At 43.1% G+C, this 72,089-nt stretch overlaps 1 protein-coding gene across 2 annotated transcripts; it reads right to left on the bottom strand.

Annotated features, from left to right (window-relative positions):
* Window positions 1-24,759: 24,759 nt before the first annotated feature.
* On the bottom strand, window positions 24,760-71,276 carry SETD7 (SET domain containing 7, histone lysine methyltransferase). Of its 2 annotated transcripts, XM_042983867.1 has the most exons (8): window positions 70,672-71,276; window positions 62,507-62,636; window positions 49,010-49,211; window positions 44,179-44,368; window positions 38,336-38,417; window positions 34,666-34,783; window positions 30,862-31,019; window positions 24,760-26,435 (listed from the first exon to the last, which is right to left on the bottom strand). In XM_042983867.1, the coding sequence occupies exons 1-8, from the start codon at window positions 70,709-70,711 to the stop codon at window positions 26,255-26,257; spliced, it is 1,101 nt and encodes a 366-aa protein (XP_042839801.1). In that variant the 5' UTR covers window positions 70,712-71,276; the 3' UTR covers window positions 24,760-26,254. The 2 variants fall into 2 exon arrangements, with proteins under 2 accessions (XP_042839801.1, XP_042839802.1); XM_042983868.1 differs by lacking the exons at window positions 24,760-26,435; window positions 30,862-31,019; window positions 34,666-34,783; window positions 38,336-38,417 and having other exon boundaries at window positions 44,248-44,382.
* Between the last annotated feature and the right edge of the window lie 813 nt (window positions 71,277-72,089).

Below are 72,089 nucleotides of genomic sequence, written 5' to 3'. Positions count from 1 at the left end.
GGGTAAAAATATTTTTTCTTATCCTGAAGCAAAAAAAGAGATGTTCCATTTACGTTATTCTAGATGTTTTATGGTTGTGTTTTGCATGAAGTCTTTAATCCACCTAGAATTGAGTTTTATATAGTATGAGCTAAGGATCCAATTTTGCATTTTTTTTTCTTTCTGTATGAATATCTTATTGCTTGGGCACCATTTATTTAAGTAGCCCACCCTTTTCCTTCTGATCTGTGGTGATGACTCTTTATCAATAAAGACACCATTTATGTGTCTGTTCCTGGGCTGATGCTACACATCCTTAGTTTCTAGAGGTTTTATGTCTTGATATTTAATAGGATAAGTCTTTCACCTTACTCTTCAGCCAGAGCCTCATTTATTCCTGGGCCTTTGTTTTTCTACCTAAGTTTTAGATTTAACTTGTCAAATTCTATGAAAAATCCTGTTGGAATCTTAACTGAGATGCTTTGAAGTTATCAATCAATGTAGGGGAATTGCCATATTAACAATGTTGACTCTTCATGTCCAAGAATATGGTAAATCTTTCTGTTTGTTTAGGTATTCTTTAATGTCTTTGAATAAAGTTTTACAATTATCTTCTTAAAGGACTTGATTTATTTCTAGGAATTTCCTTTTGTTGCTTTTTAAAGATATCTTTAAATTTTCACTTTTTAACTTCTTGTTGCTAATGTATAGAAATACAATTGATTTTTTGCATGTTGGTTTTACCTAGGAACCAAGTGAAATCTTTATTAATTCTAATTATTTATTTGTAGATTCTTTTTGGTGTTCTACATAAGTAATCGATCACCTGCAAACAAGAACACTTTTTAAAAAAATTATTTCTAATTCCTATATAGTTTTTACCTTTATCTTGTTTTATTGCCCGGGTCAAGATGTTCAACACAACATTAAATAAGGGAGGTGAAGCTGACGTACATATCTTGTTCCTGGTCTTAAAGAATGCTTTTGACATTTTACTGCTAAAATGTTTACTCATACTGGTAAATATGAGGTCTCCTGTAGATTTTTTCACAGATATCTTTTCTGATGTGTGTTTTCTTTTTTTTTTTTTAATTTTTTTTTAACGTTTTTATTTATTTTTGAGACAGAGAGAGACAGAGCATGAACTGGGGAGGGTCAGAGAGAGGGAGACACAGAATCCGAAACAGGCTCCAGGCTCTGAGCTGTCAGCACAGAGCCCGACGCGGGGCTCAAACCCACGGACCGCGAGATCATGACCTGAGCCGAAGTCGGACGCTTAACCGACTGAGCCACCCAGGCGCCCCTCTGACATGTGTTTTCTAACACCAGCAAGCAGTTCTCTAATTCTCAGCAGATGCTGGCAGAGTGCCCCACAAATTTTTTTTTTTAAGATTTTATTTTTTTTTTTAAATCATCTTTACACCCAACGTGGGGCTTGAGCCCACAACCCTGAGATCAAGAGTCAACATGCTCCACCAGCTGAGCCAGCCAGTTGCCAAGGTGTCCCACAAATCGAACTCAGTGCTGACACCACCTATCTAGAGATAGCATCAGATGCCACAGGTTTGGGGCTCAGTCCTGTCAGACTGCTCCCACTTCAGATGCTGAGCACAAGTCCATGTTGTCACCGACTATAAGTTGGAGTTCCCACCACATCTCCCTTGGGTTTAATTAATTTGCTAGAGCAGCTCACAGAACTCGGGAAAACCAGTTTACTCACCTGATTACATAGGATATTAAAAGATACAAGTTTATTACATAGCATATTAAAGGATAGACTGAACAGCTGGATAAAGAGGTATACACAGAATGAGGTCCGGAAGGGTCCTGAACACAGGGGCTTCTGTCCCTGTGGAGTTTGGAGTGGGCCACCCTCTGGGCACGTGGATATGTCACATTCTCAGTCACCAACCTTGAATGAGAATACCGCATAGGTCAGGGATTTTTATGGAGGCTTTATTAAATTATCACACAATTGATTAAGTCATTGACCTTTGGTGCTGGAATGCAATCTCCAGCCCCTCTGTCCTCCCTAGACATCGGGCAATGGGATGGAAAGTTTCAACCCTCGAATCACCTGGTTGGTTCTGTGGGTGACAAGCTTCCATCCTCGGGTTACCTAGGCATTTTCCAAAAGTAGCCTCGTTAGCCTTAGGAGGGGTGGTTGAAAGAGGCTGTTATTAATAACAAGACCCCCACTTCACCTTTACTGCTCTGAGCTAAGGGCAAAAGATCAGGTATTATTACACAAGATGCTCCTTTTGTTCCTATTACTTCGGAAATTCCAAGAGTTTGGGGAGCTTGAGCCAGAACTGTGGCTGAAGACCAGATATATATTTCTTATTATAAACCACAATATCACACACACACACACACACACACACACACACACACCCTTTCCTCATTAAATTCCCTCCAAGTTCACCCTCCTTGTTTTAAAGTTATAACTTTATTAATCTCTTCTATACTGGGCCGGTTGCCTTACATATGATCTCATTTACTCTTCACAATATCCCTTATGAAGTAGGTATTATTGCTTCTCCTACAGAAGTTAAGACACTTTTCTAAAGTAATACTGCTAGAAAGAGATGGAGCTGTTTTTATTTATTTTTGAGAGAGAGAGAGAGAGAGAGACAGAACACGAGTAGGGGAGGGACAGAGAGAGGAGACACAGAATCTGAAGCAGGTTCCAATCTCTGAGCTGTCAGCGCAGAGCCCGACGTGGGGCTTGAACTCACAAACGACGAGATCATGACCTGAGCTGAAGTCGGACGCTCAACCGACTGAGCCACCCAGGCACCCCAAGGATAGTCTAACTTTGCGGGTTCTGCTTTCCCCAGAAATCTTTGCCGTCTAATCCTCGGGTTGAAAGCCATCCAGTATAGGGAACACTGTGGAGATGAATCAGAGCAGCTGATTTGAACAGAGGAGGCCTGTGAGGAGAGGAAGTAAAGAGAAATGGGAATTTAAATGGACAGTGAGAGCCGCCTCACCTGGCGTGAGATGCCGGATTTGCGGAAAGCAGGCATTTCCCCTTGATTGGCCGGGTCGCCCTCACACCCAACGTCTTCTCTCAAGATTCCCTCAAATGCCTACAGCCATGGCAATCCAGATAATTATGGGGTAACGGGGGCCACTCTCAAACCAATCACAATTGCTCCCTTACTTCTGTTTTGTTTTTGCTATCAAGTTGGCTCCCTCGATCACCCCTTCCTGGAAGCCATATCTCACCGTCATACGTGTCCTGTGTTAAGCCCTTGTCACTCCTGCTGCAAACTCTTATTTAGCCTCGCATTTCCTTTGATGAAGAAGCAAAATATAGGAGATGGAGATCCACAGGGAAGACTCATTCATTTGTTTAGCAAACGTTGATTGAGGGCCTCCTATGTCTCAGGAATCATGCAAGAGGCTAAGGGTATAGCCATAAACAAGAATGACAGAGGCTGCACCCCGGTGAGGCTCATGTTTTAGTGATGGAATACAAACAATGAAAAAGCAAACAAATACACAACATAACTGTGAATTGGGCTAAGGGATAACAATGAAAAAAATTGGGTAATGAATTAGAGGATAAATGGGCAGGATTACCAAGACGGAATGGTCAGGGAAGGCACCTTTAACACGAACTGTATGGCTTAAGAGCTGACTGTTGAAAGAGAGAGCAAGTCATACAAAGAGTGGGAGGAGGACACTGGGCAGAAGAAATCAGCAGGTAGAAAGCCCTGCTGCCAGAAAAACGCTTGGCAAGTTTGAGAAACAGAAGGTCTGGCTGGAGTACAGTGAAAGGGAGAATGGACTAAGTGACACTGAGAGGGAGGTGGGCCAGGCCATTGCAAATAGTTTGTGTTTATTCTAAGTACAGTGTAAAGTCATTGAGGGGTTTCAGCAGGGCAATGACATGATCTGCTTTACTATTTTAAAATAGCACTCTGGTCGCTGGGTGAAAGGCGGGTGGGGGAATAAGAGATGAAGGCAACATGCCTGTGGAGTGTCTCTCTTTTACATGGCTTTCCTGGAGGTTCCCCTCAGTGAGCCCCCACACTCCTCTAACATCTCATTGGCCAGAACCGGGTCAGGTGGTCAGTCTGCAAGAGATCCTTGAAAGGTGAATATTTTAGGCACAGGAAGGCAAAGGGAAAAATGGTTTGTGAATGGCTCTTGGGTAGCCAATCCAGTGTCTGTCACTGGGGCCATCTGCATTATACTTAAACCTGTGAAGTAGTGGGGGTACTGGGCTCATTTATAAAGGAGAAACAGTGTTAAAGCATACAAAGCTCATAGGGCTTGAGTCCTGCTCTTTTGACATCAAATTCAATGCGCTTTTCTCACTACCTTTCCTCTTTCTGGGCTCTGCAAAAGGCTGACCCTGGTCATACATGTCCTGCTGTGTCTATGGATGAACCATTCTTCCAACTCTGTTCAATGGCCAGTGTACCTGAGCAATTCTCACGGCTGAATGGACAGCAATGGGGGGATGCCAGGTTATCAGATCAGACTTTGGAATGGAAAGAAGCTTTTAAAAATGGACAGAAAACACATAAAATAAAAAATAGTATCTTTGGTTATAGTAGGAAATGCTGTTCCACCAAACAGAAGGATGAGGTAGAAACATCCTGGGGGGTGTGGAAGACAATCCATTGGAGTGGGAGAAGGACCTTGAAACCTTGTGTTTGCATGGTTATAGATGATATAGACTTAGAGGTTTAGCATTGCTAGCATTTAATACATGAATTGACACTGGATGTCAGACAGGCACAGAAGCACCCTCAGAATCCATTCCCTTTCAGTGGGTTGTGGCAATATGTGTTTACAAGTGCCTGCTTAAGGGGATTTACTAGCAATATTATCTTAAATGGTAAACTACAATTCTTTGTGATGAGATTGGGACTGTCAATGAAATTCTACTTAGAAAAACAATGGCTATTAATCATATATATAGATATATATCTTCACAAGGCATTATAGATGATATGAAATGAGTATCTAACATAGGTGCATTTTTCCAGATTAATGAACAGTCTTTTTTGCGCATTCTTTTGTATTTTGTTTCCCTTTTAACCGGTTAGGATGGTAATCTTTCCCAAGTAATAACGGAGCCCCATGTTTTCTATTGTGAAAACTAAGTGACATAACTAATGGATAACTAATTAGACAACTAACGGATAACCAGAATCTTAATTTAGTCACAAGTAATGAAGAATATGACTGTCACATCCATTCCAGCATGATCAGAGCATTTTCTCCCTGAAGGCAGATTGACAACCAGAAGATTGCTTTGGTGAGCAAGGAATGAGAACAAAGGGAGTTTTCACTTATATACATGTAATGCTTAATGCTATCTGATAGACCCACTCACAACAGGGATTATTTTGCCAGTGGGACCAGGAAATTCAAGGAAGGCAATTACTTGGACAGAATTAGGATGAGTAATGGTTGCCTCCGGGACACTTGTTTTTTGATATGTTTATAGTCAACTTTCCCTTTTGAAATTTTATTTTTTCCTTTCACTTTTTATTGTGGAGATTTGGAAACATATAAAAACACAGTGTTAGAGAATGACCTCCCTCCCCACCATGTACCCATCACCCACTTTAGTCATTATTCACACAAGGTCAGTCTGGCTTTATTTACAACCCCGTCTACTTTCTTCACCTCTTGTACTGGAATTTGAAGTAAATTCCCAAATCCAGATCGTTTCTTAAGATATTTTATCAAATCAAGTCTTGCTGGTTTGGCAGCCATTTTTTTTTCTTTCTCTGGTGACTTTAGATGCTCTGATCTTAAAATGGCTCCCAAAGAGCCGTTTTTGAGTTCTTGGAGGAAGCCTATGTTTTGACAACAATTACCATCATCATTAGGCAGAGTACATTCCGCTTACTTTTATCTTTCCTTAATCACGCAGGAGCCTCATTCTCAGATCCCTGACAAGACTACACTGTGAAGCAGAAATGCCAGGCTTTCTGTGTACTGCCCGGGGACCTGACCCACATACAGGATCTCTGGGATTGGGGCCCAAGAGTCTACACAATTAACAAATTCCCAGGTGACCCTGCTCGATGAGTTGGAAAAGCAGTGGTTGAGTATTTTGTGACAGGTTGTTAAAGTACACAGGTTTTTGTTTTTTTTTTTTTAGTTCATTTATTTATTTTGAGAGAGACAGAGACAGCATGAGATGGGGAGGGGCAGAGAGACAGGGAGAGAGAGAATCCCAAGCAGGCTCCACGCTGTCAGCACAGAGCCAGAAGCAGGGCTTGAACTAATGAACCATGAGATCGTGACCTGAGCTGAAACCAAGAGTCTGACGCTTAACCGAGTGAGCCACCCAGGTGCCCCAGTACGTGTTTTTTTTTTAAGCCAAGGTGCTGAAAAACTGTAAAAGAGACTTTTAGAAAACCAGCCATACTTTCTAATGCTTCTCCCTCCCCTCTCTCTTGCTGCCTCCCACATCTCACTGGTCAGAGGCTCTGGGCTGGAATGGTGACGTTCCTCAGTGTCTGTGTCAGGGAAGTTCTATAGAACAAAGGGCATGAACTTTGAAATAGCTATTGGCTGCTCAGAAGTCACTTGCTTTCAGGTTTCTGGCTGTGTTCCACATGGCCATGGGGCTGTAAGTCTTACCTACATAAGTGGCATTCCAGTATACACCCACACCCACACCAATTGCTAAATGTTGAATAGCTCCACTGTGTAAAGAAATTTTGAGAAATTTCTCTAATATCCCCATTCTATTGGGATAAATTATTTTCCTTTTGGGGATCAATTTTAGTAGGTATGGGATGAACACAATTACCCCCAGTGTATATCCCGCTCTCATAGCAAGCTGGAATATGACTCAGTTTTTTATTTAAGCTACTTAAGATTCTCTTGTTTTGGAGAAACTATATTCCTCTGCCTCAGCCAAGAGCTAGATTTTAGAGTCTAGAAGAAACTCAGGAAGCTGCTCATTGGTGAAGGTATCTTAAACACTTTCATTCAGTTCTGCATAGTTTCTGCATATGGTTAACCAGAAGGTAATGTCCCCTGGTGATCCACGATTCTCACAACTCATGGCTAACTCATTAAAAAAAAAGAAAAGAAATATGATAGGTTAGGGAAGTACAAGATTAGATTAATTCAGGCCTAATGAATTTATAACCCAAGTTTTGCAGAAAACTGTGTTCTACCCAGATAGAGATTTTAAAGAGCTATATGACATAAAACACTTGTTTGTTTTAAAAAATAAACACGTTCTGTTCAACTTAGTTTACTGCAGGTTTCAAATATGTTCTGAGCTCTTTTGAAATTTGGGCTGATTTAAAAAGAAAAAAAGCTCTGGAAGTGGTGTCTTCATTTGGTGAGTCTAAGTTCAACCTGATGATGGGAATGTACATCAGCACAAGGTTTGTCTTTGAAACGTGTTAAATCATCCTTTTGCTGAAGTTCTTTTTGCTTTCCATCTTCACGTCAGAAACAGTATCAAATCCTTACCACAAGAGGGAGCTGGACCATGAAGAATTAATGGGTTGCTTTGGAACTTAAAAACGGAGAGCGCATGTGATTTGGGGTAAGACCAGTATGAGTAATGGCGGCAGAAGTCATTCCACGAGTAATTACCCCATTCTTGCAGTTGCTTATATCAAAATTCAGAGTTAGCCTTGACTCCTAACTTCCCAAGGTATTAAGCATATCCTTTTATTCTGTTACTTTGACATCTGGGGCCTTGCTGACCCTGGGCTACCAAGTCCAAGAGACGGCAAACAAGTCATGCTTTTCACATGCCCAGACACCACTGCAGGGCCCACACCGCAACCAGCTTCTTTATACTCAGCTCTAACAGGCTCTCGCACGCTGGGCCGCTATCACCCCAGGGCCAGACTCCAGACAGCTGTTGAAAGTATTCAAAGTAGTCAATCTAAACCTGCTTACCTTGCCTCACCTGTTCCTTTTTCCCAAATTATAATGGAGATCCTTGCCCACCTTTTCCCCTGCTCCCTTCTCACTGGCATTGATGCTTCCCTGTGGCTTGCCCCTGGCCGGGGCTCTGTCCTGGTGTGCTCTCTACTTTTGGGAACTGTGAATAGCCAACTGTCTTTCACTGGCACTTGTCTCCTGGTGTGTTGGCCTCACCATACCTGACTAATAATAAAATATATCTTTGAAAATAACTAACCCCATATCTTGTCTCTGCAAATCCTATTGTCTCTGCCTTTACTGTATGTCTGAGATCCGACCCCTTATCCTTGTCCCTTTGCTCCCCTCCACCATCATCTTGTTCTTCCTGCAGTTACCTGGCCCCATGCTCACTCTAGTCTGTTCACCTGTTAACCGCCAGAGTGATAGAGTGATCCTGCAACAGCTGGAAAGCAGCTCTTACCACTCTGTCATTCAGAATACTCCAATCGATGGGCTAATAGCAATTAAAATTTTAAGTGTTTTCGGGGGCACCTGGGTGGCTCAGTCGGTTAAGCATCTGATTCCTGATTTTGGCTCAGGGCATTATCTCATAGTTCGTGAGTTCAAGCCCTACGTGGGGCTCTGCACTGACAGCACGGAGCCTGTTGGGATTCTCTCTCTCTTCCTCTCTGTCCCTCCCTTGCTCACGTTCTCCCTCTCCCTCTCTGAAAATAAATAAATAAACATTAAAACAAAGTGTTTTTGGAACCTACAGTAAACTAAGTTAGACAAAGCTGATTTGTTTTTAGAAACAGACAAAAGGAGTTTATATCATGGGTTGATTTCCCATTACACTCTGAGTTAATAAACAAAGTCCTTAAAATGGCGTTGAAGGCCCCCAGAGATCTGGATTTCTGCTCTTCCTCTGAGCACTTGAGCACATCACCCAATCCTCTCCTTCCCAGCCATCCTGGCCCGGACACTCCACGCAAGTTCCCACCTCAGGGCTTGGCTCACTGCAGCCCTTCCTGCACCTGGAAACTCCCCAGACCCCCTGGTTTGTGCTCTCCCTTCCTCAGTGAGGGCTCCCGATCTTGCCCCTGCACGCCTCTTCCCACACTCCTTCCCCCTTCCTGGTCCCACAGCACTTTCCTGGCACCTACAGCCATTCTTTGGCTGATTTGTGATTAGTGGCCCCATGCATGTGTAAGCTCCACAAGGCAGGGACTTTGTTGTTGTTCAGTGCTGAGTTGTTAATGTCCTAGAATAGTTGGCTGTTAGTAAAGCTTAAGAAATATATGTTGAATGAATGAGCAAACTGAGAACATGATTTTTAAAAAATTTATTGTTGAGCTAGCTAACATACAGTGTAGTTAGTCTTGGCTTCAGGAGTAGAGTCCAATGATTCATCACTTACACACAACACCTAGTGCCTATCCCATCAAGTGCCCTCCCCAATGCCCTCAACCCCCCACCCCCATCAACCTTCAGTTTGTTCTCCGTATTTTAAGAGTCTCTTATGATTTGCCTCCCTTTCTGTTTGCAACTTATTTTTCCTTCCCTTGCCCTATGGTCTTCTGTTAAGTTTTCAAATTCCATATATGAGTGAAATCATATGATGTCCTTTCTCTGACTGCCGTATTTCACTTAGCATAATACCCTCCAGTTCCATCCACGTTGTTGCAAATGGCAAGATTTCATTCTTTTTCATCTCTGAGTGGTATTCCATCGTATACAGGTATACCACATCTTCTTTATCCATTCATCAGTTGATGGACATTTGGGCTCTTTCCGTAATTTGGCTATTGTTGAAAGTGCTGCTATAAACATCGGGTTACATGTGTCCCTGTGAATCAACCCTCCTGTATCCTTTGGATAAATTCCCAGTAGTGTTACTGCTGGGTCATAGGGTAGTTCTATTTTTAATTTTTTGAGGAACCTCCACATTGTTTTCCAGAGTGGCTGGTTCAGTTTGCGTTCCCACCAACAGTACAAGAGGGTTCCCCTTTCTTCATATGATTGCCAACATGTGTTGTTTCCTGGGTTGTTAATTTTAGCCACTCGGACCAGTGTGAGGTGATTGTAGTTTTAATTTGTATTTTCCTGATGATGAGTGATGTTGAGCATCTTTTGATGTGTCAGTTAGCCATCCGGAAGTCTTCTTTGGAAAAGTGCCTATTTGTGTCTTCTGCCCATTTCTTCACTGGATTTTTTTTTTCAGGTGTCGAGTTTGGTAAGTTCTTTATAGATTTTTGATACAATCCTTTATCCAATATGTCATTTGCAAATAGCTTCTCCCATTCCATTGGTTGCCTTTTAGTTTTGTTGACTGTTTCCTTTGCTGTGCAGAAGCTTTTTATCTTTTTTTTTTTAATGTTTATTTATTTTTGAGACAGAGACAGAGCATGAATGGGGGAGGGTCAGAGAGAGAGGGAGACACAGAATCTGAAGCAGGCTCCAGGCTCTGAACTGTCAGCACAGAGCCTGACGCGGGGCTCGAACTCACGGACTTTGAGATCATGACCTGAGCTGAAGTCAGACACTTAACCGACTGAGCCACCCAGGCGCCCCCAGAAGCTTTTTATCTTGATGAGGTCCCAATAGTTCATGTCTGCTTTTATTTCCCTTGCCTTCGGAGACATGTCAAGTAAGAAGTTGCTGTGGCCGAAGTCAAAGAGAATGCTGCCTGCTTTCTCCTGTAGGATTTTGATGGTTTCCTGTCTCATATTTAGGTCTTTCATCCATTTGGAATTTATTTTTGTGTATGGTGTAAAAAAGTGGTCCAGTTCCATTCTTCTGCATGTTGCTATCCAGTTCTCCCAGCACCATTTGCTAAAGAGATTGTCTTTTTTCATTGGATACTCTTTTCTTCTTTGTTGAAGATTAGTTGGCCATATATTTGTGGGTCCATTTCTGGGCTCTCTGTTCTATTCCACTGGTCTATGTGTCTGTTTTTGTGCCAATATCATACTGTCTTGATGATTACAGCTTTTAATACAGGCTAAAGTCTGGGATTGTGATGTCTCCAGCTTGGTTTTCTTTTTCAACATTATTTTGGCGATTCAGGGTCTTATGTGGTTCCATACAAATTTTAGGATTGTTTGTTCTAGCTCTGTGAAGAATGCTGGTGCTATTTTGATTGGGATTGCATTGAATGTGTAGATTGCTTTGGGTAGTATCGACACTTTAACAATATTGTTTTGACAATCCATGAGCTTGGAATGTTTTTTAATTGTTTCACATCTTCTTCAATTTCTTTCATGAGCTTTCTATAGTTTTCAGCATATAGATCTTTCACCTCTTTGGTTAGGTTTATTCCTAGGTATTTTATGGTTCTTGGTGCAATTGTAAATGAGATCGATTCCTTGATATCTCTTTCTGTTGCTTCATTATTGGTGTACAGAAATGCAACTGATTTCTGTACATTGATTTTATATCCTGTGACTTTGTTGAATTTATCTACCATTTCTAGCAGTTTTTTGGTGGAGTCTTTCAGGTTTTCCATGTAGAGTATCATATCATCTGTGAAAAGTGAGAGTTTGACTTCTTCTTTGCCAATTTGGATACCTTTTATTTCATTTTGTTGTCTGATTGCTGATGCTAGGACCTCCAACACTATGTCGAACAACAGCGGTGAGTGTGGACATCCCTGTTGTGTTCCTGATCTCAGGGGGAAAGCTCTCAGTTTTTCCCCATTGGGGATGATATTAGCAGTGGGTCTTTCATATATAGCTTTTATGATGTTCAGGTATGTTTCTTCTATCCTGACTTTCTTGAGAGTTTTTATTAAGAAAGGATGCTGTATTCTGTCAAATGCTTTTTCTGCATCTATTGACAGGATCATATGGTTCTTATCCTTTCTTCTATTAATGTGATGGGCCATGTTGATCTGCAAATATTGAACCAGGCCTGCAGCCCAGGAATGAATCCCACTTAATCATGGTGAATAATTCTTTTAATATACTGTTGAATTTTATTTGCTAGTATCTTGTTGAGAATTTTTGCATCTATGTTCATAAGGGATATTGGCCTGTAATTCTCCTTTTTAGTAGGGTCTTTGTCTTGTTTGGGAATCAAGGTAATGCTGGTTTTATAGAATGAGTCTGGAAGCTTTCCTTCAATCTCTATTTTTTTTTGGAACAGCTTGAGAAGAATAGGTATTAACTCTGCTTTAAATGTCTGGTAGAATTCCACTGGGAAGCCATCTGGCCCAGGACTCTTATTTGTTGGGAGATTTTAGGTAACTGATTTAATTTCTTCATGGTTATGGGTCTGTTCAAATTTTCTATTTCTTCACTTTTGATTTTTGGTAGTGTGTGAGTGTCTAGGAATTTGTCCATTTCTTCCAGATTGTCCAGTTTGTTGGCATATAATTTTTCATAGTATTCTCTAATAATTGTTTGTCTTTCTGTGCTACTGGTTGTGATCTCTCCTCTTTCATTAGTGATTTTATCTTAAAATTTTTTTAATGTTTATATATTTTTGAGAGAGAGAGAGAGAGAGACAGAGCACAAGTGGGGGAAGGACAGAGAGAGAGAGGGAGACACAGAATCCCAAGCAGGCTCCAGGTTCCGAGGTCCCAACAAAGGGCCCCACACAGGGCTTAAACTCAGGAACCTGAGATCATGACGTGTGCTGAAGTCGGACGGTTAAACAACTGAGCTACCCAGGCACCCCTTTCATTCATGATTTTATCTATTTGGGTCCTCTCTGTTTTCTTTTTGAGAAGTCTGGGTAGGGGTTTTTCAATTTTGTTTATTCTTCCAAAAAAACAGCTCTTAGATTCATTGATCTGTTCTGTTGGTTTTTTTGATTCGATATTGTTTATTTCTGCTCTAATCTCTATGATTTCTCTTCTTTTTCTGGCATTGGGCTTTCTTTGCTGCTGTATTTCTAGTTCCTGTAGGTGTGAGGTTAGGTTCTGTATTTGGGACCTTTCTTGCTTCTTGAGATAGGCCTGGATTGCAATGTAAATTTCTCTTAGGTCTAACTTTGCTGCATCCCAAAGGGTTTTGGACTGTCATGTTTTCATTTTCATTTGCTCCCATATATTTTTTAATTAATCCTTTAATTTCCTGGTTGACCCATTCATTCTTTAGTAGGATGTTCTTTAACCCCCATGTATTTGGGGGCTTTCCAAATTTTTTCTTGTGGTTGATTTCATGTTTCAGAGCGGTGTGATCTGAAAATATGCATGGTATGATCTCTATCTTTTTGTACTTGTTGAGGGCTGTTTTGTGACCCAGTATGTGATCTGTTTTGGAGAATGTTCCATGTGCACTTGAGAAGAATGTGTATTCTGCCGCTTTTGGATGAAAAGTTCTGAATATACCTGTTAAGTCCCTCTGGTCCAATGTGTCATTCAGAGCCATTGTTTCCTTATTGATTTTCTGCCTAGATGGTCTGTTCATGGTTGTAAGTGGAGTATTAAAGTCACCTATAATTACAGTATTATTCTCAATAAGTTTACTTATGTTTGTGATTAATTGATTTATATATTGCATTCTTCCACAGTGGGGGCATAAACATTTACAATTGTTAGCTCTTCTTGATGATTAGCACGTGTAATTATGATATAATGCCCTTCTTCATCTCTTGTTACAGTCTTTGTTTTAAAACCTAGTTTGTCTGATAAAAGTATGGCTACTCAAGCTTTCTTTTGACATCCAGGTGCATGATAGATGGTTCTCCATCCCCTCACTTTCAATGTGAATGTGTCCTCAGGTCTAAAATGAGTCTTTTGTAGGCAGCATATAGACAAATCTTATTTTTTTATCCATTCTGATACCCTATGTATTTTGATTGGGCAGTTAGTCCATTTACACTCAGAGTGATTATTGAAAGATAGGGATTTAGTGTCATTGTGCTTTCTGTAGGTTTCATGATTGTGGTGATGTCTCTGGTCCTTTGTAGTCTTTGCTGCTTTCCACTCACAGAGTCCCCCTCCCCCCCCTCCCCCCCCCCCCCCCCCAACCCCTTAGGATCTTCTGCATGTCTGGTTAGCGGTCATGAACTCCTTTAGTTTTTGTTTGGGAAAGACTTTCTCTCCTTCTATTCTGAATGACAGTCTTGCTGGATAAAGGATTCTTGGCTGCATATTTCTCCTAGTCAGCACATTGAAGATTTCCTGCCACTCCCTTCTGGCTTGCCAAGTTTCAGTGGATTGGTCTGCTACTACCCTTATGTGTCTACCTGGTAGGTTAAGACCCATTTATCCCCAGATAAAGAGTTCTCGCTTTATCTTTGTATCTTGCCAGCTTTACTATGATATGTTGTGATGTTGACCTGTTTTTGTTGATGCTGAAGGGAGTTCTCTGTGCCTCCTGGACTTGGATGTTTGTTTCCTTCCCCAGATTAGGGAAGTTCTCAGCTCTAATTTGTTCAAATAAACCTTCTGCCCCCTTTTGTCTCTCTTCTTCTTCTTCTTCTGGAACTCCTATGATATGGATATTATTTCATTTCATTGAATCACTTAGGTCTCTAATTTTCCCCTCATGGTCTAGTAATTTCCTGTCCCTCTTTTTATCAGCTTCAGCATTTTCCATAATTCTATCTTCTATTTCACCTATTCTCTCCTCTGCTTCTCCCATCCTTGCTGTCACTGTATCTAGTTTATTTTGCATCTCATTGACAGCATTTCTTTTTTTAAATTTTTTTTTCAACGTTTTTTATTTATTTTTGGGACAGAGAGAGACAGAGCATGAATGGGGGAGGGGCAGAGAGAGAGGGAGACACAGAATCTGAAACAGGCTCCAGGCTCCGAGCCATCAGCCCAGAGCCTGACGCGGGGCTCGAACTCACAGACCGCGAGATCGTGACCTGGCTGAAGTCGGACGCTTAACGGACTGTGCCACCCAGGCGCCCCTACTCATTGACAGCATTTCTTAATTCATGGTGACTATTTCTTAGGTCTTTGATCTCTGCAGCAATATCTTCTGTTGTCTTCTATGCTTTTTTCAAGTCTGGCTATTAGTCTTATGACTAATTAGTATTATGACTAATAATTTTAGTCTTATGACTGTAATTCTAAATTCTTGTTCAGATATATTGTTTATATCTGTTTTGAGCAATTCTCTGGCTGTCATTTCTTCCTGGAATTTCTTTTGAGGGGAATTCTTCCATTTCATCATTTTGGCTAGGTTTCTGTCTTTTACATGTTTTAATAGTTTGTTATATGTGCAGTAAAAATGCCTGATTAAACAAACAAACAGAGCATAGAAAGGAAGAAAAAAGAAGGGAAAAGAGAAGGAAAGAAAAGAGGGAAAAAAAAACAGACTGACATACAAAACCACAGGACAGCTGTCTGTTGGTGCCTGGGGGGAGAAGCTGTCTGGTTTGGTCCGTGTCAGTCCCACTCTGGTAGATAAGCAGCTACTAGGCATGGACGGGCAGGGTTTGGTGTAAGCGGTCCTGCCTCCACCCGGGGGCCTCTGTCCTGTTCCCTGACGCCCCACCATGTTGGTGATGGGGAGAAAAATGGTGAGACTTCGATCTCTCCTCCCTGGATCAGGTGTCCCAAACCACGCTGTTCAGGGTGCCCTGGCAGAGCAGTGCCGGCATCGGTGGGCGGCTTGCCCTGCTCCACCGTCTCCTGTGTGTCCCAGATGCTCAGCTGGGATTCAAACCCTGATCCCGCACCGTGTGAACCCAGTTCTGGGGTAGCGCTACTCCGCCTAGCTGTTAAAGGCCTCTGGCTGGCGCCTGCAGGCTCTTTTCTCCTTGGGGGGAAGCAATATACCCTCTCCCCATAGTACTCAAGGGAGGGGACTGCTCTCTCCCAGAGTGCAACCCCGAGATCACTGCTGTGCCCCGGGGCTGGCTGCCCTCCCCGCTAGGTGAGCACATGTGGCAGCAGCTTCGGTCTGGAGAAAGTCCTGCATCCCTGATAACTCTGATCTTCAGCTCTTAAGGCTGTTCTCAAAGTAGAAACTCTGTCTGTACTTTTCTTTCTCCTGTGGTCGAAAGGTTCCCCACGGTCCGGAGAGGTTTCTCTCTTGTCCACATACAATCCCACACTTCCCGATCTCTCTCTCTCTCTTCCTTTTGTCTCTCCACAGAAGGGGTCCCCTCCCCTCCGTGCCTATGCTGCCGGCTGCTTTCTCTCTCCCAATTCACAAACACTCACCTCTGCCTCGCCAAGCTGTCTCCTAAATCCGTGATTTTTCTGTCACTCCGCAGACCGTGTTTCTGGGTGTTCTAAGTGTTCTGACCTCAATACAGCTATGTTTGAGGGACGAGGGAAGTCCCGGTCCCCCTACTTCTCTGCCATCTTGGAGAGTCCCTCAGAACCTGATTTCTCAAGTAAACACATGCTGGCTTAGTTGTTCTCACATCAGATATTTGGAGACTGCTTCGTAAGCATCTGCTAGGATACACTTGCTGGTCCCCCAAAGCCTGTCATGTACATGAGAAGCCAGCTAGATGTTTCACTCATTGAACAGTCGAGGACATGCATTGCATACCCTGGTGTGGCCTGTCGGTGTCCACATGGTGCAGACTATGTGGGGGAATGGCGAGGGCAGGTCCTGAAGAATCAGGCCAGCTTCCTGGGACATGGTCTCTTCGTTGGGGACTTCTTGGAAGGAGGCAGTCTTTGGCTATGCCCGGAAAATGGCATTCCGAAGCAACAGGGCCACAGTTAGTGAGCTTGCGCCATGGGTCAAACGCAATCTTTTGTTTTGTTTCAGTTTTTTTCAGGCATCATTGTTAACGCAATTTTACACATAAGGAAACTGAGGCACAAAGAAGTCAGGTCACACAGTCAGGACATGGCAGAGCTGGTTTTTTCAACCTAAGATGATGATCAAAGTTCGCTTAGCCATTCTCTCCCATTCCTTCGTTCAATTTATTGAATGTTTACTATGAGCCAGCTGTTAAAGATCCATCAGTGAAGGAAACAGACTAAAATACATGCCCACCTGGAGCTGACAGTCTACAGGGAGAAGACAATAGACAAGCATGATAGATACTAAATTACATAGTGAGTTAGGGGTGACACATGGTATGGAGACAAAGAAAGGAAGGTAAACTGGTTTGGGGATTCTAATTGCAGTTTAAGTGGGTGGCCAAGGAAGCCCTTATTTCAGTGAAGATCTGAAGGAGGGAGAAAGCCCTGCAGCTATCTGGGAGGAAGACACCCACAGGTCCCAAGAGGGGAGCGAGCCTGGCATTTCGAAAGACAGGCAGGAGCCAGTGTCTGCACTCGAGGAAGTTGGAGGGAGGGGTAGCATGCATCATGCAATCTTTTCAATCCCCAAGCAACCCTGGGCAGCGGGTTTTATCCACATTTGCCAGAGTGCAACCTAGAGTCCAAAGTCACACAGACAGTGCCAAAGCTAACTAACACCAGGTTGACCCAAAAGCAAACAATCCATTAAAAATGGGCAGAGAACCTGAACAGACACTTTTCCAAAGAAGACATACAGATAGCCAATCGACACATGAAAAGGTACCCAAGATCACTAAGCATCAGGGAAATGCAAACCAAAGCCACAATGAGATACCACCTCACACTTGTCAGGATGGCTAAAGTCAGACAAGAAAAAACAAATGTTGGCAAGGATGTGGGGAAAAGGAATCCTTCATGCACTGTGGGAGTGTCCGTTGGTGCAGCCATTATGGAAAATAGTATAGAGATTCCTCAAACAATTAGAACTCGAACTACCAAATGACCCAGCAATCCCACTTCTGAGTATTTATCCAAAGAAAACCAAACGCTAATTCCAAAGATGTATGCACCCCTATGTTCACTCCAGCGTTATCTACGATAGCCAAGATATGGAAACCACCAAAATGCTCATCGATGCATGGATGAATGGATAAAGAAGACGTGGTATTTATACACAATGGAATACTGATCAGCCATTAAAAAGAATGAGATCCTGCCATTTGTGACAACATGGATGGACCTAGAAGGTATGATGCTAAGTGAAATAAGTCAGAGAAAGACAAATACCATATGATTTCACTTTTGTGTGAAATCTGAAAAACAAAACACACACACACACACAACACACACCGACACAAAACAAACAAAATAGAAACAGACACATCAATACAGAGAACAAACTGGTGGCTGCCAGAAGGGAGAGTGTAGGCTATGGGCAAAATAGGAAAAAATAAAAATAAAAATACCAACCAAAAAATCAGTCTCACTGTAGAGCCCAGCTCCTTCCCACCACCTGGCCCTCCCGGTGCCACCATCCTCGGGCAAGAACAGGGAAGTCTCGTCACTGAGGAAGCTTCGCGTGGTAGAAGTGAGGAGTGAAACATAAGATGGGACAGAGAGGCTATGGCAGAAATCCAGGCAGAGAGGTGTTGGAGCTCTGGACCAGGGCAGGAAACAATGAGAATAAAAGCATGGGAAGCTGGTCTGTGTATCCCATGGATTAGCCCAAGGAGGGACCACGGTCGGGGAGACCGGCTGATTGGCCGGCTAAGCAAATGATCGAGGAAAAAGAAGACTCCGGTTATTCACTGATGGTCTTAACATGTGAAGGGCAGGAGGAGAGAGGAGATTCCACAGTTGTGGTTAAGAGAACAGCCTGGGGCCCAGCCATCCGGCTTCATACTCTGCCTCTACCACTTCCATGACTATTACTTAACTGCAAGTTACTTAACATCTCTATGCCTCAGTTTTCCCTTTTGTAAAATGGAACAATAGCAGCAGCTATAGCACATGGCTGTTAAGAAATAATCTAAATATTTAAAACTGCCTTATACACTCTACATAAGTGTATCGTTTAGAACCTCTCTCATATGCACCACTTGAGAATTCTCTAAATTGATCTGAAGTAATTTAAAAATCTTTTCATTTATTTAAAGAGACTAACCTCCTTTCTTCTCTTAAGAAAATAAAGCAAAACCCGTGTCGCAGATGAGGCAGATACTGTGGGTGGTCAGCCTGTCATCTCTCCTTTCTTTCTTGCTGCCAAAACCCCAGCTTTGTTCAGGCCAACCACCCATCTCCACACAGCTATATGCTTCAGTCAGATAATCATAGCACCCCCATGGCCCTTGGTAAATGATTAGTTTAGGTTTCCTCAGTGGTAGAGATCACAGAAGAGACTTTCCTTTTTACCCACTGGATGCTGCCAAATCCGGCTGTGAGGTCTGGAACTGCAGCAGCCATATTGTGATTATGAGGTGAGCTGGCCCCTGAGGGCAAATCTGACAGACTGAGAATTGCAGAGCAGAAGGATAGGACCTGGTTGAGCTGCTGAGTGATCAACTCTAGCGTCACTCAACAGTGTCTTGCTTTGTGAGGGTCTTACACGTGAAGTAATCTTTATTTCTTAAGCCATATTGAGTTGGGTTTTTATGCTTCTTGTTTTTATGTTTCTTAAAGCTGGAAGCACTCTGACACTTTGAAGTAAAAATTGGGTAGCAATCTAGATAAATCCATTCATTTTTTTCTATGTACCCTATAAGAAGTGAAGCTCTAATTTCAAAATCATAGCTTTTGCTTTTCATAAACAAACAAAATTTTAAGAAAAACATATACCAATACATTGCAGCAGACAGAGTTTGCATTATCGTTTTATATAAAAGGCAACAGTTGCTTTCTAAAATATTTTTGGGGTAGAACTTTCTTATTGAACCATCCCAAATTAGATGCTGAGCTGAAATTAAACGTCCACCACAGCAGAAGTGCCTTCTGAATGGCTGCTATCTAATTCTGGATATGACCACTGAAATAATTTCAAGTCTAATATGAACTAGCAGGCTGAACAGTCTGAAACATTAAAACCTAAAGAAAGATATTTAGTGGACGGTACATGTGGGGACGATTACTGAGACCAAAAGAATGTGGTCTCGATCTTCCTCACCTTACCTTATTCTACAACCTTTGACTCCACACCAATTTTAATGCCCCCAAAGTCGCCCGAGCCTTCACTTTTGAGATTTTAGCTTCTTAGACTTACCCCGTTAGCATTTAAATTTTAATCTCATACCCCTCTCCTGCACAAGGAGGAAGAATACTAATATTGTGTGTTAGTGGGTGAAACTTCGCCTTAAAGATCCAGCATATGGAAGTGTCTCTATCCAAGTGATGAATCTGATCCAGCATCAGGTTGGATTTAATCATCTTACTTGCTTCGGTCTTCTTCCTAGGAGGTGTGATAAGATCAAAGACTGGGCAACTGAGGGAGAGAAGATAAAACAGGAGGTCTCACCGCCTGCTTCAGTTTAATGTCTAACTGCCCTTCACATAGTACCACCCAGCTTACTACAATCCATTGCTTTGGGTCCCTGGGCACAAGGCACAACTAATAGCAAAGTATTATTTTTACATATGGTATCTTTGGCTTTTGTTCCTTGGGAATGTTGTAGGGGCAAGTTTGGGAATGCGAGCTGCGATCTGGGGAGGAGTCAGGGGTTGCCGGTTTCCTCAGCTCAAAGCTGTCCTAAGGTCTCCACAATCTACCGCAACATCTCACAAAATTCCCATTATCTTCTTTAAACCATGAGCCGAAGCTTCCCATCCTTCAGGTATTTCCCCTGGTCATTTCATTTATAGCCAATACCCTTAACCTTTATGTAATCAACTAGACCCTCTTGTGTGAGGTTGATAATTCTTCTGGATTCATAGGTACACGTGGAGTCGTGCTAAATACAAAGCTCCTAACCATTTTATACCCCTCCTCCCCTCTCCTCTAATGCTTTGAAAATGGCAAATGGCTAATCACATTTTAAAATAACTCAAAGTGTAAAAGTTGGCTTAGTAATTTCGACATACAATAGACATGTCATAAGAAAAATGTTACTGCCTTTCCGCCCTAAATGACAAAGAAAGACACTGACAGATGATTGTATATTTTGTTTAATACTTGCATTGTTTCTATAGCGCAATTATAGCAATCTTTAAATTTACTTTTCATTACAAATATTTGTCAAGTTTTGTTTCAGAAACATTTTTCCTACTCTCTTGCACATGCACCCAGACACACTACAAAAAAACTCATTCATAACACAGTAAGGGCAAACATTATTCATGTAAACATCTTTCATTAATTTCCCATAATTTAAAAAAATCATAGAATCATAGATCTTGAATAAGGCTCATAGATTTAGTTCAAATTCCACAAAAGACCAATCTTTTGTTAACTGTGACGGGGTTAACTTTTGGTTGCAATGAATGCTGAAAGCATACCCCTAGGTTCCAATCCTTAAGCATACCTCACAACCTAATAAATGCATTTCAGGATAAAAGGAGAACGTAGAAAACGCAAGAGGAAACCTTTTGAAAGAGGGAGCTCAGACCATGAACCTGATTTCTTCTACAGTAAGCAGACATCACACACCCCCGTGGTTTCCCAATGCAAGGATCGAAGTTAATTATAGGAACCCAAAATATAACCAAGTCACTATGTTAAGATACATTGGCGTGTGTGTACATATTGCTAGTATACACAGTGAAAATTTGTCATGTTTATCATTTCTTTATATCCAGGACCGAAGCAGAGGGAAAACAAACAAACAAACAACCCACTCAAGTTGAATGCCGTTACAAAGGAGTTGTTCTAGTAACGTAAGAGTCAGGAGAGTTGGGAGGTATGTCCCAGAGATGTGATTGGTCTTGATATTAAAACGACTTCTAACAACAGTGTGTAAAGTCACAGACAGAGGAAGCAAGGATTTGCATTATCCGAGGACGTCTCTCTCTGGTTGAAAGTTTGGTGCTTGCGTGCATAGTCTCCCAGAGCTGAGACAGGAAATGGACTGTGCTGAGAAATGGGCCCCTTGCCAGCGGCTCCCTCCTCCTTCCTCCCAGTGAGGCGGAGGCCAGGAGGCAGGGACTGCTGGCAAAACCGTGAAGTTCCACCCTGGGGTCTGAACCCCAACTCCACTGAGGGCAGCCTCCCTGACATGTGTGACTAGGCAGTAAGGGTGGCGGTTGATGGTGGCCAGAAAACCCAGTTCTAAGGTTCCCACGGCCACATCTGGCTTCTGATTCTGCTGCCCTGCAAAGAAATTGTGCTCCGGATAACTGCACCAGTGTCTCTAATGCCTCTAATTCACTCGCGGGCCCTCAAAGGCCTGGAGTGATGTCACTTAAAGGTGGACACACCTCCATGAGCACCTAACTTACACCAGGAAGCGGCAGAGGCACTGGGGAAGCCTACAAGCTCTCTCCACGTCAGATGCAACAACGCAGGGCAGTTGCCATGAGTCAGAGTTATTTGTAGGCTTTTGAGTTTTAAAAATCAAAATTGACCTGCATTGTATCTCAATAGACTCAGGTAATTCTCACCAAAAATTTTGTAATTTGTTTAAATAGCACTGGAATAATTCAACTTCATTTAAATATATTCATTCTACCGTGAAAATATTTCATACAAACATCTATTTACATACAAACACATTAAAATTTGTGAAAAGGGTTTCCACCCCTGTGGTTGTATGGCTTGAAATAGTTTCATTGCTTTGAATATGTCTGCACACATTTGGCAAAATAAAACTATTAAAATTTAGTAGTTTTAAAATAAAAAAAGTGACAACAAGGCTCCAAATTCCTGAAGGGAAAGATCAAAGAAAACACAATCTATCAAGGTACCTCAAGTAGATGTAAATTTAATATATTTTGTGAACCTTTGATCTGTGGCAAATAAACATTACAACTATCAGTCTTGCAACATAGTTTTGCTTGTTTTTCTAAAAAAAAAAAAGATGTCTGGATTCTAAATCACTACTCTTAAGACAGAAACTTGAGGCAACTGTTTTAAAACAAGGCAAAACAGAAAACTATACTTTCTTGGAAGATCTTAAATGCACTTTGTAGTGAGTGATTTAAACTTTTATATATTAAAGGAAAGTTTCTATAAAGTGCCACATACTGTCTCACTGAGAAGGCAACCCTTGAATTCACTGTTTACAGTTACTGCCATTTTAATAGTTACAATTAAATGTTGTAAATGGTTACACTTTTGCTTCCACGTTGGCCTTTCCAGGTTGTTGGTGATAAGGAAATAGTTTTTCAAGTGTGAAGAACCCGCAGAAGGCAAATACATTTAACTACAGCCCCGGACAGGTTCAAAGAGGTCTTGAAAAACGAACTTCCTTCTTTGTTTCTCAGGTAGACCAGGGATGAAGCAGGTTAAAATAAGAATAGGTACTATGAAACTCAAGCCCTCCCTGCCTGTTGCCTCTTAATGTCATCGTTCCTTTGTGTCAGAAACTCAGTCCTTACCGTTGTCTTGTTAGTCCGTTCAAATGTCCATGTGGGACATACTCCTACAGATTAGTTCCTATTCCTAACTCTAACACAAGATAATATTTTGTCATAGAAAAGCTGCTAAGGAAAGATCTAGTCATGCAGGAGTTGGACCGAGACGGCTCTGAGTGAATCTCCTCCAGACGCACCCTCACGGGTGCCAGCGTGTTTTGGGAGAGCACAAAGTTATTTCTTTATTCCCCACCGCATGGAATCTTCCACAATTCTGCTGTGGTCATGATGCGACCAAAACTACCAGATTTGGCTGCTTCCTGACATGTTTCCTTCCACCGTGGATGTAAAGATTCAGTAGAGAAATACATCCCGAGGCTTTCCCTGTCACACTTCGGCTCGAATAAGGAACAAACACGTTCCTTTCTCACCCGTTAATTCCTTATGGTACCTCAAACCACCACGACTTCTTTACCTACCTACAGAACACAGTGAACCTCAACCCCCCTCTGATTCCAGTCCATGACAAAGCCTTCCATTTGGGAGTAGGGTTTGGGGGGGGGGGTTGTGGGAGAGCAGGAGCGACAAAGCCAGGCAGAGACAGAGTAAATGGCCAGAGGTACGCACGGAGGGCCTCGCAAGAAAGGAGAGACGCTCAGAACAGGGAAGTAGAGCACGGAAAAGAGCGAGAGATCAGCTGGACGTGGACAGCAAAGATTCCTACAGACAAGAGAGGAAGTGGAAAGACATGGGACTGCAGAACAGGAGGAAGAGCCAGAAGGCACACGAAGAGAGGAGGGAGAAAGAGCGAGAGAGAGCAAGAGAGAGAGAGAGAGAGAGAGGCTTGGGTGTACTTACTGTTTCCCCCGATTTGTCTGAAGGTCACAGACATACTGCTGGGTTTTAAACTGAGGGTTGTCATTACATATCTAATTTGAAAAATGGGTTAGCTGGTACTCCTTACAACTCTTCAATGCCTTATATCAAAGAAAAGAAAGGAAGAAAAAAAGATTCCATTTGAGTGGGGTAGTTCCAATAACCCATCAGGTCAGAGATTACACCCCCCACTGCAGCCTCAGCAAGAATGACATTGTCCCCGGGAATGACGTCATTCGAGGCACAGCTGTGTTGGAAGTGTGACCGGCTCCATCCTGACCTCGCTCGCTGACCTGGCTCTACAGCTCAACTGGCCGAGGGCCAAGTAGAGCCATCTTTCTCCTGAAGACAGTCACTGACTTTGGGACGCATTTGAATTAAAGCACCTGTCAGAATACAAGTCCCGGGACTGTCCCTCTGTCGCTGTCTACAGAATGGTCTCTTTCTACAGAGAAGAAGCTATCCTATCCTGCTGCGTTTTCATCTAAAAACCCTATTGGTTCCTTTTGCGGGAGATCTTTCTGGCAGCCCTGACCACTTCTCACATGTGAACACTCAGCTCCACCTGGATGCACGCCTTGCACTGGCCACGTGCCCTGGCACTGCTTGGGGGGGCGGGGAGCTCCAGGATGCTGGGCCCTGCAAAGGAGGGAGGGGCCCCTTCTGTCACTGAGGGCTGAATCCTGTGTCCAGGGGCCGCCTGAACTGAAAGTTGTGAACAGCGCTGGATGGAGCACTTTTGCTAACTTCTTCCTAAGAACAACGTGCACCTGACAAGAAGGAGCAAATTCTGTCCTGTTTATTTACTCCTCTCGCTGCTACCAAGCAATCCGTGCTCAGCCAGAGAGATTACCTCTCTTCCACTGGCTTGGAAGGCTTTCGCTCTCGAGACGAAACCGGCTCAGGTGACAGGTGCCACCACCAGCGGCTGCATTTCAGAACCACCGCTGCTCTCCAGAACTTTCCAGCTGCCTTGTGGAGGCATCTGAACAAGACATGGCTAGGGCACGTGGTGAGGGTGCTGGCAAAAGCCCAGAACTCTCAGAATTCATTCAGAGCGATCCCAGATACGTTACATACCTAACTAGCTAAACTAAAAAAACAGGGGTTTTCTCCTTATTTCTGCACTTGTGGTTATACATGGCTCGCAAAATCGCTGAAATGCTATTGATATCATTGCTTTTAAACTATACAGGTATTACTCTTAATTCACAATGCTTTGAAGCAGGTAAGTGCTTTGAAGTTACAATAATGAAGAGTTTTAGTATTAAGGTTTAGATTTGTACCTAGTGATCAGTATGTCTCTCTTAACAGTAGCACTTAAAAAAAAAATCAACTTTTGAACTCTGTGTTAGAATTCTAGTTTGTTATTTGACTTTTGAATTCAATGCACTGTGCCACAAGCCAGACTGCTCTATGTTATGTACATTTAAAGTGTACCCGAGGAGAAGAAATTACTAGTACTATTAAAGATATTGCAAAATTGCCACAGTTACTGCTTAGAAGTACTAATTTCCCTCTCTCCTTTCTTAAAGTATATATTACAACTCTTCCATAACTTAACGCAAACAACGTAAACTCATCTCTTCTCACATCTTAAAGCAAAGGTATCTTTGTTTACATGCGAGAATAATAATTCTATAATAATACCCTGGCCCTATGAGCCAGTTCTTTATATTAGGACATAATAATGAAACAATGATATAGAAAGAGCCAGAGAGACCTACGCACTGGCACGGACACGAAATCCATTTGGAAGTTTTCTCTTATAAAAGATATAGCTAAGATAGAGAATGAGACTGAGGGGTGAAATGACTCAAAAAGTGGGGTTCTGTTCGCTAGGAAAAAAAAAAAACAAAGCCATTCTATTGCAAGATACAGATCAAAGGTTAAAAGGCAAATTATACTACATTTAGAGAATAAAAATGTAGTAATTCTCTATCCTCCACACGGCACATACACCAAGTGTGAAAACACACCTGGTGTTGGCCGTAGGAAAAAACATCATGGAAAAACCACTGGCTAAAAATGACTGAAAAGCCCCCTTTCCCTTTTTCAGTCTAATCATTTGGCATCTCTGAGTGTGGTACAGATTTAGACTTGAACCACCCAAGAACATCATGCTGTGTCAAGTGTTCGACAATACCTCTCAGTAGGACGTTGTTGCAAGGCTAGCTAATTTTAAATCTGGTATGAGTAATACAGTCAAGCCTAGTTAGTATGCGAGAAAGTCGTTGCTAACGCAGCGTGAGAGGATGTGATGTCACAGCATGAGCAGTCCCTGGTTGTCCCGTTGTCGGAAAACGTAGTGCATAGATCCAAGTTTCTATTCCAGGTCTCTGAAGCCCAGGGCTGAGCCTTTCACTTCTGCTGGGTGGCCTGGAAGGCCTTTAGCTCCACCTGGTACCACTCAGGGGCTTCAGGCCCACTCTTCCCCGGGGGACTGTGGTCATAGCCGTAGGCCACGGTGAGTTCCTCATCAGCCTCCACGGCTCGGAGTGTGCGGATGCATTTGATGGGCCCAAAGCGGGGGTGGACAAACCTAGACACCAAGATGCACACAGTCATTCCTGGGCCAGACCAGGAGGTTAGAAGCAAAGCCTGGGTGTGGGTGGGGGTGGGGGTAGGAATCCCCCACGAGCTCTTCCCCGGGCACCACTGGTAGGTCGTCAAGTGTGGCCCACGTATCGGCCAGCATCAGCTTCTCACCTGCGAGCAGCTAGACGTGGAGAATCTCAGCCCCACCCAGACCTGATCTGGAATCTGCATTTTAACAACAATTCCAGGTGATTCATGTGCACGCTCAAGTTTAAAAATCTCTGTTCTATCTTTTTGAGCATATATGGCACTCTGTATTTATAAACCAACAATCATGGTCAACCACAAAAATCTGTCCTTAATGAGAAACTGGATCCAGAGCAGCCGGTCGGCATTTCGGCTCATGTGGCCCGTAGCAGGCGATGAGCCGGCTGTACCTTGTGGGCAAGGCTTTAGCAGGGTGCTTTGGGAGCTGTAAGAAGAGCCCTCCGGACTTTTAAAAGCAAAAAACTCTGTATTCCACCTATACAGACAGAGGAAGTGTTGTTTTCTAGCATAAAAGTAGATGAAGATTTCTTTCCAAGAGGGAAGCCTAGACCTCTCTGCCAACCTGCCTTTTAAATATTTCCCTGTGAAGCATCTTGTGAAGGGAGCAGCTGTGGGTGTCTCAGAACCTGAGGCAGGGCTAACGCTATGGCTACGTTCCTCTACCAAAGGCTCCCAACCCGGTTCACTCCCATAACACCTTCGGGAGAATAGGAGATAAGTAAGTAACAGACTTAGCTCACCTAACGGCTTCCGAAACCCCAAATGGATATATACATATATGTAAGGCATGGCCAAAAAGAAATTTGCTTTATTTCTATATGTATTGGTCAAATAAATCTCATTCGTTTATAGTCACATTTTGAGCAAAGGACATTGAGACACCAAAGGAGAAGTTTCCAGACCCTAAGTTAGATTGGCACATGCACCATGATAGGAAGTACTTGGCTAGTTCCCTCTATTGGTGGTGAGGAAAGGAGTGTGTCTGTGGTTTAGGGACATCTTTTACATGGTGGACAAAGGAACAACCTCACCCTCACTCCCAGGGGTCTCTATGTTCACCCCACATGGGTGTCATCTTTCCTGGAAAGCACTCTTGACTCAGGGTCAGAAGACTCTGGTATGAGTCCTGGTTCGACACGTTATTACTGCCCCCTCTCAGAGAGCTTACTTCCGTATCTCTGAATCTCACTTTCCTTACCTGCAAATTCATGGTAATACTAGTAATCCTAATCCTGTAAGAGTTGTCATCGTGACAAAATAGGATCACATATATAAAACATCTCACACAATACTTGGCACAGAGGACTCAGCTACTCTAAGTGACTACATGTGCATTGTGTGAGCATGTGCACGCGCACAGAATTCTCATACTGTGCCCCATCACAGACATCCATCCCTGCCCCGGGAACTCAGGAATTCCTTATGAAAATCACAACTCTTTGTCTCTAAATTAAAACATTTCATGAAAAAAATAAGACCCCTGGGGTGCCTGGGTGGCTCAGTCGGTTAAGCGTCCGACTTTGGCTCAGGTCATGATCTCGGGGTTTGTGAGTTCGAGCCCCACGTCAGGCTCTGTGCTGAGAGCTCAGAGCCTGGAGCTTGCTTCAGATTCTGTGTCTCCCTCTCTCTCTGACCCTCCCCCGTTCATGCTCTGTCTCTCTCGGTCTCAAAAATAAATAAAGGTTAAAAAATTAAAAAAAATAATAATACCCCTGAAATGGAGCTCAAGCTAATCTTGTGCACTGAAAAAGTCTAGGAGAAGCCTAAGACTTCTGTTACAACCCTCTTCTATTTTCATTTTCCTACTTGTTACTGTTATTTTCAAAGAGTAGAAAATGGACACCCTGAAAAAAACTCAATTTCAGGTGCTGATTCTCCAAGGCAAGCACTAAGGCACAACAATTAAGGACACTTAGCCACTTGGACTAAGAGGTCCGAGTTTCCTGTCCATGAGTGAGGGGACAGTAACGGAAGTTGCCCCACAGAGGTACTGGGAGGACTAAATGAGGTAATTCAGGAGAAGCTGTTTGCACAGCACCAGCCTAAAGTGCTCAGAAAACACCAGCAGCACGATTACTGGTCAAAGCAAACCTCTGCACCGAGTGGTTTGGCCCCTTGGTGACATGTTACCTATATTTACAACCAGGAAAGTAGTCCATTTGGCATTTTGTATCAGACTACAGCTTATGGGGATATTGTTTTGTTTATGTCAAAGTGTGCATAATAATACCAACGATTTTACAGACAAATGAATGCCGTGAATTGGTATCTGAATTTTTTTTTAAGTGTTTAGTTTTGAGAGACAGAGAGAGAGAGAGAGAGAGAGAGAGAGTGAGGGAGGGAGGGAGGGACAGAGAGAGAAACACAGAATCTGAAGCAGACTCCAGGCTCTGACCTGTCAGCACACAGCCCAACGCGGGGCTTGAACTCACGAAGGGTGAGATCATGACCTGAACTGAAGTCAGAAGCTTAACCAACTGAGCCACCCAGGTGCCCCATGTCTCTGAATTTTATATTATGATATATTATTATTCAGGTAGTCTTCCCATTACCCCAAACAACTAATATTTCACATTGGACTCAAAGAAAATAACCCTGAAGAGTACAGGGACTTGATTCTGCACAAATGGTTCCCTCCCTTGTCTCCTGTGCTCTCTTCCTTTTGGGGAGAAAAATCATGTCCTTGCAATGAAATCACAGAACTAATTTGTTTTGAAAGAGCAGTCTTAGTAGCATTTATTATCGCTAGTTACCACTGCTTTAAACGATTGTTGGTAAGCTGTGTGCAGCTTGGAACGATGCTTTGGCCTAACTCACACTGGCCACGAAAGCCTTGGAGTTAATAACAGTGTCAGTTTCATTTTACATGACACATGTCCTTTGCCATTTCTACCTGCCCTTTAAACAGCAGTTGTAGCTTCAGTACTTGTTTCTGGGTGCCAAGGGGAGCAAGTCCCTGCCAGAACAATTTTCGAGCCATCTCAGGGATGCAAGGAGGGACATTCAAATCCTGGCAATTTTCCCACAGATTAAATGCACAGGATCTAATCCTGCTTCTGTTAACAAGCAATACACTGAGGGACCGCAGGCTCTAACTGAGCAGAAAAGGTTGCACGCAGCTGCCCGGCCCCCAGGAGGATCTGGCATTCTCCAACTGAGCTAAGGAGATCAATGATGATGGTACAAGGAATCCCAACTATACCCTTCAAGGAATAGTCAGAGATGCTTCACTTTGGGAGGAGGACATTCAAGGGGTATAGGAAAACTTCTAAAATATTTGTAGGGCTGCTACGGGGAAGAGAGACTGGCATAGTGCCCGAGAAAGGGAAATGATTAGGGCCAAGGGCTGGCTGTTCCAGGAAACCCACTTAGTATGCACGGAAACAACATTCTAATCATCAGAGCCCAAAAGCTAGTTTCATAAAATCTTCAGTTTGTCCAGATAGCTGCCCTCAAGGGCGGCTCCCCGTCGATGGAGGTTTACAAGAAAAGGTTCTACGAGCAGGTGGAAGTGGAGGCTCAAACTCTGAGAGGTAGGATTATTTGGCTTTTTAAAATAAGAGCTTTGTTGAGATGCAATTTATATACCTCATAATTCGCCCATTTGAGGTATACAGTTCAGTGGGTTTCAGTCGTGCAACCATCACCACTGTCTAATTTTAGTACCTTGCACCACCCTCAAAAGAGACCCCATGCTCATGTGCCATTAACCTCATTTCCCTCCACTCCCCCCGGCCCTGGGCAACCACTGATCTATATTCTGTCACCATGAATTCTGCTGTGGTGGACAATTCATACCAATGGAATCATACACTATGGGCCTTATGCGACTAGCTTCTTGCACTTAGCATGATGTTTTCAAGGCTCATCCACATTGTAGCATGTGACAGTACTTCTTTCCTCTGTATTGTCAAATAATGCGGACTCTGATTTCAGGGGTCTTTTCCAACACCGAGACCTTGTGCCCTAAGCTCTAGCGTTTTATTTTCCTCCTTCCTTTCACACCTAAAAGAGTTCACTAATCTCCACTGTGCAGAACAATTTTAATTTTTCTAGTATTTCAAGTATAACACCACCCTTACTTTTCCAGAATGAGACAACGTAAGGACAAAAAAGCATCAACAAAACAGCGCACACAAAGTACAGTATTTCTGTAACATTTCTACCCTTCCAAGCACTTTTCCATTTCTTGGCCTACTAAGGCCAGAGGAGGAGCTAGTTAGATTCTGAGTTTCAGGTCATAACTGGGAGGGTCCTGGGAGGGTACTTGGAGGGAGCGGCCTTCTGTGGGGCAGGATGACACCTGTTACATGCCCTCCTCAGTCTCAGGGTCCTGGCGGATAGGACCTAGATCTGCCCTGGAAGCTCGGTGTCATACTCACATGTCGTAGATGCAGTTTGGAGTGAACGAGTGATTTGCCTTGTGTCCCAAGGAGGCACAGTACTTGGATACATGGTTGTAGGGCTCAGGCACATCAATGACCGTTTCTTCATCGAGGGAGAGGGTATTCCCATTAAGGGCCCAGTCTCTGCTGTCAACCTGTAGAAAACAAGAAAGCAAACATTAGAGATAGCCATTCTCCCTAAATCTCAAAGAACATCAGCAATATTAACTCATTTATCCTTATGTTTCATGGTTTGAGTGTTATATACGTGAAAAGAACCTAAGGCATCTGTCTGCACACTGATGGTGCGAAAGCCATTTATGGGCAGCACCAGGCAGCTCAACTTACAATGTATTAATTTTTCTTTATCTTCTATGAAAAAAAGGATTTGAAGTCCCTTAAAAGACACAAAAATATAACCAGATGTCCCTAGGTTGTTTATTTCTTCACTGCAGGCTAAGACTTGTTACTTCAAAAGCCTTCCAGCACCAAACTCAAATTTTTACACATCTAATTGTTTTTTTTTTTTAAGTTTATTTATTTTTGAAAGAGAGAGAGACAGACAGAGTGTGAGTGGGGGTGTGGGGCAGAGAGAGAGGGAGAGACAGAATCTGAAGCAGGCTCCAGGCTCTGAGCTGGCAGCACAGAGCCTGATGTGGGGCTCGAACTCACAGACTGAGAGATCATGACCTGAGCCGAAGTCGGACACTCAACGGACTGAGATACCCAGGAGCCCCATTACACATCCAATTGTTTTTTAAAGGGCCCAAACAAAGCAGAGTTTTAGCCATTCAGGGCCTGCTTTCCTGGGGACACCTGACCCCACATCTGCCATCAGTAGATTAGATAATTCCAGCACCATAAAGCCCCCAGACGGCCTCTGTCCTTTGGAGGTCTCTGGCCCAGAGACCCCTCACCGTACCCCAGGTCACCTAGACACATAAGCCCCCTCTCTGCCCCTCTCTTTCCTGGGAGTTCCCTGCCTTCCTCCTGCTCTGTTTGTGGCCTTCGTGCACAAGCTTCTGGACCTTTTCATGCTGGGAGCACATCCCGTCTCTTGCCGCCCTGTCTAAGCACTGCCCAGTGTCAAGAAAACCTGTGTGCTACTGCCTCCTGTGGTCTTATCTGTTTCTCTGATCAACCTCCAAATCCCTTGGACCCCTACTGTGAAGGAGATGAGGCAAAAGAAAAACAAAAGTAAGAACATCCAGTGGAACCAGAACTTGAGAATGCAAAACTGTGTTTCAGGAGAGTCCTTCACCTTTGTTACAAGCGGGTGACCAATGTGACCAGCAGAGTTCCCAGCTACCAGTGTGCTTTCTTACCTACATTAGGGCTCATTCACTAATAGGCTTCCCTTCTCCAAGCCACTTCCCCACCCCAAGCCACAGCCCAGGATCTGGTGATGCCAGCCGAACAGTTTTTTGCGAGTAAATAGGATCACTTTTTTTTTTAAGTTTATTTATTTATTTTTGAGGTGGGGGGGAGGGGCAGAGAGAGGGAGAGAGAGAAAGAACCCCAAGCAGGCTCTGCACTGTCAGCATGGAGCCCAGTGCAGATCTTGATCTCATGAACCATAAGATTGTGACTGGAGCCGAAATCAAAGAGTCGGATGCTTCCCCGACTGAGCCACACAGGTGCCCCTACGATCACCATTTTTATATAGAACTATTGACTCTCAGAGGTGTACTTTCTCTCCTGCCCCTAAATTACAACTGGGCTATTATTTGTACCTGATATTTATTCAACAACTATTTACTGAGTGCCTACCATATGCCAGGCACTGTCCTAGGTGCAGGGAATATAGCAGTGATGAACGTGAAAAAAATCTTCATGGGTCTTAATATTCCAGCCCTGTCATGTGATACTGAGATACCATCTACCTTAGGTTGCTGTCAGTTGTGTATTTTTCTTATCTCCCCAATAGAATCTAAATTTCAGGAAGGAGGGTGCCTATCCATTTATACAGTACAGCACAGTGAGTTTCGCCTGGAGCCAGATTCTGCTGTTTGAAATCCTGCTTGAACTCTGACGGTTACTGTATTTGTGACCTTGGGCAAATGGCTTACCCTCTCTGGGCTTCAGTTTTGTTATCTGTTATCTAAGGTTAGAATAAATAAGTAGCGTGTCACTATCCTGAGCCACCTTTCATATGCTGAATTTCCTGGATCGTCAGACACAGAAGTCTGGCTATGACCAGGGGATACCGCGTGCCCGGCCACGGCTCAGTTTGAGTGCAAAGCCATCCTTGTCGGTACGACGGCTTTGAAAGTGCAAACACTTCTGATGGCTCAGAGCCTGGAGCCTGTTTCAGATTCTGTGTCTCCCTCTCTCTGACCCTCCCCCGTTCATGCTCTGTCTCTCTCTGTCTCAAAAATAAATAAACGTTAAAAAAAAAAATTAAAAAAAAAATGGGGCGCCTGGGTGGCTCAGTCGGTTGAGCGTCCGACTTCAGCTCAGGTCACGATCTCACGGTCTGTGAGTTCGAGCCCCGCGTCGGGCTCTGGGCTGATGGCTCAGAGCCTGGAGCCTGTTTCAGATTCTGTGTCTCCCTCTCTCTGACCCTCCCCCGTTCATGCTCTGTCTCTCTCTGTCTCAAAAATAAATAAACGTTAAAAAAAAAATTAAAAAAAAAATGGGGCGCCTGGGTGGCTCAGTCGGTTGAGCGTCCGACTTCAGCTCAGGTCACGATCTCACGGTCCGTGAGTTCGAGCCCCGCGTCGGGCTCTGGGCTGATGGCTCAGAGCCTGGAGCCTGTTTCAGATTCTGTGTCTCCCTCTCTCTGACCCTCCCCCATTCATGCTCTGTCTCTCTCTGTCTCAAAAATAAACAAACATTAAAAAAAAAAATTAAAAAAAGAAAGTGCAAACACTTGATGATTTCATGGCATTTCCCCCATAGCAGTCCACGGCAGGAAGTAAAAAAGTGAAGACACGAATGAGCAATAGAACCAGCAAGCCCAAGTCCTACATGCTTAATGCAGGTGAGACCAGATGGAGACGACGAGCCAGGCTAAAGCATCGACTTTCTGCCCTTAGGCAGACATGTAAGGAAGTTCATTGTGAAGCGAAGAAACAGAAGCAAAAACACACATGAATTCTGGAAAATATATCAAAGTTGTATTTTAAAGGCAAGAGGTGATTATTCTTTAACTTTTTGTTTTCGTTTTTTTTGTTTGTTTTTGTTTTCTTTTTGGGGTTTTTTTGGGGGTTTTTTTTGGCAGTAGAACACTTCCTGGCTGGATGCAGGCTACTGTGTGACTTTTGCACAAACAGGAGGGGGCCTGCCTATACAGTGCCCTGTGCAAGATCATAATAATTACTAACAGAGTCCAGTTGGATCTCAATTTTTCAGGTGCTGGGTGTAGCACAGTGCAAAGCAATTGCTGTCTCATTCACGGCAATATCCCACTTTTTATAAAATAGCTGTGAAACTTAAAAGAGACCCCAGAGAGATCCCCTGTCCCTCCCGCCATGTGAGTCTGCGATGACAAGAGGGCCATTCATGAACCAGGAAGTGGACCGACCAGACACCAAATCTGTCAATACCTTGACCTTGGACTTCCAGCCTCCAGAACTGTGAGAAATAAATTTTTGTTGTTTATAGGCCATGCTGTGAATGGTATTTTTGCTACAGCAGTCCAAAGACTGCTATGAGACAGTATATCCCACCAGTTTTACCAAAAAAGACTGTTCTTTCATATTTCTAGGGAATACTAAAGGGGCTAACAGGAAAATTAAGAGTGTTTGAAACAAAGCCCTTTAGCCAATCAAGTTGATTCTCCGCTTCTACCCCACTCACCTCTTGGTGTGTAATTCGAACTCCATTATAAAAAGACATAACAGTATTAGGTCCCACTGCTATCTTTGAAAACAGTCCTTCTCCAGCACTGGAAATGAGAGATTCAGCAACATAAACCCTAAATAGGAAAAACAGTCAAATGATGGTTCTTTCAGTTTGATATGTTACTTTTTATATCAACCATCAACATAGTATGGCTACTGAACCCAAAACATCAGTTCATAGTAATCCAGTGAGGAAAGAAGGAAGGAAGGAAGGAAGGAAGGAAGGAAGGAAGGAAGGAAGGAAAGAAGGAAGGAAGGAAGGAAGAAAGGAAAGTTAAGCCCTAACATTTGGCATTAGAAATTGAGGAACTGCTACTTACGTACCTTTTAAGAGTGATGTCTAGGGGGTGCCTTGGTGATTCAGTCAGTTAAGCATCTGACTCTTGGTTTCAGCTTATGTCATGATCTCACAGTTTGAGGGCTCAAGTCCCACATCGGGCTCTGTGCTGACAGTGTGGAGCCTGCTTGGGATTCTGTCTCTTTGCCCCTCCCCTGCTCACGCACTCTCTCTCTCTCAAAATAAATAAATAAAACTTAAAAAAAAAAGAATGTTGTTTAAAATACACTCTCAAATATGGGGAATATTATATACAGTTGATCCATGGGTGTAAACTATGCAGGTCCATTTATATGTGGAATTTTTTTTTTAATGTTTTTATTTATTTTTGAGACAGAGAGAGACAGAGCACGAACGGGGAGGGGCAGAGTGAGAGGGAGACACAGAATCCGAAGCAGGCTCCAGGCTCTGAGCTGTCAGCACAGGGCCTGATGCAGGGCTAGAACTCATGAACCGTGAGATCATGACCTGAGCCAAAGTCAGATGCTTAACTGATTGAACCACCCAGGTGCCCCTATATGTGGGATTTTTACAGTACAGTACCACAAATGTCTTTTCTCTTCCTCATGACTTTTTCTTTTCTTTTCTTTTCTTTTTTAAGGTTTTATTTTTAAGTAATTTCTCCACCCAACATGGGGTTCAAACTCACAACCTTGAGATCAAGAGTTGCACGCTCTACCAACTGAGCCAGCCAGGAGTGCCCCTTTATGACTTTCTTAATAACATTTTCTTTCTTTCTTTTTTTTTTTTTTAATGTATTTATTTTTGGGAGAGAGAGAGAGAGAGAGACAGAGTATGAGCACGGGAGGGGCAGAGAGAGGAAACACAGAATCTGAAGCAGGCTCCAGGCTCTGAGCTGTCAGCACAGAGCCTGATGTGGGGCTCGAACCATGAGCTGAGATCATGACCTGAGCTGAAGTTGGTCACGTAACTGACTGAGCCACCCAGGCACCCCCTTCATAACATTTTGTTTTCTCTAGCTTACTAGAGAAATACTAAGTAATAGTAAGTAAATAGTAAGAAATACGAATATTTATTAAGAATACAGTATATAATACGTATAACATACAAAATATGTGTTAATCAACTGTTTATGTTATTGGTAAGGCTTCCTATCAACAGTAGGCTATTAGTAGTGAAGTTTTTGGGGAATCAAAAATTATATGTGGATTTTCAGCTGTGTGCAGTGGGGGAGAGGAGAGGTGCCCCAACCCCTGTGTTGTTCAAGGCTTCACTGTATTCATAAAGCAACTCAACATTTGATAAGAGGTTTTTTTTAAAAAGAAATTATGTTTTTAGTTAATGAGTGTTTTCACTGTCTTCCTGGACAAGTAAACATTTCCAAAGTAATTCAAGCTATGCCCATTTGTCAGGGCTAAATAGGAAGAAAGGCTGTTTTAATTAAGCCCCAAGATGAATCTTTCACTTGAAACACTGACAGTTAGTAAAACATATTCAATATGCACTTCCCAACAAAAGGGTTTATAACATGTCCACTAACTATGGCCCAAGGGTCAAATCTGGCAGCTGCCCACTCTTGGAAATACAGTTTTATGGAACGTGGCCACGCCTATTTGCTGTCTCTTGTTGCTTTAGCGTTACAAAGGCAGAACTGAGTAGTTGCAGTAGGGACCCAGAAAGCTTAAATATTTACAATATGGCTCTTTACAGAAAAAGTTTGCCAATCCCTGGTTTACAGGAAAACAGCACTCACTCATCATTATTGAACTGGACTGAATAAGAGAGTGCATGCCCCATGAACAACTAACTATTCCAGCTCTTTGGGTGCTGTGATCTAATGACTCTGGTGGAAATGCTCATCTTTAATTTTTGTTCCATGGGTCTTACGCTTATTTTATGCACTAGAGGACTAAATTATTGCTTCCAACTTTACTCCTTCTCTGTGGTAGAATTATACATCCTGCTACTTTGCCATGTGACCTTGTGGTGCCTCCTTCACGGTGGGTAGACCATGTACCCCTGCTGGGACCATGCTGGGCTTGGCCGTATGCTCTACTTCGCTACTGGAACATGGGCAAGAGGACTGCATGCCAGGGCCCAGGTGTTAAGAGGATGGCAAATTTCTGTCAGTTTTCTGCGATTTCCATTCATCTCCACCAGAAGAAGATGCCTCAGGAGGACACTGCTCCTTCAGCCTGCATCTTGGAATACAGACATGTGAAACCGACCTGAACCCAACTTGAAATCTGAAGTCCAGCCTCATCCAGCTGAGCCAAGTTGAGCCTGGTCAAAAGTGGCTGAACCTCAGCTAACTTACAGAATCATGAGTGTAACATAACATTTCTGCATTCATAAACCACTGTTAGGTTTTGAGGGTATCATTATACAGCATCATCACAACGAAAGTAACAAAAAAGATGGATACATATGATTATCGCGCTTTTGTGTTTCCGGTAGCCAAGAGACAAGAGACCAAACCCTTCCCTTTGTAAATGGACCACAGCTTTGTATCAAGAAAGAGGCCTTTCATTCATTGTGACATTGTGGTGGGAGCCCTGTCAGTTAAACCAAGGAAGTGGCCCATTTTTCAGATGGGACCAGAACAAAAAGTGAATGGGAGTCATGCTTTGTAAGCCAGGCTAACAAAAGAGTGAGGCAAAGAGAAGGCCAACTGCAGATGGCACTCTTACTCAGGAGCAGGCCAGCTGCTAGGAGACAAGCATCTCGGGGAGAGTACCAGAGAAAGTCATACCAAGAACTGAGCACTGGAGTTTAGAGAAGATGAAATGGAATGGGACTTGACACTTGGGGAATGAGCTTATAGAATCGGAAGCTTGTCATTTATAAGCTGGAATGTCTTTATGCTTCTTATATTGTCTTTCTTTCATGCCTGTTCTCCCTTAGTGAATAAAGAAATTGTCTTGTGTTCCAGATTCCCTCAGCTATGCTAAGTAAAGGAGGCATTCTGGTTCCTGCCTTGGCTAGACAGAGCTTTAAAGAAGGTGAAATGCTCTAGAGGCCGGCATGTGGCTTTCATTGCACCAGGGCCCTCAAAAAGGGGACAACTGGGTAGGGCATAGCTGGCTGCCTAGCCCGACAGCTGTCTATATGTAGAAGTTGCATTCTGGGACTGACACAAGGCTGTTCTGTGCTTTATGGTTGGAGAAACTCTCTCACAGGGATAGAGTCTATATGAGCATAAAAACACTCTTCATCACAATATATGAACTTTTTTTCAGAGAGCCACAAAGAAGGATTAGTTCCCAACATTAGGGCTTTTTAACCTCCTATAAACAGGGCTATTAAAACCACAAGGAAAAAAAATTACCTCTCTGATTCATATGGATCTGGAAGAAGAGCATTGGTAGAAATGCAAGATGAAGTCGATTTATCAAAGTGGTACACCGAACCTGAAAAGCAAACGAAAATCTCAATCCAGGGATTACAGAGTTAGAGAAGAACTTTTACAGCGTCTCTCTGTATTCATGGGACAGAATGAGTTAAATAATGAAAAGTGTTATTCAAGTTATAGCACCTGGTGGAGAGGATGTGGAGAAACGGGAACCCTCTTGCACTGTTGGTGGGAATGCAAACCGGTGCAGCCGCTCTGGAAAACAGTGTGGAGGTTCCTCAAAAAATTAAAAATAGACCTACCCTATGACCCAGCAATAGCACTGCTAGGAATTTACCCAAGGGATACAGGAGTACTGATGCATAGGGGCACTTGTACCCCAATGTTTATAGCAGCACTTTCAACAATAGCCAAATTATGGAAAGAGCCTAAATGTCCACCAACTGACAAACAGATAAAGATGTGGTTTATATATACAATGGAATACTACTTGGCAATGAGAAAGAATGAAATCTGGCCATTTGTAGCAACGTGGATGGAACTGGAGGGTATTATGCTAAGTGAGATAAGTCAGGCAGAGAAAGACAGATACCCTATGTTTTCACTCATATGCGGATCCTGAGAAACTTAACAGAAGACCAAGCGGGAGGGGAAGGGGGAAAAAAGTTACAGAAAAGGAGGCAAACCGTAAGAGACTCTTAAATACTGAGAACAAACTGAGGGTTGATGGGGGATGGGGGAGAGGGGAAAGTGGGTGATGGGCACGGAGGAGGGCACTGGATGTTGTATGGAAACCAATTTGAAGATAAATTATATATATACATATATATATATATATATATATATATATACACGCACACACACATGTATATATATTATATATACACTCACACACATATACGTATACTTACATATACGTATATGTGTGTGTGTGTGTGTGTGTGTGTGTGTGTGTGTGTGTATGTATATATAAAAGTCATAGTACCTGGAATAAATTCTTCAATATAAATAAAAAAATTTTTTTAAATTTATTTATTTTGAGAGAGCAAGAGAATGAGCAAGCAGGGGAGGGGCACAGAGAGAGAGAGAGACAGAATCCTAAGCAGGCTCCATACCGTCACCACAGAGCCCGACAGGGGGCTTAAACCCCCAAATTGTGAGATCATGACCTGAGCTGAAGTTGAATACTTAACCAACTGAGTCACCCAGGCGCCCCCAAATTCTCCAATATAAATGAATGGTTTTTAGATTTGCTTTTGAGTTGCATTTTTAGGTCTTAATGAACAGCCATCGTATGTATTTCTTAAAATCCCATTTTTGCTTTTGAATTGTCTTTATTCAAATGGTTTAAAAAATGCTTGTGCAATTAAAATTTTTAATCAAGAAAATGCTTTGTCATGAAATTCTGAGATCTTCTGGGCAGATCAGGTTGAGTGATGGTTTTTAAAATTTTCTCGTGGTTTTCTTCCTAGTAGACACAGTCTGTAGACTCCAACCACCCAGCCCTGGCAATTGTCTCCTTCACTAAAAATAAACATTCAGCCTCACCAGAATTAAGAACAGAACTGCTTTTGATAAAGCAAAAACACAGTCATCTTATTTCTATTAAGGTTGTTCAGAAGCAAGTCAGTAATTTATTCCAGAAACTAAGGTACACAACTGTCCTAGATTTAACACTGGCTCTCCGCAAAGGACCAGCCTCAGAGAGCCTTCCCAGAGCACGCTGAAGACATCCGAGGCTCTACTGCACAGTAAGTAAAGAAGCACATTTCAGAACCGATGGGCTTAGTCCTGTAAAGTAAATTCTTTTAGGCACTAAGACATCACAAATAGTCCCATTAAGCAATTCCTCGGTGGTTACCAGTGGTTACCAGGTCCTCTTTCAGTTTTGTTTTGTTTTGTACAATCACAAAATCCAAAATCAATGTCTCAAACTAAAAGTTAAAAAGCAATCAGGATCAGTCAAGGTCTAGCTAGGAAACAGACCATTTGAGTATTTCAAAGAGAGAATTTCACTCAGGGAATTGGTTATACAGAGCACGGAAGAACTAAGAAGCCAAACGGGCAGGTAAGGAGCCCAGAAACTGGCAAGAGCTGGAAGCCATACAGCCCTAAGCCAGAGGGACAAAGGCGGAGAGGGTGTGCCTGGGGTTCTAGAGTTGGACTGATGCGGGACCTTCCTGTTGGGAGATGGAATCAGGAGACAGGCCACTGCTGGAGACACTGCTGGACACAGAGAGATCTTCTCCCTGATTCCTTTCCTCTCCATGCCCTTGGCCAGTGCCTCCCGATGGCCAAACCCAGAGAGAAGCCAATGCACATGACCCTAGGAAACGTGGCCTGCCAGCGGCAGAAGCCCCCTGCAATGAAAGCAGGACATGTGGACAAGAATTGCATCTGGGAGCAAACTGGTAATGGACCAACGCACAATCCATTAAAGGAAGTTAGTTTAAAAAAGAAACAACCCACACAATTCAACCAAACTTTTCTGTGAAATACATGTTGTATTGCACAGAAAATCTATGAACCTCCACCTTCCTTCTTTAGACTAAACCTTTCATCCCAAACGTACAGAGTGCCAACTACATGTAAAGCACTGTGTTAGGGACCGTGCAGGTACAAAGAGGAGAAACACCTCCGGCTGCTCTTCAAGGAGCCGATGCTGTCTTTTCCAGCTTAATGTCCCTTCCTGTTTTTCCTAGATCTGCTCCAGGCAAACGGAGCACAATCTTTAGTTTTACTCCTCTCCTCTATAGTTTATACTATGCCCTTTGACCAGAATTCATTCATTCACTTGACAGTCACTAATTCTACGAGGTGAGCCAAGCCTTAAAGACAGAATGGGAATTAACAGAGAAAGGAGTTCCTTTGTCGAGAGATGAAGAGACAAGGCAAGAAGAAAATCCCGCCTGAGGCATAACAAAGAAATCAGCGCATGGTAAGTGGAGAACTAGAAGTAATTTATGGGGAGCGCCTGGGTGGCTCAGTCAGTTGAGTGGCTAACTATTGATTTCAGCTCAGGTCATGATCCCAGGGTCGTGGAATTGAGCCCCGCTCTGGGCACCGGGCTTGCTTAAGATTCTCTCTCTCTCCCTCTGCCCCTCTCTGACATGTGCTCTAAGTAAATAAAAATAGAAGCAGTTTGTGGTTGCAAAAGCATAAAGAGAAAGGGTGTGGTGGGAGAGGTCGGCGGGGGGCAGGTTGGGAGTACTTTGTGTGAGGTGTTTGCATTACGTTTTCCTCCTCCCCATGGTGGACCAGATGGCAGCATGGCCCTGTCAGACCTCATCTGTAGGTTAGTCTGCAGCTCACTGACAGTAACGAGAGGGGCTGGGGGAGTGCGGTGGGGAGAGGTGCAGAACACTGAAGACCTGTGTCCTGTCAGTCACCCAAAGCAGCCATGCTTCTTGACCTTTGTGAAACCCAAATTGCTCAATGTATCCTTAAATTAACAGGCCTGCCAGAATCTCACCAGTTATGTCCCTCCTCCCGACCTTTACTGTGGCCTTATAGTGAAAAGGGTGTTCATCATTTACAACCAGGAGTTCTAAAAAAAAAAAATACCCTTTGAGAACTATTACCCTCACTTCCCAAAATCTGTTTCTTACTTATACTAAGAAGAAGGTAATAATAACAATAACTTTCATTATGGTGTTTTTACAGTCGCTGCCAGCACCTGTCTTTTATAATGAAGAAACAATTTCCGAAGGGATAAAGAACTTGCCCGAGACCACACTGTGGCAAATGCTGAAGCTGAAACTTAAATGAGGTGACTCCAAAGTTCAAGGCTCTTGCCACTAAAACACGCTGCCGCTTGTGAAGTTTTAAAATTGGCATCACCATTTGGGGATCCTCCCCTGGCCCAGGTCCCTTCATTTCTAAAGACTGTGGCACTGTCTCCTTTCAGAACACATGTGAAGAGCACAGATATGAGAATTTGAAGTGCAAAGATTACTGTTTCACTTAAAATGAAAACAACTTCATTTGGGGATGATTGAAAATTTACAGAAAAGTTGCAGTACAGAGATTCCCCGATATCCCTCATGGTTTCTCCCAATGTTAACTTCTTCTGCTTCTTCTTTTTTAATGTTTATGTATTTATTTTGAGAGAGAGAGAGAGAGGCAAAGAGAGGGGAGAAAAACAGAATTCCAAGCAGGCTCCACTCCATCAGAGCAGAGCCTGACTTGGGCTCGAACTCACGAACCGTGAGATCATGACCTGAGCCAAAATCAAGAGTCAGTCACTGAATCCACTGAGCCACCCAGGCGCCCATCTCATAATGTTAACTTTTTATGTCGCATGGTATGATTGTCAAAATGAAGAAACCAACATAGCTACATTACTATTAACTAAACTTCAGACTTTATTCAGATTTCACCAGTTTTTCCACTAATGCCCTCTTTCTCTTACAGGATCCAACCCAGAATCCCACATCACATTTAAGCTGCCTCAATTTTTAACTTAAAAAAAATAAAAACTGAGACATTTAAAACAACTCAAGTTATAAATGCTAGATTTCCCATTTTTGGACATTTTCCTCTGGAGATTCTCCTTCAGATCACAAATAGCTAAATATTATTTAGGAATATGAGTGCCTAGATTTATTATCTTTTTTACTTTTTTATTCTTAGAACCTAATTTAGATTGGAAATACACGCATATATTGTTTTCAAGGAATCAGACCAATATAAACAGCTTCTTTTTTTCTTTGTCTTTTTCCCCCAGACTTTCTACAATAAATAATTTTATACGCAGAAAAAAATATTTAGTATGCTGTATTATACTTCTATATGGAAATGGGGGGCGCGTGGGTGGCTCAGTGAGTTAAACACCCGACTCTTGAATCTGGCTCAGGTCATGATCTCACAGTTGCGAGATGGAACCCTGCCTAGGGCTCTGCAATGGGTGTGGAGCCTGCTTAGGATTCTCTGTCTCTCTCTCTGTCTCTCTCTCTCTCTGCCCCTCCCCTGCTCAAGCTCTCTCTCTCAAAAACAAAAAAAAATAAGCAAACAAATAAATAAATAAATAAATGAAAATAAAAATAAAATAAAATAAAATAAAAGGAAATAGGATTTTTTTCTAATATGATTCCACTGGGCTCACTCATGTGTCCAGTATGTGTCCTGTGAAGATGCCACTATGCATTTATCCTTTCTAATCAGAGCTCGGGCTGAATCAGCTTTACAATCTGTACAACCTGGAGATCTACCTAATTTGATTCTTTAACATCATTGAACTGTATTTCAGTTTTTTCTGAGATATACTAATCTTTTGAAATTCATGGAATTACTGCCGTCATTTCTTCAATTCTTCCCTGTATTATTATATAGCTATATTCTTGTCATGTGACTTTTAGCATCTGCTACTGAAATGCATGGTGTTTATTTCCCCGTCTCATTGATATTTGGCTTGACTATGTGATTTAATTTGACCAATGAAAAGTGGGTGAAATTATGTCAATTCCAAGCCAAGCTTTCAGAGGCAGCATAGGTGTCTGCTCATGCTCTGACTTCTTGTGACTCACTTGAGAAAATCTTGACCCAGGCCACCAACATCCCTTCAGATGGCCCCAGAATTAAGACCAGTAAGACACAATACAATAAGAAGCCTCAAGTCCAGCCATGCCCAGCCCAGCCCACCCCAGACCAGCTGGAGTACAGCTTGTCACCTGTATTTGAGATGTTAAGGTGTTTGTTATGCAGCAAAGCTGACTAATGCATGATTAAAGTGGACTAGACAAGGAAATTAACTTCTCTCAATTATGCCCTAACAACCTGCTTTGGAATTAGAGCACGCTTCTGAAGCAGATCCAACTTACTTCCAGGCATCAGTTCAAAGTGAGGCCTTCCTTCTTCAGTGGACATAAGGGTAGCCAGCTTTCCCTCTATCATCTCTCCATCGATGAATTTTCCATAAAGTGCGGTCCTCTCGTCAGGGTACACATACGCTATCTTCTCGCCTGTCATCTCCCCGTCTTCATTTACTTCTCCCACAAGGCTGCCTCCATCCTGATGGGAGAAGCCAAAAGCCAGAAAATATTATATATAGTATTTATCCACACGGCACGACTTCAAGAACTTTTTCTTGTGCACTCCCTTCGTGGATAGCACTAATGTAACAGCTTAAGAACTCAGAGAAAAACCTGACGCATACTTACTTTCCCATCCAACCCCGTACAAATAAACGGCGAGAGGTTACATGCAGAGAAGCACAGAAAGCCTGATTTAGGGAGTCAGAGACCAAGCTGCACTTTGCAATGGTGACAAGTTACTGACACTCTCTCTTGGCTTGTTTTTGAAGAAGAACATACATTGTATTTGTAATATTAGTTACAAACATTTAAAGGAAATGTAACAATAAGTGTTAGTTTGGGCCGATACCAAATGTGATGAGGAACAGTGGCAAGATGGTTTTACTCACTATTCATACCATTTCACTTCTCTATGTGGCATTTTGGATTTCTGGTCCATTAAAAAAATCTTTAGTTCAGATGTATTTAAGAATTAATTTAGTGTACATGAGTAAAGAGAGTTGTCTGCAGTTTCTTTTTTTAAATATTTACTTTTGAGAGGGAAAGAGAGAGAGTGTGAGTGGGGGAAGGGCAGAGAGCCATGGGGACAGAGGATCTGAAAAGCAGGCTCCTGGCTCTGTGCTGACTGACAGCAGGGAGCCTGACGTGGGGCTTGAACCCATGAACTGTGAGATCATGACCTGAAGTCAGATGCTTAACCGACCCACTGAGCCACCCAGGTGCCCCTGCATTTTCTAACAGATAAAAAAAGGACTTCTGGACACTGCCTTTCTAAGAATCCTACACCACCACTTTTTATGGCATTAGAAGGAAAAGTGAAAAAAAAAATCAACTGAATTCTATTCCCTCCCCCATCACCACTTTCTCCCCACTTTTCTTTATTTACTGTTCCCTTCTGCCTCCTTCCAGGAGAGAAGCCAGCTGTGCTTCCTGTTTAACTGTCACTTGCTTTCATTCCTAAAGGTCATTAAATACTTCAGAGCAGAGGCTATCATACAATTCTGTACCCTGGTAAACGCTAGGGACATAGTAGGTGATCCACAAATACTTTTTGAATTGAACTGGGATACCAAAAAATAATCTAATAACTAATCAAAAAATAACTGAATCCAGACTACAAGAAATGTTTCCTTTTTTACTGCCCATGAGGAAGGTCTTTATGGTATAACTTGGAAAATCTGGGACCTCTTTGGGTTTGATACAACAAGAGTAGTGCCATGACATATTCTAAACGCTTGGTTACTTCTCCAACTCAAAGGTTCTAGAAACAGCTACTCAACGACAGTAGTACAGGATGACTTCTGAGTGATCCCAAAGGCTGCTTGCAGAGAGACAGCAGGAATAAATAACATCAGGTACGTGATTTCTATAGTTCTCCATAGTCTGATTGCTCTTTGGAGAAAAGATTTTATAAATTTAAAAACGAATCACAGCACTTTCATAAAAAGAAAAATACTTGGCAGCATTTTTCATGGATAGAAAGCGCATTAGAGCTATATTATTGCTCTTTCTCCTCCCAGAGTTAATTCTTAATAACCCAGCATAAACGGGGATGATACTTCCTGCAAGATCTGCCTTCAGGCTTTCAGGGGTGATTACTGAGCAGAACGGTGTTAGGGCGTTTCTGCTTCTCATATGCTGTAACTAATGTAAGCCAACGTTACCAGTTACTTGTACGGAATTCTGTCTTTCTAGGGTCTCAGATTTTTCTCCCTTAATACTCTAAACTTCTGGTTTGGGGGTGGTGGTGGTGAATTTCTCTGTCTAGTATGATAAAGCAGAGGTTCTTTTATTTCTAACAGGACGTAAACACTTTTAACTGAAAATGACGTCACCGTTCCAAGGTAAAATTCTGAAAGAAATACGCTGTCCTGAGAGTAAGCTTATAAATACTCTAAGGGGAGCCATTCTTTTTTCCTCCCCTTGTTTCTGCTTTGACCCGTATCACAAAACAGGTGCCTGTCTGCTGTGTCAGGGAGTGCTGGGGAGGAAGCTGCTGCCTTCTCTCCTTTGCTAGGAGGCTCCCCTTCAGGGAGAAGGAATCACTCATTTGAGTAGTGAGAAGGCGGGGTCTGACAGCCACCGCCACCCATCTCTCTATTAGGTGGAGGTGACAGGGCAAAGCTTGCTGCCCCCAGAGGTCCTGTCCTGGAAGCTGTCCGTGCCCTCAGGCTGCACCTGCACCCCTCTCCATTCCTGCCCTTTCCTTGGGGAAGCTCCCCCGGGCAGGCCCTCCTTCCCTGGGGAGACCCGCGACTTCCCAGAGCTCTATCTGCAGCTGGTCCAACTGTTCCATTCAGAGGGGGAAGGACTGAAGTGCATTCTGACTTTGGGTCCATAGCACGTCTCCGACCCAACACGGTCATAATAAAACCGACCTTTTGATCTCTGACACCTAGGTCTATTTCTTAGTGGATTCTGAATTCAGAGAGAAGAGGGATGTCATTAGCCCTCTCCACTGCCAACAGATACCATATATAAAGCAAGTGTTATCCCAGGTTAATTTTGAAAGCTTATAACTCCCCAGTGCTTCTTTCCTAAGGCAGAGTGTTCTCTGGGTATTTAATAAGATAATAATACAGCAGGCTGATTCATACAAAAGGTGATCTCCTCTAGAGACTTTAATTGATCCTAGTCACAAGTAAGATGACAAGTAGTAGGAGGATCTGGTAATCCCTATTTTGCCTCTTCCCTATACCCAACTGCACGCACAGAGTTCCACTTTCCCTGACTCCATAATTTACTGTCACATCGGCAGATCCCCAGCGCCAGACGGCAAGATGCTCAATCGGCCTACTCCTGAAACAACAAACCTCTCTGTCTTCCTAAGCTGGTTAAGAACCTGCACCACTTCCCTCTTCCTGCTTGCCCTGTAGGCAGTGACTGAAAGGACTTTTGATCTATTGCAGAGCCTACTAAGAAGATATGTTAAATGTCTGGGCAATCATTTAAAAGATCTTTTGCGGTATTCTTTCCTTCTGCCCTGCTCCTAGAGTAGAACTTTTAAAAAAATATTTTACTTATTTATTTATTTTTAAAGTTTATTTACTGATTTTGAGAGAGAGACAGTGAGGGAGGGGCAGAGAGAGGGGGAGAGAGAGAATCCCAAGCAGGCTCTGCGCTGTCAGCACAGAGCCTGACGGGACTAAATGCCACAAACCGCAAGATCATGACCTGAACTGACATCAAGAGTCAGATGCTCAATCAACTGAGCCTCCCAGTCGCCCCTTTAAAATCTTATTTAAAAAAAAATTGTTTTTAAATTTTTATTTAATTTTTTGAGAGAGAGAGAGAGAGACACAGAGACAGAGCATGACCGGGGAGGGGCATAGAGAGAGAGGGAGACCTAGAATCCGAAGCAGGCTCCAGGCTCTGAGCTGTCAGCACAGAGCCCGGCACAGGGCTTGAACCCTCAAACTGTGAGATCATGACCTGAGCCGAAGTCGGCCACTTAACCGACCAAGCCACCCAGGCGCCCCAAGATTTTATTTTTAAGTAATCTCTATATCTAATGTGGGGCTCAAATTTACAACCCTGAGATCAAAAGTCATACGCTCCACCAACTGAGCCAGCCAGGCACCCCGAGTATAACTTATTTTTAAAGAACAATAATGTGTAAGTAGATTTAGCTGGGGGCTATTTTTCTTGTTATACCTGTAATAGATCTTTTTTTTTTTTTTTTTAATCATAAGAAGATAGGTCTCAGAGTAAGAAAAATTGTATTTTGACTTAAGCTCTGGACAAAAGTAAATATTATTATTATTATTATTATTATTATTATTATTATTATGTTAAGTAAGCTCTTTGTCCAACATGGGGCTTGAACTCATGATCCCAAGATCAAGAGTCACATGCTCTACTCACTGAACCAGTCAGGTGCCCTGGACAAAATAAAATTTTAGCTAAAATATTTTCTAAGGTCTATTTTCTGACAAATTTTCTGGAAATTAACTAATAACAGATGGGATATTTGAAATGCAAACAACAATTAGAGCATTAATTCCCAACCCAATGAGTTTTGCCACATCTTTTTGCTCCAGTAAACCCTAGAAATATTGGGAAATATTACCAAATACTCAAAGGCAAGGTAACTTTAATCACCTTAATTTAAACAACATAAGCCATAAATCACTTATAAAGTAGGGAGTAGGGTTGTACAATCAAGTAATAACAGTGCGGTAAGTCCCAAAAGATGGGAGATTGCTGGATCAGTCTCCTGTATGAGAACCAGAATGAAGTGCAACAATGAAATATTCCATCTCTTTCTGTATATCAGAAGACTATTTTTAAAAAGCATGCATTTTTTTGGTCTTTATTAGTGGTACAATAAAGCCACTTTGTCCCGATTGATTTGTTTGAATCACGACTATTCTTTCTTTTCCAAAACACCACTGAAGAGGAATGAATAGTAGTTGCTAAGATCACCAATCTAAGTGGACAGTGAGTAACAGTGAGGGGCACACCTTGTAAGCTGGTGGCTTCAGCTCCTGTGAGTCTCAAATTTCACAGATTGATATTTTCTAACATAGAGAGTACATTTTACTCCTCATTGTGAGGAGTCAAAGCATCGGCTTGAAACGTGTTACATTCCAGCAAAATGAACAGTCACCAGGCTTACTGGGTAGTATATCCAGCAGACTCCATGCCGAATGTTATCTTTGTATTGCCCCTTGAAGATCAGTCTCCCATCCGTGTCGTACTCCTGGGCGGGACCATTCAACTCTCCGTCTACATACGTGCCCTGGAGAACGCCTCCGTCCTCGTAAGTGTACACGCCCTGGCCCTGTAGGGCATCGTCCACATAATATCCCTCCAGGGTGCTGTGAGAGAAGGGAGAACAAAAGGGAATGGTCAGATCATGACTGTGCTCTCTGAAAAGAAAGCACCACATGAAAGGCACTGCATGCCCAGCTCTGGTTTGATGCTGACCTGTATTCAGCCCATCTCCTGAATTCCCTAGATCGCTAGGAAAAACACTCCCGAGATATAGGTAGCATTAGAGACAGAGAGAGATCTACTTCTTAACTTCCTGGTTCCTATTAATCCTTTTTCTCTGCTAGCAGAAATAGAGAAGAACAAAGGTACAGGGGGAAGCTGAGAACAAGCCTCATCTGAATACGTTTCAAGGCTAAGATGCTGACCCATACCGGGCAATAGAAATGGTGACATATCACACATAAACCATTGATGCTTAACTCCCTCAAGAGGGGTCCAGACCTCACTGGTAGTTCTCAAGCTCTTTTAGATTGCTTGTACATATAAGTATCTAATAATACGAAAGTGGTTTAGAATGTAAATGTCTACGTGTTTGTTTAAGTCATTAAATGTATTACTTATGGGTGACAATCATAATTGGTAGCCAATCAAAAGAACCCCTTCCATTTCTTTGGGTGATATATGGGAATTTACTTAAGTAAATGCATGCGTGTGTGCATGTGTGCGTGTGCATGTGTGTGTGTGCATGATCAGGGCAAATGGGGGCAAGTGAGGAAGACTGCAGGCTGAGCCTTGCTAATATCATTAGTAGCCCGACAGTGTCGAGACCCATACTTCTAGAACAGAAGCAAGCTCACGGGGATGCTCATGGTGATATTACAATAACTTCTCCATCGCTCCTCATAAAACACTTTTGGAATTTCATTATGTTTTCAGCTTCTCAAAGGTCATTATGCAATGAAACTAACTTCACCAAAAACTCCCTTTATGTACAGCAATTTGGAATAAGGGAAAGACCAGTTCAAATAAGTTTTAAAATTTAAAATGTAAGATGTTTATTAGCAACAAAGACAGTTTGTTTTAGGACCTGCAGATAGTGTCCATTCATCAATTCAACCAACAACCATTTATAGGGTGCTTTCTAAGTAGTGAGCATTGTGGGAGGTTCTAGAGAGCATGATGAACAAAATAAACAAACAGGAGAGGCTGGCAGGCACACACTGTGTAGTGGGGACAGATGGGACGCAAAGGGGGCCATGAGGACTAAGGTGGTCGCACCTGACTATGCCTGGTAAGGTCTTGTCTTGCTTACTGAATGACAGAGTGAGCTGTAATTATTAAATGAAAAGCACAGTCTAAACAACACAGTAGCCCCTGATCACACTGTAATTACACGATCAGTAGTCTCCCAAGGAGATAAATAGTTCTCTTTCAGTTTTGTTTGTACTACCAGTGATAAACAGGCAGAGTAAATTCATGAAGAGAATGAAGTGCACTTTAGTATAGCCCTTGCATAAGTAATCACAATTCTGTATCAGTGAGGTTGGAACTAATGAGATTCGACTGTCATTAGACTCTCCCAACAGCCAAAAAATAAGTAAACAAATACAAACAAAAATAACAACAACCCTGTTGAAAGATAGCTAAATCAACGGATGCAATGATGCAGTAGATGGTGCAAAAAACAACTTCATCATCTATCTTCACAGTTAGGATGGCCAGATAAAATATAGGATGCTCAGTTAGGTTTCAATTTCAGAAAGACAACAGATAGTTTTTGTAGTTTAAGTATGTCCCTAATATTGAAGGGAACACAGTTATCCTAAAATATTTCTCGTTGCTTATCTGAAATGCTGCTTTAACGGGGTGCTGTGGATTGTTATTTGCTAAACCTGGGAACCCTATTGACTAGATTCTCAGGGAGCATTCAAAACATTCCTATGTGTGTTTGAGCAGAATTATCCCCTGACAGACGAGTCTGCCAGTATTTCTCAGGTTGATGATCAAATCTACAAGGCATGGGTCTTGCAAATCCCTGAAACAATAAAATGGACTTGCACATACTTCCCCGTAACCATCCCCAGGAGTTTGTCCCATCCTCTTACCGTGGAGCCTGTCCTCGTTAGTATCATAGCACCAAAACAAACAGCTATTTCCCTCTTAGCCCAACTGACAAAGCTGCACAAATGCAAATTCTTTTAAAAAATCTTTTTTTAATGTTTATTTATATTTGAGAGACAGAGAGACAGAGTGCAAGTTGGGGAGGGGCAGAGAGAGAAGAGATACAGAATTTGAAGCAGTCTCTAGGCTCCGAACTGTCAGCACAGCGCCCGATGCAGGGCTTGAACCCACGGACCTTGAGATCATGACCTGAGTCCAAGTTGGATGCTTAACCAACTAAGCCACCCAGGGGCCCTCACAAATGCAAATTCTTAAGGCACCGGAGAGCAAACTTACTGCGTTATTTTTCAGCACCTGCTTGAAAGAAACAGCTTAGCCCCCTTAGCAAATTTGTATGATAGCTTGGATGAAATCTGATGACAAAAGGGGCATGTTATCACATGAACTGGGTTCTCTAGGGCCATAAAAATGACAAGGCTTTGAAATCCTCTGTCACCGAGGAAAGAAAATAAAAGCTTTTTAGTCTGGTGTGAAAGGTTCTGCCATTCTAACTTTTTCTTCCAGGGGATGCTGGCAAATCACTGTCTGCTGCCTGTTTGTGTAAATGCAGTTTTATTGCAACAGCCTCGCACATTCCTTTCCGTGTCCTCTGTGGTTGTTTTCATATTACAACAGCAGAGTTGCAGAGTTGCACCAGAGACTGGATACGGTCCCCGAAGCCTAAAATATTTACCATCTCACCCTATACAGAAAACGTTTGCTGACTCCTGTTCTATAGTTGTCGCTCACACTGGTTTATTCGCTGAGCCCAAGCACACCTCTTTATATCTTAGCTTCCATACCATGTGATGCTTGCTTCTTCCTGTAAAATATATGTAACCAAACACTTTTTTGTTTTAATTTTTTTAATGTTTATTTACTTTTGAGAGAATGACAGAGAGACAGAGAGCGAGTGGGGGAGGGGCAGAGAGAAAGAGAGAGAGAGACAGAACCTGAAGCAGGCTCCAGGCTCTGAGCTGTCAACACAGAGCCCAACACAGGGCTCGAATTCATGAACCCAGAGGTCATGACCTGAGCCAAAGTTGGACGCTTAACTGACTAAGCCACCCAGGCACTCCTATAACCAAACGTTATAAATCCCGGAGGACACATCCAGGAAAAAAGTTGTGGGCCACATTTTCTGGTTTTTCATTCAAAACAGAAATAACCTTGGGATAAAAATGAGTCTTCTCAAGCCTCTGGCATTTTTCTATTCAAAAAAGAAATAAACTGAAAAAATGGCACTGTTTTGTGGCAGCTAAATTGTTGCTCTCTGAGAATACTTGAGAAGTAGCTTTCTAATCCTTCTTGCGGAAATTGGATTGAGAGTTGCATTTTGGAGGAAGTCTGCTAATCCTGGTTTACCCAGATCCTACCCACTCTCTGCATGGAGCCCTACCTCCCCCAGTCTACCTTGACCTCTGCAGCCATGGTCCATCTTTCTCACTGGAGCCTCATCATGATCCATCACAGGACTATCCATGTCTTTAATGATGGCCAACTTACGTGTCATATTTCTCTAGATTGTAAAACCTTTTATAGGAACAAATTAGGCATTATCCATCCAAGCATCCCGGCCCTAACATATGGACACAGCCTGTCTTCAAGTGGTTATTTTCTAAATGAAAGAATGGAAATGGAAACTGGGCTAATTTTGCTTTGAGAAGATGGAGAGGGAACATAACAATAGTAACAATGTTACTCAAGTGCAGGGAGTATTCTTTATATGCAGTATACAGGCATACAGTCTGCAAGTTAGGAAAGTTTCTGAAACTCTGTGCTTCATTTCTTCACTTGTCAACTGCAGCTACTATAAGAATTAAATGGGTTAATATCTATCAAGAGTTTAGAAGATCATCTGGGACATAGGGACTGCTCAAATAAATAATAACTATTATTATTAAACATGCACACTCATGGGTTTGATGGTGAGCTTTCTACTGAGAAACCAGGCTTAAAACAGCATCGGGGAAGTAGTTATGAGATACTAGAATAGTCAAAGAAATGTATAAAACTGCTTTAAATGTACTTTATTTTTTTTTTAATTTTTTTTAACGTTTATTTATTTTTGAGACAGAGAGAGACACAGCATGAACGGGGGAGGGGCAGAGAGAGAGGGAAACACAGAATCGGAAGCAGGCCCCAGGCTCCGAGCCATCAGCCCAGAGCCCGACGCGGGGCTCGAACCCACGGACCGCGAGATCGTGACCTGAGCCGAAGTCGGACACTCAACCGACTGAGCCACCCAGGCGCCCCTAAATGTACTTTAAAAGCAAGCAAGAAAAGGGGTGCCTGGGTGGCTCAGCTGGTTAAGCGTCCAACTTTGGCTCAGGTCATGATCTCACGGCTCATGAGTTCGAGCCCCACATGGGGCTCTGTGCTGACAGCTTAGAGCCTGGAGCCTGCTTTGGATTCTGATTCTCCCTCTCTCTCTCTGCCCCTCCCCGGCTCATTCTTTGTCTCTCTCCCCTTCAAAATAAATAAACATTAAAAAAAAATTAAAAAAAAACAAGCAAGAAAGATTCCTCTATCTGCAATAATTTATGAGTGATCCATTGCATGGCAGGATGGAATAAATGCTCTTTTAAGTGAAAAAAGTAACGTGTATTCATTGCAAAACAAACAACAACAACAACAACCAAAAAAACCCCAGCGCTACAAAGATGTAGAAAGTAGAAATTCCCACTACTCTTTCTCAATTTGGCATGTACCACTTAAGATTTTTTTCCCCCTGTGTATATATCATGTACTTTCCCACCTTTGTTGTGGCTGTTTCAATAAAAATGGGAACATACTGAATACAATGTTCTTGACTTGTATTTTCTTAAAGTCTCTTTCAACACATTGGCAGTTTCTTTGGTATGTTAAACTACAAAAATGGTCTTTTGATTTAGATTTTTCTGGCACCAGCATCTGAATCAAGTAACCAGAAATGTGGAGAAAATTGAAACATCAATTTTAATTAAATTTCTTTCCCTACATATACACTCAGACCATTTTTACCTATTTTGTCAAAGCTCTCATACTTAAATTTCTGGTAATAAATTACAAAAACTAACTTAAAAGAAATGGGGAATTTTTATAATTATTTATCTAGAATGACACATCTGCATTTTATTTTATTTTTTAATATTTATTTATTTATTTTGGGGGGAGAAGCAGAGAGAGAGAGAGAGAGAGAGAGAGAGAGAGAGAGAGATTGAGAATCTCAAGCAAGCTCCGTGGTGCTGTCAGTGCAGAGCCCCACAGGGGTCTCCATCTCACGAACAGTGAGATCATGACCTGAGCTGAAATGAAGAGTTGGATACTTAACTGACTGAGCCACCCAGGTGCCCTGCACATCTGCATTTTATTCAAATATTACTGTATTCTCATGTTAAAAAATTTCTTTAACACTGAATACAAAAAGTGCTTTTAGGAGACTTGACAGCTTTGGCTTTTCCTTGGTATTCTGGGGGCTAGAATGTTTTGGGCTTTCCACTCTCTGTTCCGTCCTCCACTGTGCTCCCTTCCTTTGGTCAGCTATAGTAATATAAGAACCAAGACGGGTGGGGGTGCCTGGGTGGCTCAGTTAAGCTTCTGACTCTTGATTTCAGGGTCCTGAACTCAGGGTCGTTGAGTTCTAGCCTGGCGTTGGGCTCAGTGCTGGGCATGAAGCCTACTTAAAAAAAAAGGGCGGGGGGAGCCTGGGTGGCTCAGTCGGTTGAGCGTCTGACTTCAGCTCAGGTCATGATCTCACACTCCACGAGTTTGAGCCCCGCGTCGTGCTCTGTGCTGACAGCTCAGAGCCTGGAGTCTCTTTCGGATTCTGCGTCTCCCTCTCTCTCTGCCCCTCCCCTGCTCATGCTGTCTCTCTCTGTCTCAAAAATAAATAAAAACATTAAAAAAAATTTTTTTAACAAAAATTAAAATTAAAAAAAAAGAACCAAGAGAGAAATTTTAAATGAATCATAATTCTACTTTAAATTCTCACTTCTAACCAAATTAAATTGTGACTCTTAGTATTAAAACATTGTTTCAGCAATCGTTTTATATGACAATATATATTATATATTTTTAGAAGTCTGATATAATTGACATACAGCATTATATTACATATTATCTCTTAAAATGTTGAAAACTAAGTAAAGATAAGAAGAACATCAACAACAAACCCAAGCCATCTACTAGGGCTGTATCTGCGAGAAACTTCAATTTCTTCTAAGGTGTGATATGCAAGCTGAATGGAACACTATCATGCTTCCAGGTAAGAGAATGTGTTATTTGTCTTTAAAGTTTTTTTCTATCCTTTAATAGATCTGTGAGTCTGTCGTATCTGATTATTATAAAGGCTCAAGATGACAGTAACATTTTTTTAACTTTATTTTTGTTTGTTTAGAGAGAGAGAGAGAACGAGTGGAGGAGGGGCAGAGAAGGAGGGAGACATAGAATCCGAAGCAGGCTCCAGGCTCTGAGCTGTCAGCACAGAGCCCGAGGTGGGGCTCAAACTCATAGACCGTGAGATCATGACCTGAACCGAAGTAGGATGCTTAACCGACAGCCACCCAGGCACCCCTGACAGTAACATTTCTGAAGAGCAATTAGTGAAATTTAGTTTTGCTCCCTAAAAATAAATCCTAAGGAAACTCTGCTAGCCACTGTTATCAACAAATAATAGTAACAGCAATAATAAAAGACAATAAAAATAATAATCCATCCTTGATCTTGAGGGCATTATGCTAAGTGAAATGAGTCAGACAAAGACAAATGTTGTGTGTCCTCACTTACATGTGGAATCTCAAAGGGCCTCACTCATAAAGACAGACAATAGTGGGGCAGTTGCCAGGGGCTCAGGGAGGGGGAGATGAGGAGCTGTTGTTGGTCAAAGGAGACAAACTTCAAGCTATAAGATGAATAAATTCTGAGGATCTAATGTACAGCATGATGACGATAATGAACAATACCATACTATATACTTGAAAGTTAAGACAGTAGATTTTAAACCGTATCACAATCGGGGTGCCTGGCTGACTCTGTCAGTTGAGCATCTGACTTTGACTTCTCACAGTTCCTGAGTTCGAGCCCTGTGTTGGGCTCTGTGCTGACAGCTTGGAGCCTGGAGCCTGCTTCCGATTCTGTGTCTCCCTCTCTCTCTGACGCTCCTCAGCTCCCTCTCTCTCTCTCTCTCTCTCTCTCTCTCTCTCTCCAAAAATAAATAAACATTAAAAATAAGTAAGTAAATAAATATTATCGCAATAAAAACAAAGGTAATTATATGAGTGGATGGAGGTATTAACTAACCTGAATGTGGTAATCATTTTACAATATAAATGTATCATATCATCATGTTGTACACTCACACTTACATATATCATATGTCCATAATATCTCCATAAAACTGGAAAAATGCAGATACAGAGTAAACAAAAAGAAATCCATGTTTTCTCATGAATTAGCTCATAGGGAGTCTCCACTCTGCAAGGTCTTTACAGGTTTTCTCATTCAATCTTTACAACTTGGAGAAGTAGGTATCATTATCCCTACTTTATAAATGAGGAAGCAAGTTCACTAGATCAGAGCTCTTGTGGGTTGATTCTTCAAGTAAACTTTCCATCAATCTGCCAAGCTCCTACCAAGGCTGTTCAAGCTCCTCTGAGAAAGTAAATACATTCGCCCCAGGACTCTGAACTTGTCACAATTACTGCTAATGAGTGACCTCAAGTAAACTTAACGCAATAAAGAAAGGCAGTCAGGGTCAGAGCAATTTCCTTGCTTCTCGTTAGAAGAGACTGGTAGGTGTAGTGAGAGGAGGAAGGCTCTGGAGTCAACTCACCTTGGCCTGAATCTCAGCTGCAGCTCCTACTGACTAAGGTGGCCTTGGACAAGTTATCTAACCTCTCTGTGCCTTAGTTTCTTCACATGTAAAATAGGATTATAAAGCCTACTTCACAGGTTGTTACGAAGGGAACGTGTCCAAAGTGGAACAAATGGTATCAAAGTTCTCCATGTCTTTTCCACTCCCTTGCTTCCTGTATGTCACAGGAATTGTTGCTTTCATCAGCACAGTTCATTACAATACAGATGAATGTATTCGTTGAGCCCGGTTCCAGCAAAAGCTGCATGACTATCAGGAACATAGAAGGGACTTTTGCCTTGTGTGGGAGGCTGGAATACATGACTTCAGAAGTCCATTCCAGCTCCAGTTTCCCTGAAATGTGACCAAGTGCTTTCTAAAAACCAAACACAAGAAATCCTGCATGGGCCTGCCACCTGGAAAATGGCAGCCTTTCTCAGTGGCTCACCAAATGGACACCTTTGCTTAGATTATTTGGCCAATGATGAACTACAAAAAGCCCTCTTAGCTGGACACATTAGTGTAGGGAATCAACACCAGGAGTAGTAAATGATACTTTGAAATCTAACTGGCACATCAAGGGGGAGCACCGATAATATAAAAAATATAACTAAATGAATTCACTCAACTTTAACTCATAATCAGGCTAAAAACCACACAATTCCCTAATATTCCACAGCCCAAAGCCAAATACCTGTTTCTTGTTACCATTCTAAAATTTCAAAAAGTTCTGCAAAATTGCCTTCACATCCATAAATCTTGGTTGAAATGAGAACAATTAAGGAAAAAATGCATTAAAATGCACTATTAGGGGCGCCTGGGTGGCTCAGTCGGTTGAGGGCCGACTTTGGCTCAGGTTATGATCTCGCGGTTCATGGATTAGAGCCCCATGTCAGGCTCTGTACTGACAGCTCAGAGCCTGGAGCCTGCTTCCGATCCTGTGTCTCCCTCTCTCTCTCTCTCTCTCTCTCTGCCCCCCCTCCTCCACTCACACTGCGTCTCTCTCAAAAACAAAATAAAAAACATTTAAAATTTTTAGAAAAATGAACATTCAGACCTGGGGATTAGTATAAAAATTAGAGATGTGTACATCAAAGTATTCTGCACAGTAAACATTTTCATAATACTCCACCACAGTACTCCAGTGAATCCACTGGGCCAGATAGACTGCAGGGCCTCATCAACAAAGCCTCAAGATTCCTTTCTCCTCACTGCATAAATGCCTTCATCTCAGGACCAGAGCGGATGTTAAGTACCAATTAACTAATCTTAGTCTTAGGACACTTTCTTCATTTCTCTACAGAGGGGGAGAAAATGGAAAACAAAGCTGCTTGAAAAGACAATTTAAAAACTAAGGTCCATTTTCATGGACCTAATTTGTGGGATAAATGATCTGGTAAAGAAGGACTGGTCTGAGTCTGGGTTCTGACTTAAGCCAGTTTTAATAAGTTTTTCTGTTCTACATTTTGCCATGTAAAAGAAAAGGCCAACTGTTGATTAAGATCTCAAAACTAGCGAACAGTCTGAGGCTGAGATCATAGTAAAAAGGCAAACCATGTACATTTTAGCTATTTAAATTGATTTAGAAGTAGATAGCTATTTCCTGATTTTACCTTGCATATATTTAATTAAGATGCTTCAATTCTCCACCAACAGTGGGCATCTCTGTGGCGTGGGAGTGGGGGTGAGAAAAAAGGGGGAAGCGTGTTCACTTTTTACACTGGTGTATTTCTTAAAGTTTGCTATTCTACCAAAAGTATTTACTATACCTGCAAATTTTAAAAAATAAAATATTCTGCTTCTATCTAGGAACTTGGTTGAAAACTTAACAGGGCCAATTTTCCTGGTGATCTCAATGTTTAAAATTCTTATTCAGGATTATCATATTGTATGTAAAGTAGAAAAGTGATTCTAGACTTTCCCTGATATAAATTTATATTTGCTTGAAACCCTCTCATAAATCACATGCCCAGCTTCTGGCAGAGGTTGTGGTAATGGCTTCACAAATATGTACTTGACTCCAAATTCATCAAGTTGTATATATTAAATATGTACAGCTTATCGTAGGTGAATTACACCTCCATAAAGTGGGTTTTAAAAATGCCACACCCAGTTTCAGGTTTCACAGAAGATTAGAATGCACTGGGCCAAATCTTCTGTCACTACCACTTTGCGATTTTCCAAACAGGTTCTGGCAATTGCAAACAAACCCTTTGATGGAAACGTAAGCCAGCATTACAGGTGTGAACAGCTTGTAAAAACTCTAAAAGTTTTTACCTTTTGTTTCCTCATCTGTTATTTCAAAACCTTGATTTCAGCCTTTTTGGGGGAAGTTTTTCAGACTAAAGCCTCCTGACTGGCAGTGAAAGCACAAGGTCCCCACTTTGTTTTAACCCAATACATCAGACCCTGAAAATTGGGAGCAGTAGTAGGGAGAAAAATAAATAGGCAAATGGAAATTAAGGTACTATTCTCTGGAAAAACAGCTGACTTCTCCATGACCACATCTCATACCCACCTTAAAAAGACTTAGAGATTCCACTGCCTTTTTTTTTTTTTTTCAGTCATAAGATTATCTCACTAATGTTTATGGCAAATCCTTTTAGCAGATGTCTCATAATATGATCAGTATTGGGCTTAAGAAAGAAGGTGACAGTGACCTTTTAAGAACTTAGACACCACTACATCACATGTCATAAAAGCAGTGATACTGACCTTCTCCCCTCAAAGTATTAGCCCCCATCTATCTGAAGAAGGCTAACAAAGATAACCTCTTAAGGTCCTTGCTAATACCATCATTCTTTGATTCTACTATTTGACCTAAGTCTCTACAGGTGTTTGTGTGGTATGTATAAAAACTCATGAATTAGTGCTTCAAAAAGAAAAAAAAAAAAGTCCATGAATTTATTTCTATTTCATAGGTAGTTACTGGCCTAGTGTTAACACTTGACATAGTGCTTCACCTTTTTCGTGTTGTGACACACGTACACTTGACCTCAGGGGTAAACGGATGAAACTACTCGCAGCCAGAAGTGACCAGCTTACTAACTTGACAGAGGGAGGGAGGTGCTTGGGAAGTGTCAGGTCCCACCCAGCTACCCCCAGAGCCGACAGGATCAGTATCTTGGAGCCAACACAGCTCATTCTTAGCACATTGGTGCGGAAGATCTGTCTAGCCCTGCGACACTGTGCGTCAGGTCTGGGAAGCAACAAGTAACCAACATGAAATTAAACCAAATCTGCTGGACTATTTTCCCCGAGTCAGTGGATGACAGGGTATGATCACCAAACTACCAGATTTAAAGCATGACTGTGTGCGGGAGGTGGGTGAGTGGAGTGGGTGCTCTGGGTGAATTCTACGATTCTACTTTTTCTTTCAGTTCCCATACTCATTCAGCAAGACTTTTTTTTTTTGGTTAGTATGAAATTAAGGGAAAGTGCCACGATGTAGTAGCAGATGAAACAGACACAGATTCTGCCCTCAAGGAAACCTCTGTCTTATAGGGAAAATAAGACATTTACAGAGATACAAATTTGTTGAATGAATAAATAAAAGAATAATTGCAGCATCAGGAGGTAAGAAGTGACACTTTCCAGAAAAGAGGTATAAATAAACTGCTATGAAAATGAGGCAGGAAAAGTTTCCCTCTGGACAGGTTAAAGGAACCGCGAGAGAAGAAAGCATTGATATCAAATCTTAAGAGTCCTCTATGGGACCCAGGTATCTGCCAGGTATCCACAGCAGGGCAAAATAAAGGAAATATCTGGCTATTTAAATGAGCAGTTTGCAAGCAAACCTCAGCTAAAAGGAGATGTGGTGTGGGGTTGGGAACAATGGGAAAGAGAAGGTTGGAATTAATAATGAAAATACAATTTAACAAAAAGTCTATGATGGGTTTTTATTGCTTTCCTTACTCTTCCTTGTATCAGATAATGGGAGAGCCTGAGGGACTGTCAAAAACTTTAAACAAACCACTCCAGGGGTGCCTGGGTGGCTCAGTTGGTTAAGCACCTGACTTTGGCGCAGGTCATGATCTCATGGTTCGTGGGTTCGAGCCCCAAGTCAGGCTCTGTGCTGACAGCTCGGGGCCTGGAGCCTGTTTCACATTCTGTGTGTCTCTCTCTGCCCCTCTCTCGCTTGTGTGTGCTCTCCTCTCTCTCTTTCTCTCCAATAAATAAATAAACATTGAAAAAAAAAACCCATTCCATCTATAGAAAAGGGATTCTGGATCACAAGCCAGTCTCTCGATCACCCTTGAACTGTCACCTTAGACATTCCCTTTCCCAAAGGAAATCCATGTTTTAGGAAGCTTCAGCTCATTACCAATGTCCAGAGCTTAGAAGCAGTTGCTCTGCCCTGTGCCCTGCAGAACCCTACTACCTGCTTTAGCTAAATCCATTTCCACATTACCCAACCAAGTGGTCAGAAAGAGAGCTGGTCCTCGCATGGCTCAGAATTCCTCCAAATGCTAGAGAAATTCACGTGGCTGCTCTTTGTTTCTGAAGCTGACAAGGTTTAGAAGTCATGGTTCAAAGGCTGGGTGTGTGCAACTCCAACTCTTCTCGAAAGAGAAAGTCATTTCTACAGTCATTCCCACCTATCTCAAGAGGGGAAGGAGCTTCTGCCTCACAGCGTTGTCAGGTAGGAGGCGAAAGGACAGTAACAAGAACTCTGCTGGGAAACATATTTTAAGCAGAACATACTAGTTAAGACAGCACTAAGGTCTCACACATAATGAAGGTTATCCCAAAGAGCAGTATTTCAAACACCGTGGGTCTGGAGCTGTATGCCTCCTATGTTTACCTGTCACATGTCTCACTGCATGACCCCTGATGATGTGGTTCTGAAGAGCTTTGCTGAATATTTTCTTGACTAATCTCATGAGGACAGAGTATGCTGAGGAAATCATGAACCCACGAGCTGGCCGCATCTTCTTTTGGGATGTGAAGAAACCAGACCGTGATTGGGAGAAAGGGCTGCGTGCAGTGGACTGAGTGTGTTGTGCTTGAGAACTGCCCACACTGGCCCCTGACAAAAACAATCCCCATTTGTGGGACTTCATGGAGACCCATTCGCTGGAGGAGCAGGTGGAATCCATCAAAGAACTGGGACCCACGTAACCGACTGGTGTGCGACGGGAGCCCCCGATTCTGGCGTGACAGAGTGGCTGTGTCAGGCACGCCGTAGGAGGCAGTGATGACGGACCCAAGCCTGAGGCTGGCCTCCCCACAGCAGCACAAGTGACTTTCTTGGTCCCCAAGGCAGTGCTTACATATTGGGGTTGCTTTCGCCTTTTCTATCAGTTGTACTAAAACATCCACTGAAATTTCATTTGTACCATTCCTTCAAGTAAAGTAATTTGGTTACCCGCCCTAAACAAAACAAAACACAACTGTGAGTGGTACCTGCCATCAAAGAAGAAGAACTTTCCCCGTCCATTCTTCTCTCCGTGAACAAAGTTCCCCTCGAATCTGTCCGTGGAGGAGTAGGTGACTGTGCAGAACCCGTGTGGCAATCCATCATCATCCAGGTGTCCTGGAGAAAGGGAACCGCAAGGCAAACCTTAGCATCTTCAGCGCTCTCCCACCGAAATGTTCGTGCTCAGATCCTGCCAGCAAGTTCCCTGAGCAGCATCCCCTCCTTGCCTGAGGGGACAGTGAATGTCAAGGTCTCTGTGCCTGCATCAGCAGGATCAACTTGACTGTTAGGTACGCTTTGCGAATGGATGGGGACCACAGCAGAGGGACTTACACACGTTTCAGAATATGAACCAAAAAAATAAGCTTGCATGTTACTGGGGACTAAAAGTTATTACCAATAATAACATCTGCATGTTTCAATTTACCAAGTACTTCCCTACGAAGCTTCTATTTGGAATTAATGTCCCCAAACTATCATGCTTAATTGAAATGTGACTGAGCACCAGTTTATAGTCTATTATAAGGTACATTATCTTTGCAGTAAGTTATCTAATTGTAGAACTCAGTATACAGTATGATTTTATAGCTTATTATATAGTATGATGTGGAGGACTGCTAGCCAGGTGACTTTTTTTTTTTTTTTTTAATTTTTTTATTTTTTTTGGGACAGAGAGAGACAGAGCATGAACAGGGGAGGGTCAGAGAGAGAGGGAGACACAGAATCGGAAACAGGCTCCAGGCTCCGAGCCATCAGCCCAGAGCCTGACGCGGGGCTCGAACTCACGGACCGCGAGATCGGACCGCGAGATCGTGACCTGGCTGAAGTCGGACGCTTAACCGACTGCGCCACCCAGGCGCCCCAAGCCAGGTGACTTTTGAAAACCTCACTGCTTGTTAGTTTGAACAACAAGGGACATAGCCATGTCTCAAACTGCCCTAACATTTATACACCTCATTGTACTAACACATGAACTCCTAGTCCTTCTAAGCCTGAACTTAAGCTTAACCTTGAACTAACTGCTTTACGTTGCAATTCATTTCAGCTTTGAATGTTTAGTAATAACCTTGTCATATACCCTCTACCACGATGTTCAGAGGGCTTGTGCTTTAAATGCAGCTAGAAGTATCTACATGGCCATTTAAGTAGTGATTTTGAACATCAGCAGCACTTATATTGTGATCCTTAAATTGCTGGTTCTTCCTGGATCACAGACTGGTGGTATATTCTAACATTTATGTATACAGTCAATATTTAGGTTTTTTTTTTTTTATTATTCTCTACATATTTCATAAAACCCAGGAGTCACCTCATCGATGTCTCCCCAGTTTCTCTGGTGAGCTAATTTTATGGAGGTGGGTGAAAATGAAGGCAATAATTAATCTACTGGCTTTTCCTGGGTTAACAACCTGGGTCATGGATGAAAAAGGTATGAAAGCATTAAACACCGTGTGCAGTGCAAGGGACATTAAACACTTAAATGTGGCTTCCAGATGGCTCACAGACATAAAAGAAAACACAAACTATATCACCACAATGAATGCTTTTGTCTCCTAAAATGATTTCTTCTAACATGATAAAAAAAAAAATCATCCCTTAGAAGAGAGGTTAAGTAATAAGCATTATTATGAAGAACAAAAAACCTCTTCACTTGTGTTATTGATTACATAAACATAAAATAACAATGAACAAATATACTGTCTTATTGCTACATCTGACTCTGTGTAGAATGAGTTACCTAGACTATTACAGCAAAACAGGGCTACTTAAATAAATCACAATCAATATGGTTCCTTTCCTCTTAACACAAATTTTTTTCCTACAAAGAGCCAGGAAATTAGTGGTTAGAAAGCTACTAGACCACAATTGCTTTCTCTCCCCCAGAAACTAACTATACATGACATATTCAATGATACTTGAGTCATGTGAAATAATTTGGACAATTATTTCCTAAACATGTACAGATAACATTTCTCTGATTGAAGTAAATTGAATATACTTTTTTTTGTATTTTCATAGAAAAAAAAAACCCCACTCAGTGTATAGCTAAAAGCTTTCTTCTATGAAATGTTAGGATTAACATTTCTATGAATTTAGCACTCTACTTATAATTTAGGTATAAATATCAGAATAATCATTTTAGCCTTATACTGAGGCAGTTACTAATTAGTTGAAACTGTTTTCCCCACAGAAAACAGTTCACGTATTTCAGACTTTAAAAAGTTAACATATGATGAAACTTGTGTTTCTACTTGACATCCAGAGTACTATTATGATACTCATGAGTACCAAGGGGGAAGAAGTCCAGCGTAAATTCATTTGCACCTTTCCTCATTCACAACAGTCCTGTCCTACTTCTGGATAATACATTGCAGGTGCATCCTCAGCAGTGGAAAATTAGAGAAAATTTAAAGTGTCATACAACATACTAAAAGCACTGTGAGGGCCAGTACTGATCCCCAGCGAGATGAAAGCAAAAACATCACTCCGTCCCATTCCATGAAGAAGGATGCTTGTGTCGATGTGTCTTTCCACAGGCCAGGAAGAGATGTCCCATCATTTCTCGGGTGACACTGTGGACATGTGACGTGTGACACTTCCTTCTCCCTTTATCAGTCCCTCTATCAGCGGGACCCCTTGTTGGCTCGTTTGTTTTGTTTTCCTCTCATCTTTGCCAAAAGGAGGATGATGTTATCAATGGACAGGATCGGTTAAAAAGCTGGAAATTACAGGCTGTGATCGTTCAAGAATTCCACCCTGAATATTTAATAGCCCGGAGTGATTCTCCTCGCAGTAGAGCTTTGTATCTAAACAACAGCCACAACCAAAACAATAACAACAACAAAGAGACTTTCCAAAGAAAGAACTGTAGGGAAGAGAAGAAATCGGGATGTGACGCCCTCACGTCACCTTTCAACATAGAAGATCCTCTGGTACAACTCTTATGCAAGCACCCTTTGGATAATAACATCCTGTAATATTTGTCTGGTCAGTAATGGCCGTTTAACGGAGGGGCTACTGCTATACAGAAAAGAAAAAAGTGTGCAAACCAATGGGCGATGTCCTTCCTTGTTATCTAAAGTAAACCTTACCACAACCCCCCACATTCCAAGCTTATTGCCTCATCTGAGGAAGCCAATGCTAAGCACCTAAGAAACACACTAACTACTCTGAACGTGCTAATGATATTGAAAGCCCCTTCCCAATTCCTTCAATCCTTTCTTTTCTCTCTAGAGAAGGGCACCCTAGCAAACTGCCCTTTCTTCCTTGCTGCTGGCGGAAGAAGGTACTGCTAGGGGCAGGTATCCGCAGGACCCAGGAAGAGAAGCGGAAGAAGCCTTTGTAGTTAACAAGGTTCTCAAAAAAACCACCAGGATCTTCAACAGCATGTCCTGATTCCGAATTCCTATCCCTTCCAAGCGTTACCTAACTCAGAGAGAAACACCAGTCCTCCTTGCTCTCATTGAGGTCAATTTGTAAAATGCTCCAAGACAGCCAACAGCCTTCTGGGCCAGTTCCCACCAAACAGAGGTTAACACCAGACCCAAACAACAAGGGGAATTCACTTGAATGACTGTTCTGTGTTGCTAATGCTGTCCTGGCTCGTGTGCCATGTATCTGTCCGCAGCACGATTCTAAATATTTACAGAGGTTAGAGAAGGAAAATTTTACTTTTTCCACTCTGTTCTAAAGATCATTACCTACTGAACAGATAGAAAGTTAAAAATCTCCCCCTGGAGTTACCTCTGAGCTTTTTTCCTGTATCCTTGTAAGAACACAAGACCAGACCTGTATTTTGTGTAATGATGGGACACTTGGGCAAAGGAAATTCCCTCTGGATCAGACACTGGCTGCTTACTGCCTCAGGCTTACCCCACAGGAGATCTGAGAACAGGGTGTGTGTGTGTGTGTGTGTGTGTGTGTGTGTGTGTGTGTTTTCTTCAGAACAAGAGACCCTTACATGCACTGTTGGTTTTGTAGAACAGGGATGCTTTAAAAAAGTAATAATAATACAAGCACAATAATACAAGCATAATAATACAAGCACAATACATTCTGTTTTGTGCAAAGGACATGCCCTTGTGAAGATGCATTCACACTGGTTGTTAAAAACATACTCTGATTTTTGAGAGTAATTCTTTGTGAGAGCTCAATTATTAGTTGTGAGGGTCCTGATTTTAATGCGTGGCCCACAGGGAGAGGGTGCTCCCAGTGCACTGAGCATGCCTTTTTCCCAAGTACAGAACATGAGCCAACCTTATTAGAGACAGACAGGATCAGATATTAGGGGGCCTTAAAAATATTTTTAATATTTTGAGGCAGTTGGGGGCAGTGGAACATTGAGATGTTTACTTTCTTTCTGGCTCCATAGTTCTGGAAATTCTGACATTTCCTCCTTTTGAGTATTCTTCCTCAGTGTCTCCTCTATTTCTCCGAGCCTTTCCATTTTTTCTTGTCTGCTTAACCACCTATCTGGATTATTTTAAGGAACCTTTTAGGCAATCCCTTATCCTGCTCACCACTGCTGGTTCGTCTTCCCAGAGCAGAGCTCTGGGCCTGACATTCCCAGCTCTAAAAAGCCCATATAGCTTCCTATTGCTTTCAGCACACAATCCACCTCACCGGCCCATGACACAGCCTCTTCCCGTCTTAGCCTCCACTCTTCTCCTCGGCCCTCCTAGCAGAACTGAATGCTTCGTCTCTGAATGTGCCTATGTCACAACAAGATGCCAAACCTGTGTGCACTCACGGAGCTCCTCTCTCCACCAGAACCAACTCTGGACCACCTCTTCCAGGAAAATCTTTCCCCATCCACTTCCCCAAGCTGGAAGTAAGTCTTACTTCTCAGCCACCATAATTCATCTGTTTGGATATGAAATGCTTATTTAAAATGAAATTAAGGACCACCTTGTATTCATCTTTGTACCTACGGGTAGACAAAGAAAGAAATCTAGTAATAAACAGTTCTGTTCCCAAAGCTAAACATCACTTCCTACTGAACCAATGAGCCTTGAAGAGTTTTTTAAAAAGCCACCGCAGGATCTCAGGTGGCATTGTCAGGCCCTCTGAGGCCAGGGGTTGCTACCTTCCCAAAGGCGCCTAGCCAATAGGAGTACACCGATATTCCCTCCACCACCCACCTTTGCCCTCGGGATTCATCTGCTCAGAGCCTAGAACTTCACCTAGGCTACAGTTCCACCCTGACAGAGAACCAACATACAAACTCTGATCCTGCAAAGATCAATTTCTTCTCCAGACTAAACTGCTAGGTTGGAAGAAAAAGAAGAAACAAGAAGTCTGTTGGAGGGGCTGTAAGCTAAATTCTCTTTCCCCTACATTTTTCTGAAGGTCACTGAACTCTGTCAGAACCAACCTCTGGAGTGATAAGAAGTGATACTGACAGAATACTTAACTGTTGCTTCCACACTCAGTTACCAAGTATTTCATATATTTGAATGACTCATTAAATTTTTTTTTTTAAAGGAAAAATGGGGGCGCCTGGGTGGCTCAGTCGGTTAAGCGTCTGACTTCGGCTCAGGTCATGATCTCGCGGTCTGTGAGTTCGAGCCCTGCGTCAGGCTCTGTGCTGACTGCTCTGTGCTGACTGCTCAGAGCGTGGAGCCTGTTTCAGCCTCCCCAGTTCATGCTCTGTCTCTCTCTGTCTCAAAAATAAAATAAACGTTAAAAAAAATTTTTTTTTTAAATAATAAAAAAAAATAAAAGGAAAAATGTAGGGAGAAAGTCTGGTAGGGGGGACAGAGGTTCTGGAGGTCCAAGCTTATCTCCTACCTCACTGAGTGTCCTTGGATTTGTGCCTCAGTTTCCTCCTCTGTAAAATTAGGATAATATTAGTGCCCACCTCAGAAGATGGAGTGGATAATGTGTGTCAGAGCATGAACACAATAAGAACTCAACAATCACAGCAATGATAATAATTGCGAAGACATTCAAACTGCTGAGAACAGAGGCTCTGTTCATGGAGAGAGGTAGGTGATTCTTGGACACCAAGATATTCAGACTAGCCTTTTACCAGTCTCCCATGCATGTGGTAGATGATAAGTAAAGACTATTACAGAGGCACTAAAAAGGCCAACAATGGCTGGAGAAAAGCCAACTGCTACAGTTCACTTCGTGTACACACACATGCTGTAGATACTGAGTTTGAGCTCTAGATGCTTCTAAGATTCTGCGCTGCTCTACCTGTTTACTGTCAGGTACAACTGAGTGACCGTGAGTCCTGGATTGCCCCAAACATTCAAAGCTTAAACTAGTTTTTTCCACCATGACCCCTCTCGCTCTCAAGCACATTCTGATTTGGGACGGTAATGTATATGGCCGTCCTATATAAGAGATTCTTTCTTGTTTGTATACAGAATCCCCCAAAACAACAGAAACATTTCTAAAGCTGCTTGTTCGCATTTTACAAGAAGCCCAGGGACTGTGGACAACTGGGCCTTATGTTTCTAAAAAGCTTCAAAAAGAAAGGTGGTCTAACCTGGGGAGCACTGTCTGCGATCAAGGGTTTGCATTAAAATTTTACAAGTAAAAGTAAACTCTGTAGAATAACAAGCCCTAACAATTCGAAGAGAGCATGTTTTTCATTTATCTTTCCTAACATGAAGGCACAAGATGTCAATAATTTAAATTTAACGAAGGCTTCCAATGAACCCTCTCAATCAATGTCTCTGGTGCCCCCTGAGCCCCCAACATTGGCTTTAATTACTAGACAAACAGTTCTGTGAGTTCACAACATTGTGAAATTAAAACAACAACAAACAGCCTTTGAAACTAGATAAAGGAGTAAGTTTTAACAGTTACACCAAGATGGATAATTTTGAGAAAATTCAGAATAATTAAGACCTCGAGGTCACTGCAAACAGAGTCAGTTATGTTTTATAAAAATCAATGTATCTTTATGCATTTGTACAGTGTTGCTACTTTTTCTTTACCTTTTATGAGCACTTGTTTATACAAATTAGATAGAAACCAGACTCAACCAAAAGCTTAAAATTATTTACTTGGATGCTTGGTTTAAAATATTCTCGAATAATACCACACAACATTGCAAAACATCACGACGCACTGTCTGGGTTGGAATCAAATAAATAAACACGCTAAAGAGTATTTTCCAATATTCAGTGTTACCAAATCATAACATCTCCTGATACAAACAAGTAGATTGTATAACGTCCCCACCTCGCTCTTTAGAACTAGCAAAAAAAAAAAAAAAAAAAAAAAAAAAAAAGAGGTGGAGAAACTCGGCAAAACAAAGTGGCGAGAAAAGTCGGGGGAGGGGCGCTAGAAGAGAAGGGGCGGAGAAACACGACACCAAGGCGGTGATATCACCCACAGCCAACGGCATGGAATTCAGAAAGTTAAGTGTCACCCAGCAATTTCGGTCAGGGCTTGCGGCGCGCCTGTACAGCGTGGCGGCGGCGGCACCCGGGCTCGGAAGCAGGAAGGGGGAGGGGTGGTTTGACTGAGTTCGCTCGGGGGCATTAGAGGCGAGGGCCACCGCCTCCCGGTAGGCGTGCGTTCAAGCCCCGGGTCGGGAGCGGCGTTCACTGCCCTGCAATGATTTCATCTTTTCGGAAAAGCGGCCGCCCCGGCCGCGGCTGCCACGTGCCTGGTTCGGCCCCGTGCGCTGCGCCGGGGGACGGACCCGGACGCGGCCGCGGTCACCGCAGGTCGCAGCGGCGAGCGGAAGGAAAGGGCTGGCAGCCGGAGAGGGGCTTGCGGTTGCCAAAAACGGGCCGGGGGGTCGTTCCGCCGAGACCGCCGGTCTCGGGGGGCCTGTCCTCTTGCGCACCCCCCGGCTTCCATCCCCCAAAGGGGGAAGGCCAGAGTGCGGGGCAGGTTCTCAACTCCGAGGGCGGATGCAGGCGGTGGCCGGAGGGCTGGAGCGGCCGTACCCTCCCGGCGGCCCCGGCCCCGCGGAGCCCAGTTCCTGGCCTGCGCCCCACCGCGCAGTGCGCGCTCCCGGCGGCGTGGCCGTGGCTGCCCGGCCCGTGCCCGAGCCGGGCAGCGGGCCACCCGCGTAGGGGACAGTGGCGGCCGCGGGGCCCGGCGCCGCGCGGGTCGCAGCCCGCCACTCCTTCCGCGTTCCAAGCCCTCGGCGCCTCCTCCCCCAACCCCAGAGAAAAGCTTGTACCTTCCACCGCCTCCTCCACCATCTCGTCGTCGCTATCCATGGCGTCTGGGGACGGTGCCCAGCTCTGGGCCTCGCAGCTGCCTCCCGTCCGTCCCGGTGCTCCCGGCGGCTGAGCGAGCGCTGGGGCTGAACCCTGCGAGTTTGGAGGAGGAGGAGGAAGAGGAGGGGCAGTCGGGGCTGGCTCGCACTGCCTCCCCCTACAGCCCTTTCAATTCCTTGGTCTTAAGCTGCTGCGGCAGCACTCGTCCTCCCCCCCCCTCCCTTTGCCCGCTGGCCCCTAGCCGCCGAGGCTTCGGGGTGCCGCCGTGGCCGCCGCCGCCGCTGCAACTTTCTCCTGTAATACCCCCTCTTTGTTATCGAGCAGATGATCCGCTGACATCACCCAGCGCCGGTGCGCTCCCTCCCTCGCTGATTGACAGTTCCCTGTCCCTTCCCAGAAGTAAGGCTCCTTAAAACGAAAGGCGCTCCTGGTCCGCGCTGACTCTGCGCCCCAGCCAACCAGCCCCCGAGCCCATCAGGGTTTATCTTTTGCTTCTGCTCGGCTGGGTGCGCTCCGAGAGCGCCACGCGGTCCTGCGCACCGGGCTTCCTGCGGGTACTTGGGACCGCCCGGTTATCGTCCTCCGGGTGGGGGGGGGGGGGTGGTGCTCAGAACTCTCGCCCTCCAGCTGTGCTGGGGCAACTTGGAAAATCCCCCGTGCCCAGCCCTCCAGCCCCGCCTCGGGACAGCCTCCAAAGAGCATGGGAAGCCAAGGCAGCGTTTCTGACGCTCCAGCACCTCAACTTCCTCTCGCCCTCGCCCCCGCCCCCACTTTACCCCGTTTGCCACCCGGAGCTGCACGAGTGAGGCACGCAGGGGAGCGCAGGTGTCCCTGCGTCGCCGCATCACATCCGTGAGCAGGTTTCCCAGACTCAAGGGGGTGACATCCAGCCCCGATTCCTCTCCGGGCTGGGGCTCCCACCCCAGCGCTCCGCGTCCCCACCCTCCTCGGGACTGTCAGGCGTTCGACTGATTCGGGAATTCAGCAAATCCAAATGGCAGCGGGTTCGTTATCAGGCAGGGAACTAGCCGCAGGGAAGGCCCGGCAGGTTCCTCCTCGCGGTTGTGGTGATGGAAAAGAAGCCACCGAGTGGAGCTAACGAGGAACGACCCTCCGTCTGGCGCGCCTCCTTCTCGCGCCTTCCGCCCTGTACGTGTGATGCCCCAGCTGTCTCCCTGTTTCTCCAAGTGCCAAGCACTCCATAGATTCGGGCTCTTCAAGTGGAGAAAATGACGGGGCACCCAGTTCCCGGCCCAGCCACTTACTGTCATTGTGGCATTGCCTCTTACAGGTGGCGGTAAAGGGCGGCTGTAAATAGCTGGTTAAATGGATATGCAAATGTACACAATGTACCGTGGAATTACAGGGTGCTGCTCTG

The sequence above is a fragment of the Panthera tigris genome, chromosome B1 (genome assembly GCF_018350195.1).
Source record: "Panthera tigris isolate Pti1 chromosome B1, P.tigris_Pti1_mat1.1, whole genome shotgun sequence".
Classification (NCBI taxonomy): Eukaryota; Metazoa; Chordata; class Mammalia; order Carnivora; family Felidae; genus Panthera; species Panthera tigris.
The sequence above is the reverse complement of the archived record's forward strand: the minus strand, read 5'-3'. Positions and strand labels throughout refer to the sequence as shown.

Bases quoted from the DNA above. Each gene is read 5' to 3' on its own strand.
- SETD7 (XM_042983867.1), bottom strand. From the start codon at position 70,711: ATGGATAGCGACGACGAGATGGTGGAGGAGGCGGTGGAAG. The intron at 44,369-49,009 runs GTAAGCCTGGTG...TTCTCCCATCAG, and splicing joins TCTGCTGGATATACTACCCA to GATGGAGGCAGCCTTGTGGG. The intron at 26,436-30,861 runs GTGAGTATGACA...CTTGGTGTCTAG, and splicing joins CCAAACTGCATCTACGACAT to GTTTGTCCACCCCCGCTTTG.